The sequence below is a fragment of the Haematobia irritans genome, chromosome 4 (genome assembly GCF_050003625.1).
Source record: "Haematobia irritans isolate KBUSLIRL chromosome 4, ASM5000362v1, whole genome shotgun sequence".
In the NCBI taxonomy this organism is placed as follows: domain Eukaryota; kingdom Metazoa; phylum Arthropoda; class Insecta; order Diptera; family Muscidae; genus Haematobia; species Haematobia irritans.
The window spans coordinates 64,919,624-64,980,571 of NC_134400.1; the positions used below are offsets into that span (position 1 = coordinate 64,919,624).

At 35.2% G+C, this 60,948-nt stretch overlaps 1 protein-coding gene across 1 annotated transcript; it reads left to right on the forward strand.

The window, feature by feature from the left end:
* The first annotated feature begins 33,658 nt into the window (after positions 1–33,658).
* Positions 33,659–38,508, forward strand: LOC142235486 (uncharacterized). Its single transcript, XM_075306738.1, has 2 exons — positions 33,659–35,965; positions 36,046–38,508. The coding sequence occupies exons 1-2, from the start codon at positions 33,659–33,661 to the stop codon at positions 38,506–38,508; spliced, it is 4,770 nt and encodes a 1,589-aa protein (XP_075162853.1).
* Positions 38,509–60,948: the final 22,440 nt, after the last annotated feature.

Below are 60,948 nucleotides of genomic sequence, written 5' to 3' on the forward strand. Positions count from 1 at the left end.
ATTTCGGCATTCAACGTTCAAAGAAATATATCCAATCCTTTTTGTTTTGTTGACGCAGCACCTTAGAAAAAAAGAGAAAACGGCTTTAGTTCAATTAGACATTTTTCATAAACCTGTAAGAAAAGAAGAAAAAGAATAAATTAGTATTTGCCAAAATTAATATGAAATGCATAAAGAAGAGAACTTATCTTAGCCGTATTGTAGAAGAAAAGTATTGTCTCTTATTTCCAACATTAATAATGCATTGTTGTAATCAAGTCATCAGATAATATCCAAAATCGCTTTTAGTTTCATTTATATGAGAATAATCATTGTCCTACTGTTTAACCTTTTTACGTGAATTTCCACACAGTATGTTCGTAAATTATGCCATAGACATCTTTAACAACCATTTCACACAAGCCACACGAAAATAGTCCCTAAATTGTGAGAAACACGTGTCATTAAAGGAAACGAACATGATATACCTGCAAATAGAAAAATTATTAGAAATTGCTGTATCTAAATGATTTTCAAAAATACGTATCTATTTACAATGCAAAGATTTTAAACCAGGTACATAAATAAATTCCATAGCCATAGTCCATACACATTTGCCAATCCAAACCAAATTCCTTGTAATATTAGTTGGGCCACAACAATTAGGTATATATTGTCTATAGCCACACACAAGAATGCATCAGGTAGAACAATTCACACTTGGAACAATCAAATCAACCCGTTTTATCCATGATAATTGCCAATAGACACTAGACAGACATCAATTGCTGAATGTTCGCCAGCAAGAAAATTCCTTGTACCTGTATAAAAATAAAAAGGGACATTTATGAAAATTGGTCAAGGCAGTAACATTCACAACATAAAATAAAAACAAAAACCACAACATTTCTTTACATAACTTACCTTTGTAACCAGTCCATTATTGAATAGGCATAATTACATCACAGACGGCAACATAAACTATTCCTTTTTATCTATCTTTCCTCTCTGGAACTTAAACAAAATCATTTCTATTTTTTACACGAAAATTCGTCCAAATGACCCAAACATAATGTGGAAGTTTGCTTTGCACAACAGGTACGAAATAACATCTATGGAACAATTTGAACAACAAAATTGGTTTCATTGATTTTTTTGTCCAGGGTAAATAGACATCATCATTAATTCTTTTTACGAGAACACTTCCATATACCTGTGTAGAAAAGGAAATGTGAAATTTATGAAAATTGCAAAGACGAATCTTTGATATTTCATACCTTTATAACAAGCGTAACCAATGTGACGAATGTAAACAAACAAGGAACGCTGACAGAAACACACACATGATATGGCACAGGGATAATCTACACTTTAGAGAAGTCACTAAATTTAAATCTCTTTGCAGAAAACTAAAATCTTTGGATGCTACATTCTTGCAAACATTAAGAAGCTGACCAATGAAAAATGAGTGGCTTAGCGACAAGAAAAAGTTTCCAGAAACATTACAAGTGCAACCAATTAAAATTGTTAAAAACAACAAATTGTTGAAATTAACAACTTCTGGATGAAAATGTGCATCATATCGTCAGTTTAATTCATATGCTATTATCAGTTTAAAATGGATATTTTGTGAATTCGTTCTGCTGGAAATCAATTCTAACACGCGGTCCAGTACGTTCCTAATTTCAAATTGCCCGCATGTTAATAAATGTTAATGCTGTTTTATGACACCAAAAGGAAGGAAATCGAATTATCAATGCAAAAGTGTTTACTAATAATGTTTAAGATATTTAAAGTTTTGTTGTTTGTTTTTTTTTTTTGTTCTTATTTGTTGATATGTTTAATAAGATTATTATTTATCAATTGGTATTGTAGTGTATTGTGTAGTGTAGTGTATTATTATATATTTTATTTTGATGAAAATGAATAAATTATACAAAATTCATAGAATTTTGGCTTTGACTTTCAATTTGAAGTGGGGATATCATTCATACAAATTTAGCTTGAAAAGTATTTGCAACGATGTTAATTTTGAATTCGACTCGCATCGAAAATTGTTTGACAAATTATTGAGTAGCGATGCATTTCAATTTGAGGATAACACTTGAGATATTATTGTTAATGTGTTGAATTTCACTGTTGAGGGTAATGTCTGTTTTTTGTTGAGAACGCGATTTTCTCAACAATTTCTCAACTTGAATATTACCCTAATCCTTTGAAAAAATGTTTGAAAAATTGTTGAAATTTAGCATTTTTCAAACGTTTGTGTTTATTGGGAATAATACATTTTATACCCAGTACGATATCGTACCGCATAGGAACATGATTGGTCCTAACGGACGGAAATATGGTAAGGGTACCTTTGGTGAAATCTTGTGCAAAACCATCTTTCACTTAGTTTCACGTTGCGGACAAGAACACATCGGCAAATGGGCAAAAAATTAGAAAAAAGTAATAAAGTATATATTTGGATTGATAGTGTGTTTTGTAATTGAAAATATTTAAGGAGATTAACAAAGAAATAGAATTCTGTGAACAAAAAAGTTTGGAAACTATCAAAGCGTAGACATAACCCGGTTCGACTCAGTGGTGGGGACGCTAGCTGTACTCACCACGTGTTTGAGACAGTACACTAGCACAGACACCTATGGTTGTCGAATTAAATGGTGGAGAGAGTTAAATATCCAGAGAAGGGGAACCAAACAAAAAAATATAAACATTTGTCCGCAGAAATTGGAAAAATTCCAGGTAAATATGTCGTTGTCCATTTTGTAATTGTCCCAACGTGTTCATTAACAAAATATAAAATATTTTACCTGATTACCTTTGATATAACAACTTCTGTTGGAATATCGAAGGTGCTCAACAAATTTCTTTGTAAATCCACAAAAAGAAATTGTAAAATAATATGTAAAACATGTAAAATACAAAAAAAGTGCTTCATGTGCACTACAAAAGGATTCAACTTTATACTGTAAACCGTTAAACAACACTCTGAAAAAAATATACTTACCTGATTAAACAATACCCAATAAATACTACAAAAATTTGAAAATTTTATGATTAAATATTAAACAAAAATATCTGAAAACATTGAAAAATTCATATCAAGAAAAAAAAAATAAGACGAAACAAAGCTAGATACTACAAACCGTCTAGCTACATTGTTAAAAAAAAATATATGCATATATATATATATATGTATGTATGTATATGTATATATGCATGTGTATGCACATTTACCAAATTAAACAAAAACTAATGAAACTACTATATGTACAATTCTTAAAATTACTTATATATAAATAAAATGATTTGTTCTATGTGTAACGATTTGTAAATTATTGGATAAAAATGTAAAAAAAAACAAAAAAATGAATATAAAAACGTTAAGATAAAAACATAAAATCTCTGTTACAAATCTTTATCAAAATCATATGTACAAAACCCCACATATAATTTATTGAAATATTTAACTATTATATTAATCTTTAACATTTCATTTTTTTATCAAAAAAAAAAAAAAAAGCTGCAAAGGCTGACATGATGCGTATGTTAGAAGACAGACTCGCAGTTATGATACCACAGGCTATTAGGAATTCTATTGATTCACAGGGAAATCTTTCATTTGATAATTATAATCAGAGACAGAATATATTGGCATATGGACAGGTGGATAACGGCCCACGTCAGGGACAACAACGACCCAATTTTCATTCGTCATTTCACAATACACCAAATCAAACTTTGCCTCGAACGTATCCTTCTTATCCTCGACCGCAACAACCAGGTTATAATACACTAGATATGCCTCAACAATATTCGCCTTTTGTACCAAAACCAATTACACCTTTGCAATTGCAAAAGTGGGGGTTAAAATTTGACGGCTCATCTAAATCGGTGAGCGTCGAAGATTTCGTCTTCCGAGCTTAGTCTTTACGACTCGATTACAATTGTCCTTGGGACATTTTTGTTAAAGGATTTCACCATCTCTTGACTGGGAGAGCCCATGATTGGATTTGGCAATTTCGCCAACAAAATCCTGTTTGTCAATGGGATCACCTTAAGTACCATTTTATTAAAAAGTTCAGGAATTTCGAAAGCGATTTCGAAATCCAAAGACGAATCATGGAGAGACGACAAATGCCCTCGGAAACAGCGGATATGTATATATCGGAAATTGTCAAATTGAGAAACCAACTTCGAATTCCTATTCATGAACATGAATTAGTTCGTATCATGAAGGACAATTTAAAGGATGGACTTGTTCAATTGATATTCCCAAAAGATATAGAGACAATCGACGGCCTTCTTGAAGAATGTAAGAGAGCAGAAAAAAATATTTCGAAAAGAATCTCTTACAGAAGACAAGACCAAAAATATAGACGTGTGAATGAACTGGACATTGGTGAAGACGGAACCTTAGAAGTCACCCAAGATGTGGAGGCTTTATATCAAGATGCTGGACTAGCTAGACAACTTGTCTGCTGGAATTGTAAAAGAAACGGCCACACATTTATAGATTGCGCTGAAGAGAAACGAAATATTTTCTGTTACAGATGGGACCACATCGCCTAAATGCCCACGATGTATGGGAAACCCGAATCGGAACATGGCAAGAACTGGGCAGACATGTTCAAAATCCGAATAGACCCAGTATCTCATATGCGAAATCTAAATGGAGACATTATTCATAAAAATAACTGTAATACTGACGAAAACGAGAATTTTGAATATAGTGATGGAAATGAAATTTTTTTAAATTCACCAAATATTCACAATCATACCTACACGGAATCGACAGACATTTTTCAAAATGAATCTTTTTCAGAATCCAGTGAGAAAATCCAAAATTCCTCCATTGGAAAAAATAATGACAAATCTTTGTTAGTGACAAATTCGAGGTCTACACGAATTCTTCAACATGAAGTGAAACCAAATAAAGGCAGTAAAATTTACCCTATAATTCCCTACGAAGTACGTTTACAAAATTATATCGAGAAGAGAAACGAGATATTTCAGGATTTTGAACCGAAAATAACTAAAAGGGTATCGAAGGCACGAGAAAGGTACAAGAAACGGAAAAGTGAGAGAAGACAAATAGAATTGACTTGTTTATCTAACGAAAGGGATATTAGACCTTACATGGACATAGAACTAAATGGCATTCAATTTAAAGGCTTGATGGATAGCGTTGCAGCAGTAAGCTGCTTAGGTAGAAATTGTTTGGAAAATATGGAAGCAATGAATGTACCAATAATAGATTTTAAATCTACCATAAATACAGCTGGTGGCAATCCTCTGCAAATCATTGGGAAAGTTATATTGAATGTTCAATGTGGTGATAAAAATGAAGATATGATTTTTTATTTGGTTCCACATTTAAAACAAAGTTTAATAATAGGATATGATTTGTGGCAAAAGTTAGGAATAAAGATAATAATGGATAACAGCTCCATTTGTGAAATTGAGTCTCCCGAGGAGAACAACAACATGCATGAACTGACTCATGAACAAAATAGGATTTTGGAGAAGGTCAAACTCTCATTCCGGTGCTACTCGAAATTTGGTCTTGGCAAAACTAACTTGGAAAAACACTACATAGACGTTGGAAATGCAACCTCAAAGAAAATGAGATATTTTCCAGTTAGTCCGGCCGTACAAAAACTTTTATATGAGGAATTGGATCGAATGATCGAATTAGATGTGATCGAAGTAGCAAAGAATGCAGCATGGAATAATAGAGTGACATTAGTGATTAAACCCAATAAAAATCATTTATGTTTGGACGCGAGGGAGTTAAACAAAGTAACTCGAAAGGATGCATATCCTTTACCAAACATAGATGGTTTATTGGCTAGACTTGGTGACACATTTTACATTTCCGCCATAGATCTGAAGGACGCATTTTGGCAGATTCCTCTGGAGGAATCAAGTCGGCCGTTGACAGCGTTCACAGTCCAAGGCAGGCCACATTACCAATGGCTGTGCAACGCTGCGCAACGAATGTGCCGACTTATGGATAAAGTGATTCCTTCAGAGTTGAGAGACCGTGTGTTTGTGTACCTAGACGATCTATTGGGTGAGTCACCGAACTTCCAGGTACACATGGAAATGTTGAATGTTGTAGGGAATAAGTTGACAGCCGCAGGTTTGACCATTAACATGGAAAAATCGAAATTTTGTTATCGCGAATTGAAATACCTTGGCTATATTGTCGGAGCAGGTAAATTGAAACCTGATCCTTCAAAAGTAGAAGCCATAACAAACATTAAGCCACCGAGGAACCAGAAAGACGTAAGAAAGTTTTTAGGGACTGTGGGATGGTATAGACGAGTCATCCACGAATTCTCTACCCTCACAGCACCTCTCACGGACACTTTAAAAAAATCGCCTATATTTATATTGACACTTGAGGCATTAGAATCATTCGAGAAGTTGAAAATTTGTTTAGTTTCGAGTCCTGTTCTGACGACCCCAGATTTTGAGCGACCGTTCTATATTCAGTGCGATGCTTCAAACGTTGGTGTTGGTGCAGTGCTTTTTCAAAAAGACGATAATGATGGTGAGTATCCCATCGAATTTTTTTTCGAAGAAATTAAACAATGTCCAACGTAATTACTCAACAACTGAAAAGGAATATTTAGCCGTTATTCTGGCAATTAAGCGTTTTAGACAGTATGTGGAACTTATGGACTTGAAATTGCAAGGTTACAAATTTTCTATTGAACATAGAAAAGGAACCAAGAATATAGTCCAGGATATGTTGTCTGGTTGAGCATAGATGAACTTTTAGTGGAGGATAATGGCATAATCAATTTCGAATCAGAGGCTTTTAAAAGTGAGGATTATCTATCTCTTATGGATACTATTGAACAAAACCAAAACCGACTACCCGACTTGAAAGTCTGTGATGGAATTGTGTATAAAAGAGTTAGATTTAATCGAGATGAAGTTGAGTCAGAAGGCAGTTGTTGGCGAATTTGGCCTCCACAGGAATTGACCGAGGGGATAATTGTGAAATCGCACGATGAAAATACTATTCATAGTGGCATGGCAAAGACATTGGAAAATGTTAGGCAACATTTTTATTGGCCATCAATGGTCACCCAAATAAGAGATGTGATGTTTGAAATGTGATGTTTGCAAGGAAGTGAAACATCCAAAACAGACGTTAAGACCTCCTATGGGTAATGAATTTGTCACACAAAGACCATTTCAGAAAATCTACATTGATTTTTTAGGACCTTACCCACGGACGAAATCTGGTAAAGCCTTTCTTTTTATAGTATTCGATCACAAACCCAAATTTGTTTTATTAAAGGCTATGAACAAAGCCATAACAAAATCTGTAAATAAATTCCTGGTAGAAGAAGTTTTCCATAAATTCGGAGTACCTGAATTCATACACTCCGATAATGGAAAACAATTCTTATCAGATTCATTTCAAGATCTGTTGAGAATGTTTGGCATACGACATATTCGTTCACCAATTCACTCCCCACAGGCAAATGCAAGTGAGCGAGTGAATCAAACGATTTTAAGCAGCATTAGGTGTTATCTGAAAACAGATCATTCCAAATGGGATGAAAATATTTCGAAAATAGAGTGTTCCTTACGATCCACCATACATTCGTCAACAGGTACATCACCCTATTTTGCTCTCATAGGATATCAGATGATAACACATGCTGATGCCTATAAAATCTTAAGGAAATTGAATGCTCTGGAGGATGGTGAGACAATGATTTTACCTAAAGCGGACCAGATGCAAATCTTGCACAAAAAGATTAAGAAAAAATTACACGAAGCATATGAGCGAAATGTCAGGTCTTATAACAGGAGAAGCCGCTTTACGACATTTCATGAAGGACAAGAAGTCTTTAGGAAAAAATTCGTGCAAAGCAATTTCTTAAAGGGGATAAATGCAAAATTATGTAGACCTTGGCTAAAGTGCCGAATTCGAAAGGCAATTGGAAATTGCCAATACGAAGTGGAAACACTAAAAGGACAGTATATCGGGGTCATACACGCACAGCATTTAAGGGTATAGAACAATATATACATATAACTGATAATAATTCTTACCGACAAGATCTATATGATCGGCCTTCAAAGCTTCAATGTAAAATTTAAATTTCGGCATTCAACGTTCAAAGAAATATATCCAATCCTTTTTGTTTTGTTGACGCAGCACCTTAGAAAAAAAGAGAAAACGGCTTTAGTTCAATTAGACATTTTTCATAAACCTGTAAGAAAAGAAGAAAAAGAATAAATTAGTATTTGCCAAAATTAATATGAAATGCATAAAGAAGAGAACTTATCTTAGCCGTATTGTAGAAGAAAAGTATTGTCTCTTATTTCCAACATTAATAATGCATTGTTGTAATCAAGTCATCAGATAATATCCAAAATCGCTTTTAGTTTCATTTATATGAGAATAATCATTGTCCTACTGTTTAACCTTTTTACGTGAATTTCCACACAGTATGTTCGTAAATTATGCCATAGACATCTTTAACAACCATTTCACACAAGCCACACGAAAATAGTCCCTAAATTGTGAGAAACACGTGTCATTAAAGGAAACGAACATGATATACCTGCAAATAGAAAAATTATTAGAAATTGCTGTATCTAAATGATTTTCAAAAATACGTATCTATTTACAATGCAAAGATTTTAAAACAGGTACATAAATAAATTCCATAGCCATAGTCCATACACATTTGCCAATCCAAACCAAATTCCTTGTAATATTAGTTGGGCCACAACAATTAGGTATATATTGTCTATAGCCACACACAAGAATGCATCAGGTAGAACAATTCACACTTGGAACAATCAAATCAACCCGTTTTATCCATGATAATTGCCAATAGACACTAGACAGACATCAATTGCTGAATGTTCGCCAGCAAGAAAATTCCTTGTACCTGTATAAAAATAAAAAGGGACATTTATGAAAATTGGTCAAGGCAGTAACATTCACAACATAAAATAAAAACAAAAACCACAACATTTCTTTACATAACTTACCTTTGTAACCAGTCCATTATTGAATAGGCATAATTACATCACAGACGGCAACATAAACTATTCCTTTTTATCTATCTTTCCTCTCTGGAACTTAAACAAAATCATTTCTATTTTTTACACGAAAATTCGTCCAAATGACCCAAACATAATGTGGAAGTTTGCTTTGCACAACAGGTACGAAATAACATCTATGGAACAATTTGAACAACAAAATTGGTTTCATTGATTTTTTTGTCCAGGGTAAATAGACATCATCATTAATTCTTTTTACGAGAACACTTCCATATACCTGTGTAGAAAAGGAAATGTGAAATTTATGAAAATTGCAAAGACGAATCTTTGATATTTCATACCTTTATAACAAGCGTAACCAATGTGACGAATGTAAACAAACAAGGAACGCTGACAGAAACACACACATGATATGGCACAGGGATAATCTACACTTTAGAGAAGTCACTAAATTTAAATCTCTTTGCAGAAAACTAAAATCTTTGGATGCTACATTCTTGCAAACATTAAGAAGCTGACCAATGAAAAATGAGTGGCTTAGCGACAAGAAAAAGTTTCCAGAAACATTACAAGTGCAACCAATTAAAATTGTTAAAAACAACAAATTGTTGAAATTAACAACTTCTGGATGAAAATGTGCATCATATCGTCAGTTTAATTCATATGCTATTATCAGTTTAAAATGGATATTTTGTGAATTCGTTCTGCTGGAAATCAATTCTAACACGCGGTCCAGTACGTTCCTAATTTCAAATTGCCCGCATGTTAATAAATGTTAATGCTGTTTTATGACACCAAAAGGAAGGAAATCGAATTATCAATGCAAAAGTGTTTACTAATAATGTTTAAGATATTTAAAGTTTTGTTGTTTGTTTTTTTTTTTTGTTCTTATTTGTTGATATGTTTAATAAGATTATTATTTATCAATTGGTATTGTAGTGTATTGTGTAGTGTAGTGTATTATTATATATTTTATTTTGATGAAAATGAATAAATTATACAAAATTCATAGAATTTTGGCTTTGACTTTCAATTTGAAGTGGGGATATCATTCATACAAATTTAGCTTGAAAAGTATTTGCAACGATGTTAATTTTGAATTCGACTCGCATCGAAAATTGTTTGACAAATTATTGAGTAGCGATGCATTTCAATTTGAGGATAACACTTGAGATATTATTGTTAATGTGTTGAATTTCACTGTTGAGGGTAATGTCTGTTTTTTGTTGAGAACGCGATTTTCTCAACAATTTCTCAACTTGAATATTACCCTAATCCTTTGAAAAAATGTTTGAAAAATTGTTGAAATTTAGCATTTTTCAAACGTTTGTGTTTATTGGGAATAATACATTTTATACCCAGTACGATATCGTACCGCATAGGAACATGATTGGTCCTAACGGACGGAAATATGGTAAGGGTACCTTTGGTGAAATCTTGTGCAAAACCATCTTTCACTTAGTTTCACGTTGCGGACAAGAACACATCGGCAAATGGGCAAAAAATTAGAAAAAAGTAATAAAGTATATATTTGGATTGATAGTGTGTTTTGTAATTGAAAATATTTAAGGAGATTAACAAAGAAATAGAATTCTGTGAACAAAAAAGTTTGGAAACTATCAAAGCGTAGACATAACCCGGTTCGACTCAGTGGTGGGGACGCTAGCTGTACTCACCACGTGTTTGAGACAGTACACTAGCACAGACACCTATGGTTGTCGAATTAAATGGTGGAGAGAGTTAAATATCCAGAGAAGGGGAACCAAACAAAAAAATATAAACATTTGTCCGCAGAAATTGGAAAAATTCCAGGTAAATATGTCGTTGTCCATTTTGTAATTGTCCCAACGTGTTCATTAACAAAATATAAAATATTTTACCTGATTACCTTTGATATAACAACTTCTGTTGGAATATCGAAGGTGCTCAACAAATTTCTTTGTAAATCCACAAAAAGAAATTGTAAAATAATATGTAAAACATGTAAAATACAAAAAAAGTGCTTCATGTGCACTACAAAAGGATTCAACTTTATACTGTAAACCGTTAAACAACACTCTGAAAAAAATATACTTACCTGATTAAACAATACCCAATAAATACTACAAAAATTTGAAAATTTTATGATTAAATATTAAACAAAAATATCTGAAAACATTGAAAAATTCATATCAAGAAAAAAAAATAAGACGAAACAAAGCTAGATACTACAAACCGTCTAGCTACATTGTTAAAAAAAAATATATGCATATATATATATATATGTATGTATGTATATGTATATATGCATGTGTATGCACATTTACCAAATTAAACAAAAACTAATGAAACTACTATATGTACAATTCTTAAAATTACTTATATATAAATAAAATGATTTGTTCTATGTGTAACGATTTGTAAATTATTGGATAAAAATGTAAAAAAAAACAAAAAAATGAATATAAAAACGTTAAGATAAAAACATAAAATCTCTGTTACAAATCTTTATCAAAATCATATGTACAAAACCCCACATATAATTTATTGAAATATTTAACTATTATATTAATCTTTAACATTTCATTTTTTTATCAAAAAAAAAAAAAAAAGCTGCAAAGGCTGACATGATGCGTATGTTAGAAGACAGACTCGCAGTTATGATACCACAGGCTATTAGGAATTCTATTGATTCACAGGGAAATCTTTCATTTGATAATTATAATCAGAGACAGAATATATTGGCATATGGACAGGTGGATAACGGCCCACGTCAGGGACAACAACGACCCAATTTTCATTCGTCATTTCACAATACACCAAATCAAACTTTGCCTCGAACGTATCCTTCTTATCCTCGACCGCAACAACCAGGTTATAATACACTAGATATGCCTCAACAATATTCGCCTTTTGTACCAAAACCAATTACACCTTTGCAATTGCAAAAGTGGGGGTTAAAATTTGACGGCTCATCTAAATCGGTGAGCGTCGAAGATTTCGTCTTCCGAGCTTAGTCTTTACGACTCGATTACAATTGTCCTTGGGACATTTTTGTTAAAGGATTTCACCATCTCTTGACTGGGAGAGCCCATGATTGGATTTGGCAATTTCGCCAACAAAATCCTGTTTGTCAATGGGATCACCTTAAGTACCATTTTATTAAAAAGTTCAGGAATTTCGAAAGCGATTTCGAAATCCAAAGACGAATCATGGAGAGACGACAAATGCCCTCGGAAACAGCGGATATGTATATATCGGAAATTGTCAAATTGAGAAACCAACTTCGAATTCCTATTCATGAACATGAATTAGTTCGTATCATGAAGGACAATTTAAAGGATGGACTTGTTCAATTGATATTCCCAAAAGATATAGAGACAATCGACGGCCTTCTTGAAGAATGTAAGAGAGCAGAAAAAAATATTTCGAAAAGAATCTCTTACAGAAGACAAGACCAAAAATATAGACGTGTGAATGAACTGGACATTGGTGAAGACGGAACCTTAGAAGTCACCCAAGATGTGGAGGCTTTATATCAAGATGCTGGACTAGCTAGACAACTTGTCTGCTGGAATTGTAAAAGAAACGGCCACACATTTATAGATTGCGCTGAAGAGAAACGAAATATTTTCTGTTACAGATGGGACCACATCGCCTAAATGCCCACGATGTATGGGAAACCCGAATCGGAACATGGCAAGAACTGGGCAGACATGTTCAAAATCCGAATAGACCCAGTATCTCATATGCGAAATCTAAATGGAGACATTATTCATAAAAATAACTGTAATACTGACGAAAACGAGAATTTTGAATATAGTGATGGAAATGAAATTTTTTTAAATTCACCAAATATTCACAATCATACCTACACGGAATCGACAGACATTTTTCAAAATGAATCTTTTTCAGAATCCAGTGAGAAAATCCAAAATTCCTCCATTGGAAAAAATAATGACAAATCTTTGTTAGTGACAAATTCGAGGTCTACACGAATTCTTCAACATGAAGTGAAACCAAATAAAGGCAGTAAAATTTACCCTATAATTCCCTACGAAGTACGTTTACAAAATTATATCGAGAAGAGAAACGAGATATTTCAGGATTTTGAACCGAAAATAACTAAAAGGGTATCGAAGGCACGAGAAAGGTACAAGAAACGGAAAAGTGAGAGAAGACAAATAGAATTGACTTGTTTATCTAACGAAAGGGATATTAGACCTTACATGGACATAGAACTAAATGGCATTCAATTTAAAGGCTTGATGGATAGCGTTGCAGCAGTAAGCTGCTTAGGTAGAAATTGTTTGGAAAATATGGAAGCAATGAATGTACCAATAATAGATTTTAAATCTACCATAAATACAGCTGGTGGCAATCCTCTGCAAATCATTGGGAAAGTTATATTGAATGTTCAATGTGGTGATAAAAATGAAGATATGATTTTTTATTTGGTTCCACATTTAAAACAAAGTTTAATAATAGGATATGATTTGTGGCAAAAGTTAGGAATAAAGATAATAATGGATAACAGCTCCATTTGTGAAATTGAGTCTCCCGAGGAGAACAACAACATGCATGAACTGACTCATGAACAAAATAGGATTTTGGAGAAGGTCAAACTCTCATTCCGGTGCTACTCGAAATTTGGTCTTGGCAAAACTAACTTGGAAAAACACTACATAGACGTTGGAAATGCAACCTCAAAGAAAATGAGATATTTTCCAGTTAGTCCGGCCGTACAAAAACTTTTATATGAGGAATTGGATCGAATGATCGAATTAGATGTGATCGAAGTAGCAAAGAATGCAGCATGGAATAATAGAGTGACATTAGTGATTAAACCCAATAAAAATCATTTATGTTTGGACGCGAGGGAGTTAAACAAAGTAACTCGAAAGGATGCATATCCTTTACCAAACATAGATGGTTTATTGGCTAGACTTGGTGACACATTTTACATTTCCGCCATAGATCTGAAGGACGCATTTTGGCAGATTCCTCTGGAGGAATCAAGTCGGCCGTTGACAGCGTTCACAGTCCAAGGCAGGCCACATTACCAATGGCTGTGCAACGCTGCGCAACGAATGTGCCGACTTATGGATAAAGTGATTCCTTCAGAGTTGAGAGACCATGTGTTTGTGTACCTAGACGATCTATTGGGTGTGTCACCGAACTTCCAGGTACACATGGAAATGTTGAATGTTTTAGGGAATAAGTTGACAGCCGCAGGTTTGACCATTAACAGGAAAAATCGAAATTTTGTTATCGCGAATTGAAATACCTTGGCTATATTGTCGGAGCAGGTAAATTGAAACCTGATCCTTCAAAAGTAGAAGCCATAACAAACATAAAGCCACCGAGGAGCCAGAAAGACGTAAGAAAGTTTTTAGGGACTGTGGGATGGTATAGACGAGTCATCCACGAATTCTCTACCCTCACAGCACCTCTCACGGACACTTTAAAAAAATCGCCTATATTTATATTGACACTTGAGGCATTAGAATCATTCGAGAAGTTGAAAATTTGTTTAGTTTCGAGTCCTGTTCTGACGACCCCAGATTTTGAGCGACCGTTCTATATTCAGTGCGATGCTTCAAACGTTGGTGTTGGTGCAGTGCTTTTTCAAAAAGACGATAATGATGGTGAGTATCCCATCGAATTTTTTTTCGAAGAAATTAAACAATGTCCAACGTAATTACTCAACAACTGAAAAGGAATATTTAGCCGTTATTCTGGCAATTAAGCGTTTTAGACAGTATGTGGAACTTATGGACTTGAAATTGCAAGGTTACAAATTTTCTATTGAACATAGAAAAGGAACCAAGAATATAGTCCAGGATATGTTGTCTGGTTGAGCATAGATGAACTTTTAGTGGAGGATAATGGCATAATCAATTTCGAATCAGAGGCTTTTAAAAGTGAGGATTATCTATCTCTTATGGATACTATTGAACAAAACCAAAACCGACTACCCGACTTGAAAGTCTGTGATGGAATTGTGTATAAAAGAGTTAGATTTAATCGAGATGAAGTTGAGTCAGAAGGCAGTTGTTGGCGAATTTGGCCTCCACAGGAATTGACCGAGGGGATAATTGTGAAATCGCACGATGAAAATACTATTCATAGTGGCATGGCAAAGACATTGGAAAATGTTAGGCAACATTTTTATTGGCCATCAATGGTCACCCAAATAAGAGATGTGATGTTTGAAATGTGATGTTTGCAAGGAAGTGAAACATCCAAAACAGACGTTAAGACCTCCTATGGGTAATGAATTTGTCACACAAAGACCATTTCAGAAAATCTACATTGATTTTTTAGGACCTTACCCACGGACGAAATCTGGTAAAGCCTTTCTTTTTATAGTATTCGATCACAAACCCAAATTTGTTTTATTAAAGGCTATGAACAAAGCCATAACAAAATCTGTAAATAAATTCCTGGTAGAAGAAGTTTTCCATAAATTCGGAGTACCTGAATTCATACACTCCGATAATGGAAAACAATTCTTATCAGATTCATTTCAAGATCTGTTGAGAATGTTTGGCATACGACATATTCGTTCACCAATTCACTCCCCACAGGCAAATGCAAGTGAGCGAGTGAATCAAACGATTTTAAGCAGCATTAGGTGTTATCTGAAAACAGATCATTCCAAATGGGATGAAAATATTTCGAAAATAGAGTGTTCCTTACGATCCACCATACATTCGTCAACAGGTACATCACCCTATTTTGCTCTCACAGGATATCAGATGATAACACATGCTGATGCCTATAAAATCTTAAGGAAATTGAATGCTCTGGAGGATGGTGAGACAATGATTTTACCTAAAGCGGACCAGATGCAAATCTTGCACAAAAAGATTAAGAAAAAATTACACGAAGCATATGAGCGAAATGTCAGGTCTTATAACAGGAGAAGCCGCTTTACGACATTTCATGAAGGACAAGAAGTCTTTAGGAAAAAATTCGTGCAAAGCAATTTCTTAAAGGGGATAAATGCAAAATTATGTAGACCTTGGCTAAAGTGCCGAATTCGAAAGGCAATTGGAAATTGCCAATACGAAGTGGAAACACTAAAAGGACAGTATATCGGGGTCATACACGCACAGCATTTAAGGGTATAGAACAATATATACATATAACTGATAATAATTCTTACCGACAAGATCTATATGATCGGCCTTCAAAGCTTCAATGTAAAATTTAAATTTCGGCATTCAACGTTCAAAGAAATATATCCAATCCTTTTTGTTTTGTTGACGCAGCACCTTTGAAAAAAAGAGAAAACGGCTTTAGTTCAATTAGACATTTTTCATAAACCTGTAAGAAAAGAAGAAAAAGAATAAATTAGTATTTGCCAAAATTAATATGAAATGCATAAAGAAGAGAACTTATCTTAGCCGTATTGTAGAAGAAAAGTATTGTCTCTTATTTCCAACATTAATAATGCATTGTTGTAATCAAGTCATCAGATAATATCCAAAATCGCTTTTAGTTTCATTTATATGAGAATAATCATTGTCCTACTGTTTAACCTTTTTACGTGAATTTCCACACAGTATGTTCGTAAATTATGCCATAGACATCTTTAACAACCATTTCACACAAGCCACACGAAAATAGTCCCTAAATTGTGAGAAACACGTGTCATTAAAGGAAACGAACATGATATACCTGCAAATAGAAAAATTATTAGAAATTGCTGTATCTAAATGATTTTCAAAAATACGTATCTATTTACAATGCAAAGATTTTAAACCAGGTACATAAATAAATTCCATAGCCATAGTCCATACACATTTGCCAATCCAAACCAAATTCCTTGTAATATTAGTTGGGCCACAACAATTAGGTATATATTGTCTATAGCCACACACAAGAATGCATCAGGTAGAACAATTCACACTTGGAACAATGAAATCAACCCGTTTTATCCATGATAATTGCCAATAGACACTAGACAGACATCAATTGCTGAATGTTCGCCAGCAAGAAAATTCCTTGTACCTGTATAAAAATAAAAAGGGACATTTATGAAAATTGGTCAAGGCAGTAACATTCACAACATAAAATAAAAACAAAAACCACAACATTTCTTTACATAACTTACCTTTGTAACCAGTCCATTATTGAATAGGCATAATTACATCACAGACGGCAACATAAACTATTCCTTTTTATCTATCTTTCCTCTCTGGAACTTAAACAAAATCATTTCTATTTTTTACACGAAAATTCGTCCAAATGACCCAAACATAATGTGGAAGTTTGCTTTGCACAACAGGTACGAAATAACATCTATGGAACAATTTGAACAACAAAATTGGTTTCATTGATTTTTTTGTCCAGGGTAAATAGACATCATCATTAATTCTTTTTACGAGAACACTTCCATATACCTGTGTAGAAAAGGAAATGTGAAATTTATGAAAATTGCAAAGACGAATCTTTGATATTTCATACCTTTATAACAAGCGTAACCAATGTGACGAATGTAAACAAACAAGGAACGCTGACAGAAACACACACATGATATGGCACAGGGATAATCTACACTTTAGAGAAGTCACTAAATTTAAATCTCTTTGCAGAAAACTAAAATCTTTGGATGCTACATTCTTGCAAACATTAAGAAGCTGACCAATGAAAAATGAGTGGCTTAGCGACAAGAAAAAGTTTCCAGAAACATTACAAGTGCAACCAATTAAAATTGTTAAAAACAACAAATTGTTGAAATTAACAACTTCTGGATGAAAATGTGCATCATATCGTCAGTTTAATTCATATGCTATTATCAGTTTAAAATGGATATTTTGTGAATTCGTTCTGCTGGAAATCAATTCTAACACGCGGTCCAGTACGTTCCTAATTTCAAATTGCCCGCATGTTAATAAATGTTAATGCTGTTTTATGACACCAAAAGGAAGGAAATCGAATTATCAATGCAAAAGTGTTTACTAATAATGTTTAAGATATTTAAAGTTTTGTTGTTTGTTTTTTTTTTTGTTCTTATTTGTTGATATGTTTAATAAGATTATTATTTATCAATTGGTATTGTAGTGGTATTGTGTAGTGTAGTGTATTATTATATATTTTATTTTGATGAAAATGAATAAATTATACAAAATTCATAGAATTTTGGCTTTGACTTTCAATTTGAAGTGGGGATATCATTCATACAAATTTAGCTTGAAAAGTATTTGCAACGATGTTAATTTTGAATTCGACTCGCATCGAAAATTGTTTGACAAATTATTGAGTAGCGATGCATTTCAATTTGAGGATAACACTTGAGATATTATTGTTAATGTGTTGAATTTCACTGTTGAGGGTAATGTCTGTTTTTTGTTGAGAACGCGATTTTCTCAACAATTTCTCAACTTGAATATTACCCTAATCCTTTGAAAAAATGTTTGAAAAATTGTTGAAATTTAGCATTTTTCAAACGTTTGTGTTTATTGGGAATAATACATTTTATACCCAGTACGATATCGTACCGCATAGGAACATGATTGGTCCTAACGGACGGAAATATGGTAAGGGTACCTTTGGTGAAATCTTGTGCAAAACCATCTTTCACTTAGTTTCACGTTGCGGACAAGAACACATCGGCAAATGGGCAAAAAATTAGAAAAAAGTAATAAAGTATATATTTGGATTGATAGTGTGTTTTGTAATTGAAAATATTTAAGGAGATTAATAAAGAAATAGAATTCTGTGAACAAAAAAGTTTGGAAACTATCAAAGCGTAGACATAACCCGGTTCGACTCAGTGGTGGGGACGCTAGCTGTACTCACCACGTGTTTGAGACAGTACACTAGCACAGACACCTATGGTTGTCGAATTAAATGGTGGAGAGAGTTAAATATCCAGAGAAGGGGAACCAAACAAAAAAATATAAACATTTGTCCGCAGAAATTGGAAAAATTCCAGGTAAAGATGTCGTTGTCCATTTTGTAATTGTCCCAACGTGTTCATTAACAAAATATAAAATATTTTACCTGATTACCTTTGATATAACAACTTCTGTTGGAATATCGAAGGTGCTCAACAAATTTCTTTGTAAATCCACAAAATGAAATTGTAAAATAATATGTAAAACATGTAAAATACAAAAAAAGTGAAAAATTCATATCAAGAAAAAAAAAAAAAAATAAGACGAAACAAAGCTAGATACTACAAACCGTATAGCTACATTGTTCAAAAAAAATATATGCATATATATATGTATGTATGTATGTATATGTATATATGCATGTGTATGCACATTTACCAAATTAAACAAAAACTAATGAAACTACTATATGTACAATTCTTAAAATTACTTATATATAAATAAAATGATTTGTTCTATGTGTAACGATTTGTAAATTATTGGATAAAAATGTAAAAAAAAACAAAAAAATGAATATAAAAACGTTAAGATAAAAACATAAAATCTCTGTTACAAATCTTTATCAAAATCATATGTACAAAACCCCACATATAATTTATTGAAATATTTAACTATTATATTAATCTTTAACATTTCATTTTTTTATCAAAAAAAAAATATTATTTTTGAAATTTATTTATTGATTTGAATATCATAATTATAACATAATTGTGATTCAAAGAAATTAAAACATTTCCTAACGTATTACTCAAATTTGAAATTTATTTAAGAATTATATTATATATATATATATATATTATACAGGAATTTATATATATAATAACTATAAAATAAGAAAAATAAACTATATCTAAAAATGTAAATGTTTAAGAAAAAGAATCAACATGTGTTAGAAATCATTTAAAAAGGCTGAAATTTAACGGTCGTTAGGATACGATAGATGTACATTTGGGATATTTCTAAATTTTAATTGGCACAAGAAATATCACGGATGACAGAAATGTCATATGGGGAGGGCTTGCCAAGGAGACACAACATATTTGTCTCACTTTGGAAATCCAATACATTTGAATTTTTAAACTCTTCAAGAAAATAAAACCAGGCATGACAAAGCATAACCGTCAATAGCCACATCCCATCTCTGAACTATTAACATAGAGAGACATTAATAATGGGAGAGAAACAACCTCAGGGCTGTGAAAACGTAATTGATGTTTTCAACGCCCATCTCTGGTTCAGGTCAACGAGTATGATTTAAATGGTACAAATGAATAAATTTAAATGTATAACCCTAATGCGGATAAAGAACCACCCAGTCCGGCGAGCTAAGTCGTAGCAAACACCCTTGTACCAAATCCGCACATATAAGGGGTTATCACATAACTGTCTTTTTTATGAGCAATGTCAATTTTTTTTCCAACTTCATCGTAATATTGTAGGATTCTCATATTCCCTTGACGGAGGGTGGACATTTCTTGCTCTATTAAATAAACCGGACGTTTGTCCGCGTACTTGAAATCAAGTCTATTTATTATGGCTTTGAAATTGAGGGGGGTATTAAAGGATGACAGTACCATATCGGCAGAACCCGTGATCTTATTCCTCATTATACCTAATGCTTGGTAGTGTTTAGAACTACCCTCATACTTTTCATAGACTTTGTATGCAGTGTGTGCTGCTTTCCTCCATGAGACGTAAGTCTCATGTTTACCTTCGAATTCCGGCAAGGATTTAACAATGTCTAAGGTCTCATTGCACGAAATAGCTAATCTTATCTCGGCATCCTTATATGATTCTACCTCTGGGGTAGTTATTTTTACACTTTGTAATTTTCCTTCAATTTCCTGGAATTTTCGCGTAAAAATTTGTTCTTGCGCGGGAAGAGAGCTTGCTACTGCGCCGTCGATAATAGCTTTTAACTGTTCCCCAGTCAGTGCCACTTTAATCTCTAGTTGGTGTTGCAAACACAAAAAAAAAGTGTCTCGTAAATTTAAGAAGATTTTTACAATAATTTATTACAAGAATTTTACAGAATTTTAGTTCATTTTTCGTATCTTCAACGAAAATTAACTACTCGAAAGGAAATTTTACAAATTCTAAGTAGCAATCGTTTAGTTCATGGCCTACAAAATACTACAAAATTTCTTAACTGGTAGTTAAAAATTCGTTTGTCATGCTATAAAACTACTTGTGAAATGTAAAGTATTTTCTAAATAATAAGTGCAATTTACTATAAGATTTTTTTGTATGAGAAAATATTTTTTTACGAAAAATGAACTTGAAAGTGGATAGCAATTTCTTACTGACAATTCCTATAGTTAATAATTGTTGGTAAAAAATTACCCAATGAAATATTTTTAGTTCACATGTAATTAAATTTATATACATTTTCGTCAAAAATGGTAGATAACATTTCATGAAAATTTTGCAAACTTTAAGTTAAACGTTTCATCGTTCATAAACTGGTGTGCCTTTACGAATATTATTCTTAGAGTAAATTGTCAGCAGATGCGATGAACTAATGCATAGTACAGAGATCTTTATCGGAATAGTGGAATGTGATTAATGTAAAGATGATGTTACTTGAGTTTTGTTGTGTATACATGAGCGGGGGGTTGTTTTTATTTTTGTTCATTTAGTGGTCTGTGTGTGTGTTTGTTATTCGCGGATGGTTTATTTGGCTGGATGAGGTGTTGTTTTCAATAAAGGCACATGTGTTTTTGTTGTTGTAGGAATGTTTTAAACAATAATAAATGTTAATGCTGTTTTATGACACCAAAAGGAAGGAAATCGAATTATCAATGCAAAAGTGTTTACTAATAATGTTTAAGATATTTAAAGTTTTGTTGTTTGTTTTTTTTTTTGTTCTTATTTGTTGATATGTTTAATAAGATTATTATTTATCAATTGGTATTGTAGTGGTATTGTGTAGTGTAGTGTATTATTATATATTTTATTTTGATGAAAATGAATAAATTATACAAAATTCATAGAATTTTGGCTTTGACTTTCAATTTGAAGTGGGGATATCATTCATACAAATTTAGCTTGAAAAGTATTTGCAACGATGTTAATTTTGAATTCGACTCGCATCGAAAATTGTTTGACAAATTATTGAGTAGCGATGCATTTCAATTTGAGGATAACACTTGAGATATTATTGTTAATGTGTTGAATTTCACTGTTGAGGGTAATGTCTGTTTTTTGTTGAGAACGCGATTTTCTCAACAATTTCTCAACTTGAATATTACCCTAATCCTTTGAAAAAATGTTTGAAAAATTGTTGAAATTTAGCATTTTTCAAACGTTTGTGTTTATTGGGAATAATACATTTTATACCCAGTACGATATCGTACCGCATAGGAACATGATTGGTCCTAACGGACGGAAATATGGTAAGGGTACCTTTGGTGAAATCTTGTGCAAAACCATCTTTCACTTAGTTTCACGTTGCGGACAAGAACACATCGGCAAATGGGCAAAAAATTAGAAAAAAGTAATAAAGTATATATTTGGATTGATAGTGTGTTTTGTAATTGAAAATATTTAAGGAGATTAATAAAGAAATAGAATTCTGTGAACAAAAAAGTTTGGAAACTATCAAAGCGTAGACATAACCCGGTTCGACTCAGTGGTGGGGACGCTAGCTGTACTCACCACGTGTTTGAGACAGTACACTAGCACAGACACCTATGGTTGTCGAATTAAATGGTGGAGAGAGTTAAATATCCAGAGAAGGGGAACCAAACAAAAAAATATAAACATTTGTCCGCAGAAATTGGAAAAATTCCAGGTAAAGATGTCGTTGTCCATTTTGTAATTGTCCCAACGTGTTCATTAACAAAATATAAAATATTTTACCTGATTACCTTTGATATAACAACTTCTGTTGGAATATCGAAGGTGCTCAACAAATTTCTTTGTAAATCCACAAAATGAAATTGTAAAATAATATGTAAAACATGTAAAATACAAAAAAAGTGAAAAATTCATATCAAGAAAAAAAAAAAAAATATAAGACGAAACAAAGCTAGATACTACAAACCGTATAGCTACATTGTTCAAAAAAAATATATGCATATATATATGTATGTATGTATGTATATGTATATATGCATGTGTATGCACATTTACCAAATTAAACAAAAACTAATGAAACTACTATATGTACAATTCTTAAAATTACTTATATATAAATAAAATGATTTGTTCTATGTGTAACGATTTGTAAATTATTGGATAAAAATGTAAAAAAAAACAAAAAAATGAATATAAAAACGTTAAGATAAAAACATAAAATCTCTGTTACAAATCTTTATCAAAATCATATGTACAAAACCCCACATATAATTTATTGAAATATTTAACTATTATATTAATCTTTAACATTTCATTTTTTTATCAAAAAAAAAAATATTATTTTTGAAATTTATTTATTGATTTGAATATCATAATTATAACATAATTGTGATTCAAAGAAATTAAAACATTTCCTAACGTATTACTCAAATTTGAAATTTATTTAAGAATTATATTATATATATATATATATTATACAGGAATTTATATATATAATAACTATAAAATAAGAAAAATAAACTATATCTAAAAATGTAAATGTTTAAGAAAAAGAATCAACATGTGTTAGAAATCATTTAAAAAGGCTGAAATTTAACGGTCGTTAGGATACGATAGATGTACATTTGGGATATTTCTAAATTTTAATTGGCACAAGAAATATCACGGATGACAGAAATGTCATATGGGGAGGGCTTGCCAAGGAGACACAACATATTTGTCTCACTTTGGAAATCCAATACATTTGAATTTTTAAACTCTTCAAGAAAATAAAACCAGGCATGACAAAGCATAACCGTCAATAGCCACATCCCATCTCTGAACTATTAACATAGAGAGACATTAATAATGGGAGAGAAACAACCTCAGGGCTGTGAAAACGTAATTGATGTTTTCAACGCCCATCTCTGGTTCAGGTCAACGAGTATGATTTAAATGGTACAAATGAATAAATTTAAATGTATAACCCTAATGCGGATAAAGAACCACCCAGTCCGGCGAGCTAAGTCGTAGCAAACACCCTTGTACCAAATCCGCACATATAAGGGGTTATCACATAACTGTCTTTTTTATGAGCAATGTCAATTTTTTTTCCAACTTCATCGTAATATTGTAGGATTCTCATATTCCCTTGACGGAGGGTGGACATTTCTTGCTCTATTAAATAAACCGGACGTTTGTCCGCGTACTTGAAATCAAGTCTATTTATTATGGCTTTGAAATTGAGGGGGGTATTAAAGGATGACAGTACCATATCGGCAGAACCCGTGATCTTATTCCTCATTATACCTAATGCTTGGTAGTGTTTAGAACTACCCTCATACTTTTCATAGACTTTGTATGCAGTGTGTGCTGCTTTCCTCCATGAGACGTAAGTCTCATGTTTACCTTCGAATTCCGGCAAGGATTTAACAATGTCTAAGGTCTCATTGCACGAAATAGCTAATCTTATCTCGGCATCCTTATATGATTCTACCTCTGGGGTAGTTATTTTTACACTTTGTAATTTTCCTTCAATTTCCTGGAATTTTCGCGTAAAAATTTGTTCTTGCGCGGGAAGAGAGCTTGCTACTGCGCCGTCGATAATAGCTTTTAACTGTTCCCCAGTCAGTGCCACTTTAATCTCTAGTTGGTGTTGCAAACACAAAAAAAAAGTGTCTCGTAAATTTAAGAAGATTTTTACAATAATTTATTACAAGAATTTTACAGAATTTTAGTTCATTTTTCGTATCTTCAACGAAAATTAACTACTCGAAAGGAAATTTTACAAATTCTAAGTAGCAATCGTTTAGTTCATGGCCTACAAAATACTACAAAATTTCTTAACTGGTAGTTAAAAATTCGTTTGTCATGCTATAAAACTACTTGTGAAATGTAAAGTATTTTCTAAATAATAAGTGCAATTTACTATAAGATTTTTTTGTATGAGAAAATATTTTTTTACGAAAAATGAACTTGAAAGTGGATAGCAATTTCTTACTGACAATTCCTATAGTTAATAATTGTTGGTAAAAAATTACCCAATGAAATATTTTTAGTTCACATGTAATTAAATTTATATACATTTTCGTCAAAAATGGTAGATAACATTTCATGAAAATTTTGCAAACTTTAAGTTAAACGTTTCATCGTTCATAAACTGGTGTGCCTTTACGAATATTATTCTTAGAGTAAATTGTCAGCAGATGCGATGAACTAATGCATAGTACAGAGATCTTTATCGGAATAGTGGAATGTGATTAATGTAAAGATGATGTTACTTGAGTTTTGTTGTGTATACATGAGCGGGGGGTTGTTTTTATTTTTGTTCATTTAGTGGTCTGTGTGTGTGTTTGTTATTCGCGGATGGTTTATTTGGCTGGATGAGGTGTTGTTTTCAATAAAGGCACATGTGTTTTTGTTGTTGTAGGAATGTTTTGGCTTTGCTTGGTTTTGTTTGGCATGCTTCAGTTGTACAGTTGGCGTTGGCGTGGGTTGTTGCATCTTTTAAGCAGGTATGCAACAAGGGAATATAAAGGCATGGAATATTTTGGATTTTTGAGACATATATTGGTGTTTGTTTATTAAACCTTTTAAATGAAAGTTATTAATATTTTATCGGTAGTTTAGAAAAAAGTTATTAAGAATATTTCGTAGAATATGTTGAAATTGAAGGTGTATTGAAATTTTCATTATTCAATGTATAAAATTAATATTCAATTCCAGATGAATTTGGAAAATTTTTGTTATATCTCAGCGTACAGTTTAGTCATAAATTGGTAAGTATTTTTTTAATATGGATTTCTTTTAAAAATAATATTTTTTATGTATATTATTATTTGTTAATTATTTTTTTTGGAAACCAGTTTAATGATTTTCTTTGTTGTAAAAGCAATATTTAATTTCAGAGCAACTCCACATGGATACAAATAAATTTAAAAAATAGAGAATTGGTAAGTTTTGCTAAAAATTGGCTTTCTTTCAACTAGAATATTTACGTTTTTATGTCCTTTTTATCATTAAAATTACAGGTCTTTAATACCTTATGTTAGTATTTCTTTAATCAAATTTTTTGGAAACCAATGTTATATTTTTAATGCAAAAAAACAAATATTTAATTTCAGAATAACCCCTTAAAAATTTGGAAAAATTTTTAGTACTCCTTTGCTTGTAATTTAATAGTGAATTGGTAAGGATTCCTTAACTTTCTTTTAACCCTGTACAGTCATCCTTATTTTTTGTACATTAACGTCATCCTTCGTCATTTTGACTACGGCTCATTTCAAGAAGCTATAATTTTCATCGTGAGCGAAAAAGTGAACCAAACTTGAATTTATTTTCTTATTCAATTTGGTTTTACGTAGTATAACACAAAAATTCATAAAACGGTCGAATTAGTATAACTTAAATTTACCATTTCCCAATAGACTAAAATGCATTTTAAATCGAAAATGAAATTACGTGTCGTCATTTTGACGAATGATGACTGTCTAGGGTTAACCATAATAGTGTTCTTCAACCGTCGAACTGAACGGACGTGTTTTTTTAATAGCGGAGTATTTCATCGTAATAAGTACTTATTACGAATTTCACGTGTGGTGGAAATAATAAACCACCATGCAGCGAAATTCAAAGTCATCCACTGGGTTGCTAACTTCAGGGCCCAGTGGACGGGTAACGACTGAAGTTATAAATTTGGGCATCGACCAAGAGTCAGGCCCAATTAGTCGACCTGTAGACGGGTCGACTGGCGGTGACACTTTGGCAAGTCGAACCTTTTCTAAGGTGACGACATCAAAAGGAGGCAATCCCTCTCGAAAGAGATTCAAGGAACGAAGAAATGCTTTGTTTATCCTAAAGAAATTAGGATCAGTCGACCCAAGCACGTTGTCGGCTAAGCAAAGCGATTCCTTAAATTGGGCTCAAGGAATTCTTGAAGCTGGAAAAAGGGAACGATCACCGGATGAGCTGCCATCCTCTAAACGGGATCAAAGATCGTTTGCCTCAGTTGCAAAAGACAGCCTTGTGATGGCTATTATTAATAAAGGAGCATTGGACGGTATGATTCCAAGGCAAAAATGGGGGGAAATTGAGAACGCGATGTCTGGTGTCTACTCAGAGGTGCGAAAAAAGTTTCCCGGACCAAGTCCTCGACGGCAAGATGCTGGATGGTATCAAGGACGATATAAGTTAGTAGCTTTTGCAGACCAGAGGTCTATGGATTGCTTTAAAGCTGCATTAATGCTAATTGGTGAAGTTTGGGAAGGAGCCGCTTTGGAGTTAGTCGATAAAAAAGACATACCGGCTAAACCTAGAGCACATGCATGGATACCGGCAAACCCTCCTGATCCTGAGTTAATACTAGAGAGACTAAAAGAATGTAACCCAGATCTTCCAACCGCCGATTGGAAGGTTGGTCGTTTGAATGAGGTGGATGGACCAAGACGACATGCGGTGTTTATATTAAACATAGAGTCGCTGCCACATCTAGCCCAGACCCAAGGACGCGTAAGTTATGGCTTTCATGATATCCATATGAAGGTATACAAAAGCGATCAGCCAAAGTATTCCGAAACGGACAAGCCTCCGGTAGAGTCAGCAGTGGAAAAATCTCCTAGCGAAGCCGAAGGAGATATAAAACCTGCAGACTATGGCGAAAATCATATGCGGGAAGTTTCTACAGGCTCAAGCCTCACCAAAACTGAACCGCGGATTGTTGCGAGAGTCACCGAGATCTGTGAAGAGGAAGCCCTTGATGATTCAATTGAAGCGGCTGATGTGACGGTGGTTGAAAATTTGGATGGTTCTACGGTTCCTCCAGATAAATCTTCACCATTGTAAGGCCGCTTGTGCTGCCTTAAAAGTTCTCCTGATGAAAGGAGACATAGATATAGTTCTTATTCAAGAACCATACATATATAAGAACAAGATCTGTGAATTAAGCACTCCGGGTTTCAAACTTTTGCATAATACCGGTACCGATATAAATCGAGCATGTATAATTGCTAAAAACGAACTAAACTTGTTTCTGCTTCCTTCATTGAGCAATGCAGACACTGTCGTAGCCAGTCTAGAGATATCCACATGCAAATATTGGGTATCTTCGGTCTACATGGGACATGATAGGGAGATGCCACCCTGTGCCGTTAAGACCTTAGTTGAGGAGTCACTAAAAACAAAGACAAAACTCATTATGGGATGCGATGCAAATGCACATCATAGTATTTGGGGAAGTAGTGATACTAATGCAAGGGGAGAATCGCTAATAGAGTTTATTTTGCGTACTAACCTGGTAGTTTGCAATAAGGGAGATGCACCAACCTTCGTCACCAGGAACAGACAAGAGGTTTTGGACGTAACGTTGACCTCTCCGGAACTGAATGATAAGATATCTGAGTGGCAAGTTTTGAGGGAACATAGCTTCTCAGATCATCGCTACATCAGTTTCAGATTGGCTGTTCGTACTTCAAAGACCATATTTCCGCCAAATGTTAGGAAAGCTGATTGGAATAGGTATAGGGAATCGTTCAATTCGATGATACCGGAAATGCCGGAGACAAATATGAGCACTGTGCAAGATATCGAACACGCAGTGGAGCGGATTACTACGGCCTTCAACATTTCACTGAAAGCTGCTTGCCCTAGAGGAATGCCAAGGGGAAAAAATCGGCCGCCATGGTGGACTACGGAGTTAAGTAATATGAGGAAATCCTGCAGGAAGCTCTTTAACAAAGCAAAGTCCACAAGAGCTCCGGAGGATTGGGACACTTACAAGATGAATCTGAGAGAATATAAACGAGAACTGAGAAGGTCTCAACAAAACTCTTGGGATGATTACTGTAGCAGTATTGAGAATACGTCAGAGGCTTCCAGACTACGGAAGGTACTAGCATCCACTAACACCGCTCCAGGTTTCATTAAAACATCGGAGGGAAATTGGACAACGTCCAGTGAGGAGACGTTGGAGGTACTTTTGGACACACACTTCCCTGGAAATCAGACGGTTGAACCATGTTCCGGCGGTGTAACAGAGGCTCAGCGATCATTTCCTATCGAGGAAATTGTGTCGGAATCTAGAATAAAATGGGCTTTAAATAGCTTTGGACCATTCAAATCCCCCGGACCTGATGGAATTACTCCGGCGGAGTTACAGGCAGTGGCTGAAAGAGTTATCCCCTGGTTGACGGTGATATATAAACGATGTGTAAACTTAGCATATATTCCAGAAAAGTGGAGGGAAACAAAAGTCGTCTTCATACCTAAAGCAGGAAAAGCCTCTCACTCGTGTGCGAAGGATTTCCGACCAATCAGCTTATCCTCATTCCTATTTAAGACCCTGGAGAGGATGATAGACATGTATCTTAGAACTAGCGTGGATTCAAGTTTGCTCTCGAAACGACAGCATGCATACTCGAAGGGCAGGTCTACTGAGACCGCATTGCATGAACTAGTCAGCTTTATTGAAAGCTCACTATCTGTCAAAGAATACACAATCGTGGCGTTTCTAGACATCGAAGGGGCGTTCAATAATGTCCATCCGAGCTCGATATTAAATGGACTGACAACTCTGAATGTTGATCCAGGTATAGTTAGGCTGTTAGACGAACTTCTAATAAAGAGACGTATTTCAGCCACACTAGGGCAAGCAAACATACAAAGGTATGTGAACAGAGGCACTCCCCAAGGAGGAGTTCTATCACCTCTTCTTTGGAATGTTGCTATAAACAACCTTCTGGTTTCCCTAGAACAAGAAAGGATAAAAGTGGTGACATACGCAGATGATGTGGCGCTAGCAGTCAGGGGAAAATTCCCATCCACAATCAGAGATATTATACAGAGAGCTCTCCGGATGACTGAGAAATGGGCGAAAGATAATGGTCTTGGTGTAAATCCAGCAAAGACAGAACTAGTCATGTACTGCAAAGATCGTAAAACTCCCACGGTTAGGCCCATTTCCTTAGGGGGTACTGAAATTCCCTTTGGTGAGTGTGCAAAATACCTTGGCGTTATTTTGGACAGGAAGCTGAATTTTAGGCTTAATATTGAAGGGAGGGCGAGAAAAGCCACGGTAGCTTTGTACTCGTGCAAAAAGGCAATAGGGAAAAAGTGGGGACTAAAACCAAAAATTGTGCATTGGCTATACACTGCAGTAGTTAGACCTATAATGCTATATGGTGTTGTAGTCTGGTGGCCGGCACTTCAGAAACCGACTTGTTTAGATAAAGTTCAGCGTATGGCGAGCTTATGTATCTCAGGCGCATTTAGTACGACAGAAACAGACTCCCTTAATGTCATGCTACATCTATTGCCTTTAGACATTTTGGCCAAACAGTCAGCTGCAACAACGGCTGTGCGGTTGCGCGAGCTATCGCTGTGGTCGGAAAAAATGTACGGTCATAGTTCGGTCCTCAAAATAATGCCAGATGTGCCTAACGTAGTGGATTATACCCTGGCAAAACCACTTTTCGACAAAAAGTTTGAAACTCTAATTCCCAACAGTGAGGCGTGGTGTACACAGACCCCGGGGAATAAAAGATATATAGATTTCTATACTGATGGCTCCAAATTGAATGGACAAGTGGGGTTCGGAGTATATTCTAAAGATCTGGAAATTCGAATAGCGAAAAGATTACCTAATCACTGTAGTGTTTTTCAGGCTGAAATATTAGCAATAAGAGAGGTGGCGAATTGGCTGTGTCTAAACAAGACTGTTTAGACTTAATTTAACTATAACTTAATTGAATTTGAATTTAATAGTAAAGTAAATCATTCTGAATTTTGAAATTTGAATTGTATTATGCAATACAACGAAAAAAATTATGGTTTAAGAATCACTTGAAATGTATGAGACTATTCGATTTGCACTAAAGATAGTAATATCGATAAATGTCAAAAGATAATTTCAACTAGTTCTAAAAATTAGTTAAATAGAAAATCGAAAGGTTTCCTGGCTGGTATGAAACATTCAATAAATCACTTTTTATTTTCCCGCAGCCACGAATAGAATTACTTGGTAAGATCATCCTCGAATAAAGGCTTAACTCAAATTTAACCCACTTGTGTTTCGTCTCATTTCTCTCTCTTGAATTATTTTGGATTGGGTTATAATTTCCCATATTGCTCGAGGAACCATTCCCAACCCAAATAACAATATTATCTCGCCTAGCAACTTCATCCATTGAACCTTCTGTGAAGTTTTTGGGATTCTGTCTTCTCTGCATACCCAATATCCACATACAGTCCACAAAAACCACAACCTCTGGAGTCGTATACTCATTAAGCGCTTTTGGTGTCAGTTGGTGCTTTGACATCCTCTCCTGAAACCCCAGTTGTTCATGGTACTCTCGGCAAGAGAAGAGAATACAGCAACAGAGAAGATCACGAAAAGTAGAGAAATGAGGTAACTGCCACATGAAATGAATTATCACATGACAGTTTCAAGTCGGGTTCGGTAAGCTCAATAGCTAAAGCGGAGTAAGTTTAATTCTATGAAACATAAGAAAGTAAAAAGTGCTTAGAAATCGAAATTAAAACAGCATAAAATTCTTGTGGGAAAATATTAAGAAAACCGTGAAAATTGATGTCCGTCCGTATTGAAAGTCAAAGTTTCCTTTTCAAAAAACGTAAAAATTATTTAAAATTTTAAGATCAGAGGTGCAATTTTATCCAGAAAAAAAGTGAAAAGTGGAATATTTCAAGAAATGGAATAAAAAGAAAATAATAATTTTTATATGATTTATAAAAGCTATAAATTCGCATATATTACGTAATTGAAAGCATGCTAAATTTGCATAATTGCATATGTGCCGTTATTTAAAAATTCATGAGAAGAAAAAATCGCATAGAATAACGGCATAGATGGAGAAGTGCGAAAAAGTGTAATGTGAAAAAGTGTCTATCCAAAGAGACAGATGTTCCATTTATCACCCATTTCAATATTTTATTCTTCATTTCCATACGTCCCTATTCGCCAAATTTTTTTTGTTTGCTTGCACTTCATGTTTAATTCCTACATTTCATCTTTAACATAACTTTGAAATTCCAGAAGATTTGTTTTATTCCAAATTTTCCAAAAGATACATGACGGAATATGCAAAATTCCAAAGTGCAAATTTTTCCACAATTTGATATATGAGCAATTCCGAAATTTGTGTTCTCCGCTTCTCCTAATTTCTTTCTTTTGCTCAAATTTATTAATCGTATATAATTTTGTTCATTGGTTGTTCTTCGGCGAAAAAAGAGAAAAAAAAGTGCAGTAAAAAAGGCAACATTCCAAAACGTAAATTTTGTACAAAATTTAATACAATTTCGTCGATTGTTTCGTATTAAATCTTTACATTTTTCGCACAGTGTGTTGTATTCAGTTTTATGATCATCGGCATCCTGAATCCACAGTGAGAAAAACTACTATACAAAATACAGATTGTATGTGCAAAACTCATATATGAGACATTCCAAAATATATTTTCTTGTTTGAAGTGATGGGAATGAACCAGATTAATAAAATGAGAGCATAGGAATATATTTGCTCTGCAGAAATTCATATGGATATCTAAACGAATTGAAATTATTTTCAACAACAAATTTCGCAACCGCAACTTTTTCAAGCTCAAGGTAATTACCTTTTAATTTTTTTATTTTTTTATTTATTTTACTTTCCTATTTAATGTGAATTACAAAATTCAAACGCAAAGAGAAATGGTTTATAAATGAAGGGAAATTCCATTAAAGTATATACATATTCCAACATTCAAAAATATAGGAGCAAAACAAAAATTAATGATAAATAGAAAAATTATATTATATTAAATATATACACACACGAATTTGTGACAGATTTTTTTTATTTTTTGTTACGCACACATATATGTTTTGCTCACACAACGAATAATAATAATTGGGTTCCACATATATCTCGCTCTCATTGTCTTTGTGGATCGTATTTGACAGGAGAAATTTGCTGGAGTTGCCAATTTCCGATTATAAAAAGTGCTAATTTCGAGAAAACTAAAAAGTTTTACACCACACGTGAATTGTTGGTTTCATGAGTAAACTTATGTTTTCGTATTCATAATTTATTGTGCGAATTGTATGTTAGAAAATCTTAGAAATTCGACAGGGGTAAAGAAAACAGAAAAATACTGTTGATTGGTATGCCGCATTGAAACATATTTAATTATCCATTAATTAAGTGCTTAATTAATTATTGCTTTTGTTCAAAACGATTTATTTATATGCAAAAGTGTGCATAAGAATTAATTAGAATTCCTCCATCCGTTGAACTGAAATTTACGAAATTAAATTAAAAACAAATTTCTTTGGTTATTTTGTTTACGTTTTGGCTCACTTCAATATTCAATTCCCATAACTATTTCACGAACATACTTTATTTCAGTTGATTTTAGTCACTCAAGATCTATTATATTTTGAGCGATTTATGCTAATTTTTTACTTTTTGTATTTACATCAGTTTTCAAATTTTGGGAATTATTGATACATTAATATATATAGTCTTGTGTTATTGTATATTTCCTTATATTCGCCATACACATATTTACTTTGAAAGGTTTGTCAGTCACCCGTAAAACTGACCGCTAAAACGAAATCTGGTTTAAATACCATATATTGTACAGATATTTCTGAATCTACTGTAAATTGCATATTTTTAGTTCTATTTGAGGGAAATGTCGAACGATTCTTTGGATGATACGGCCCAAAAGGGCGAAGAAAGGGTTATGGCTATAACCGAACGCAAGTTTTATTTTGATTATGATCATTTACTTATGCTCTGTAGTTATGTCGAGAATGTGGATTTGGTTCAACAAACCGAATCGTTGGTGCAGGCTAAAATGGAGGATTTGGAAGTTCGATGGACAAGTTTCAATTCTTCCTACGAGTCTCTAATGTTATCCTCCGATTCAGCCATAACCAAAGAAGTGAGAGAGAAAGCTCGCGTTAATTTTACAGTATGTTCTGAGGCATACTATGCTTCTAGGTCTCGTTTATTGGACATATCGAGGGTAGCTTCCTCTTCAAATCCTAGAGCAGAAGCTTCTCGAATAGGTATATCACCGAGTGACTTCCCACTACCGCGTTACAGTCTTGAGACCCAAGCTGTCGGTTCACCCAATGTGTACATAAAAGTTCCTCCCTGTGACACGGAGGTGTTCAGAGGTGGATACGAAGAGTGGCCGTCTTTCCGTGACATGTTCACGGCGGTCTACGTAAACCACCCAAAACTTACTCCCGCACAAAAATTATACCATCTCAGAAATAAAACTCAGGGTTCAGCTGGCGCAATAGTCAAAAGATACACTTTATGTGATGAAAATTTTGACTTAGCGTGGAAGGCTCTCAAGATTCGCTACGAAAATAAGCGAGTGTTGGTTGACAACCAACTTAAAATTTTATTTAATATCCCGGTGGCAGAAGAGGAGACAAGCGAGTCTGTCCAGAGAATACAGTCAACGGTAAATGACTGCTTGTCTACCCTCAAGACACTTGACGTCAAGATAGAGCACTGGGATCCTATTTTGATTTATTTAATCTCGACCAAGCTCCCAGATAGGACATTATCGTTGTGGGAACAATCCCTGAAATCCCATAACGATTTGCCGATGTGGTCTCAACTGGATGAGTTCCTAATCGAACGTTTTGAGATTGTTGAGCGTTTGTCAAGCATTCGCTCTACGAAGGAAGGTTATAATCACACTGATCAGCGGGTTAATCGAACTCAAGCTTACCATTCCCAGGAGAAATTGGATTCTTCTTGTCCTTTATGTGAAGGCAATCATTCATTGCGTATTTGTCAAAATTTCCGAAATTTTTCGGAGCAAGAGAGAATAGACTTTGTATTTAAAAACAAGTTATGCAATAATTGCCTCTCTCCATTTCATAAGAAACAGAAATGCAAAAGTAGAAATAAATGCTTTATATGCCAGAAATCGCACCATACTCTTTTGCATTTAAAAGGTAGAACAGTCACAGTGCCTGAGAGCGATAGGGTGGAAAATGCCTCGAATACAACAGAAGCTCCTCGAACCCATAGGGATGATTTGATCGAAGGGCCATCGACATCGGGCTTTGGACGCAATGTTCAGGTTCAAGCAAATTATTCTTCAGGTAATGAGACTATTTTGCTTCGTACAGCACTTGTTCAAATTGAACACAGGGGAGAACTCTTTACAATTCGGGCTTTAATAGACCCTGGTTCGCAACGAACGTTTTTGTCGGAAAGAATCCGAGATATTCTTCGAATTCCATATCGGAAGGCCTCGTTTGATATTTTTGGTATTGGTGAACAGAAAATATCCTCGAATAAAGAGTGCGAACTAGTGCTTTTCTCATCCAGATACAATCTCAGGATACCTATAACTGCTATTGTACTCCCAAAGGTAACACAGCGTTTACCTTCTGTTTCGTTTTCGGTTTCATGCCCAAGTGATCTGAGAGAAATTGATCTTGCAGATCCCTCTTTCAATAAATCCTCGCATATTGACCTTATTCTGGGCAATGACTCCGAAAAACTACTCAATATCGACGGAATTAAGAGGAATATTTGTGGGGAAGCATCTGCTTACAACACTGTATTTGGCTGGGTGTTAAGTGGTCCCATGAGAGCAGAACGAGTTCAGACATTCACCACCCATGTACATCCTTCTGAAAATTCCTCTCTTAATGAAATTCTGCAGAAATTTTGGGAATTAGAAGAAATTCCCACATCTCATCCAGTATCAGACGAGGATCATTATTGTGAGGAATTGTACAGGAATACCACTGTACGTGGATCTGACGGTCGTTACACTGTAAGACTGCCTTTTAAGAAGGAGTTTTCTGAATCAATGCATCTTGGGTCTTCAAGATTCATTGCCCTTGGGCAATTGTCCAGAATGGAACAGTCCTTGTCGAAGAACCCTGAGTTACAAGTGCAATACACCGCGGTTTTAGATGAATATTTGTCATCAATGCATCTTGGGTCGACATACTTTCCGGTGGATTTTCTTTAGAAGAGACAAAAGAGCTCCAAACCCAATTAATATTTACTCTTAAGTCAGCGGGTTTCCCTTTAAAGAAAATAACTGCCAATGATTCACAGCTGTTGACCCATTTGCCTCCCGAAGACATCTATGACCTAGACTTTTTAAGACTGGATGAGACTAGTTCTACAAAAACTTTAGGAATCAAATGGAATGCCTTGAGCGACAGTTTTTCATATACTTTGGATCATATAGCTCCAACTAAAGGCATAACAAAACGAACTATTCTCCCGGCAGTCGCCCAACTATTTGACCCAGCGGGTTGGATAACCCCAATCATCATACGAGCCAAAATGCTTTTGCAACAGCTATGGCTGGAAGGTTTGGATTGGGATACACCAGTTAGCCAAGAAACGCATCTAACATGGGAATCTCTTATGCAAGATTTCTCACACATAGCGAATATAAAAATTCCTCGATGGATTCGATATATGCCATCAGATCGCGTTCAAATCCATGGCTTCGCTGATGCATCTAAAGCGGCTTATTGTGCTTGTTTGTACGTTGTTGTTAATTCTGATTGCGCTTCAAATTCGAACTTGGTGGTTGCGAAGAGCAAAGTGGCTCCCTTGAGAACAATATGTTTACCGCGTTTAGAGCTCAATGGAGCCGAGTTGCTTGCGAGACTTACCAATTATGTGTTGTCTGTATTTGATTTTAAGGTCACCCAAACCTTCTTGTGGACAGATTCGTCTATTGTTCTGGGCTGGCTATCGAAGCCTCCATGGTCTTGGGAAACTTTCGTAGCGAACCGAACCTCTAAAATTCATTCTCTTGTTCCCAATGCCCAGTGGCGACACGTCCCCTCTCATGATAACCCGGCAGATCTAGGCACGAGAGGTTGCAAACCTAAAGATCTAGTTGATTCAAAGTTATGGTGGAATGGTCCCTCATGGATTACAGGTCCTTTATCTGCATGGCCAGAAATGATTCCCATAAGTAGTGTAGAACCAAAAAAGTTAGTACAAAATCTTCATGTGACGGCTGAAAATATGGATATTTTGGATAGATTCTCCTCTTATAATAGAGCTTTAAGAGTTATCTCTTATATTTTTCGTTTTTATCGGCGGTTACATCCTAGTACAAGATCTGAGTACACCTTTTCCGGTGTAAATTTATCTCACGAGGAGATATGGTTTGTAAGACGAAGGCTAATTGAACTATCTCAGCGCTATTATTTTAAAGATGAATACACTTCCCTTTTGGACGACAAACTAGTTTCGAAAAAAAGTTCTTTGTCAACACTGAACCCATTTCTTGACAAAGACAAACTTCTTCGTGTAAATGGACGTTTATCCCAATCGACACTACCTTATAATGAGCGCCATCCAATTATTCTTCCGGGCAATTCCAGAATTTGTTATCTCTACCTTTCCCATCTGCATGAGTTTTTAGCTCATGCAGACTGTGTGCTCATGTGCAGAATGGTGCAAACGGAATTCTACATAGCTAGACTTAAACCGCGTGTTAAAGCAATAATCCATAAATGTAAAATATGCGTTATTTTTAAGCAAAACCCGTGCTCGCAAATGATGGCTCCATTACCACTCGACCGTTGTACTATTTCCGCACCCTTTCATGTAACTGGAATAGATTTTGCCGGTCCATTCGACTTAAAAAGTTCATATTTGCGCAAATCACCAACTGTTAAGGCATATGTATCCGTATTCGTGTGTTTTGCAACAAAAGCGGTGCATTTAGAACCGTGCTCAGATTTGTCTTCTGCGGCATTCGAGGCTGCGTTTTCTCGTTTTGTTGGGAGGCGAGGACTACCCCGAAGGGTAGTATCGGACAATGGACGAAACTTTGTAGGAGCCAGTAGAGTGTTGCTAAGAGAATTTTCCCAATTCATAAAAAGCTCATCATCTGATATTTCGAATAAATATTTGTCCCATGGCCTCGAACGGAGCTTCATCCCACCTCATGCTCCTCATATGGGAGGGTTGTGGGAAGCAGCTGTTAAAAGTTTTAAACACCATTTTAAACGATTAGCAGGCACACATAGGTTTACGTTTGAACAACTTGCCACATTGTTAGCCCGTATAGAGGGCGTTCTCAACTCCCGTCCCATATCAGCTCTTTCGGAAGACCCAACGGATATAAGTGCGTTAACACCTGGCCACTTCCTTAAAGGATCACCGATGGTAGCCTTACCTGAACCGCTATCTCCGAACCTTTCGTTAATAAATCGTTGGACAAAATTGAAGGCCATTCACCATCAGTTCGCCATTCGTTGGAAAGAGGACTATTTGAAGTCGCTTCAAAAACGTTACAAGTGGAAAGCGCCACAATGTAATATAAAGAAGGGTGATTTAGTAGTAGTGATTGACGAACTGCTACCGCCTAGTGAATGGCGGCTTGGTCGAATCGAAGAGACTCAACCCGGTTTAGATGGAAAAACTCGTGTTGTTCAAGTGCGTACTGCTATGGGTCTCATAAAACGGCCAGTTGTCAAGTTATGCTTACTACCGTACTTAAACGTAGCCGAATCAAATTAACATTAATTCAAAATCTCCAACAAATTGGAGAGTTATTTTCCATTTAACCGCACTTTACTTTTTATCCTTACAGATCAGCTAACTCCAACGAATCACGCAATCCAGAGATATATCGCTGCATGTTGTGTAAGCGGTTTCACAGTATACGAACCTGTCCAAAATTTTTGAGGATGAAGCCAATAGACAGATGCCGAACAGTGCGCCAACTTAAATATTGCGTAAATTGTTTAGCGAAGAGTCACACAGTTGCCAAATGCCACTCAAAAAATAAATGTCGTAAATGCCGTAATTACCACCATACCATGTTACATCCGAATGAGTACATGGTTTATGCTTCTGGCAACCGTCAACAGCCACCAAATTCTCATACGCCTCTAGCACAACACAAAAAACGGACGCAACAAACTAATGTAAAGACGGGTTCAAATCAACGGAAATTCAACAAAAAAGCTCCACAATCTAATACAAACTCTGTCCCTCAACCATCTATCAATCAGTATCTTTTATCAGACGCAATTCGCTCATTAGCTTCAGTTCTTTGTGCCACAAACCAAACTGATCATTCTTAAGTCCGGCGCCATGTCTAAACAAGACTGTTTAGACTTAATTTAACTATAACTTAATTGAATTTGAATTTAATAGTAAAGTAAATCATTCTGAATTTTGAAATTTGAATTGTATTGCATTGTAACGAAAAAAATTATGGTTTAAGAATCACTTGAAATGTATGAGACTATTCGATTTGCACTAAAGATAGTAATATCGATAAATGTCAAAAGATAATTTCAACTAGTTCTAAAAATTAGTTAAATAGAAAATCGAAAGGTTTCCTGGCTGGTATGAAACATTCAATAAATCACTTTTTATTTTCCCGCAGCCACGAATAGAATTACTTGGTAAGATCATCCTCGAATAAAGGCTTAACTCAAATTTAACCCACTTGTGTTTCGTCTCATTTCTCTCTCTTGAATTATTTTGGATTGGGTTATAATTTCCCATATTGCTCGAGGAACCATTCCCAACCCAAATAACAATATTATCTCGCCTAGCAACTTCATCCATTGAACCTTCTGTGAAGTTTTTGGGATTCTGTCTTCTCTGCATACCCAATATCCACATACAGTCCACAAAAACCACAACCTCTGGAGTCGTATACTCATTAAGCGCTTTTGGTGTCAGTTGGTGCTTTGACATCCTCTCCTGAAACCCCAGTTGTTCAGGCTGAGAAGTAATGTTCCAACAAATATTGGCATTAATATATACTCAGACAGTCAACCTGCAATAAAATCCTTGGACTCTGTGTTCCTCAACTCGAAAACGGCCATCGACTGCCGCAAATCTCTCAATGAGATGGCTGAGCAGTACAATATTCACCTAATATGGGTGCCTGGCCATAGGAACATACCGGGGAACTGCGAAGCGGATGAGTTGGCAAGGCTAGGGACTACCTTACATATTCCAGGGGAACTGGAATTTGTTGGTATGCCCCTAGCTACCTGCAAGCTCATGCTGCGTGAGAAGGCTGTTAGGATGGCAAATGTTCGATGGGAGAATTGCAAGGGTTGTAACGACACCAAGCAAATATGGCCCCATTTCAACTTAAACCGCACACTAGATATGCTAATGTTCTCGAGACGTCAGATATCACTCCTGATATCTGCTATAACGGGTCGCTGCCTGATAGACGATTTTGCAAAAACTATTGGCGCGAAGTATAATGACTATTGTATGAGCTGTCATGATGCGGAGGAAAAAGAATCAATTAAACACCTCTTGTGTGAGTGTCCTGCATTTTGTGTAAAGCGCAAGCAACTTTTAGGAGCATATAGCTTCAGATTACTGGCGGATCTGGAAAACGTTAACTTAAGCAGTCTGCTAATGTTTTTGGAACAATCTGGTTGGTTCAACAAAGAAAAATAATCAAGAAGGTTCAGCGGTTAAAACTAGAAGTGCCCATATGTAATAGGTACTTTTAGTTAATGTAGTATCACAATGGACTGAATAGTCTAAGTGAGCCTGAATCTTAATCGGGCTGCCACTTTAACCTAACCTAACCTAACCTAAACATAATATTTTTATGCATATTATTATTTTTTTCATTATATTTTTTGAAAACCTATTTAATAATTTTAATTAATGTAAAAAATATATATTTAATTTCAGAGTAACCCAAATAAATATGGACAACTTTTTATATTTCCCCTCAGCGTACAATTTAATAGAGAATTGGTAAGTTTTATATTAAAACTTTGTCTTTCTTTCAACTAGAATATTTATTTTATTATATCCTTCACATCGATAACAACACAGTTTTATGAGTTTATATAAAATACTTCATTATTTCTCTAATTGTTTCAGGTACAAATTTTATGAGATACGTTTTCCAAAGAAAAGTTGAATTCCTTACACCATTTGATAAAATGCCCCCAAATATGGTAAGTTACATGCTAATAAAAGAATTAAAAACTTATATTTCATTACATGGTGTTAATTTTTAACAATTTTCATTATTGCTTCCATTTTTTTTCCAGCAAGATATGTGAAAAAATTACCTACGATGAATAAAAAAAGGATAAGTCAAAATGTCCAAACAGCGAGTTCAAATGAACTACTCTCTGTTCCACGTGGTCATAATTTTTATTCACAAAAAACATTATATTAAGAACTTTCATCATAAGTTTTTATAATAAAGTACTTTTGCTTACAGAAAGTTTAATTTTAATGTATGAACATTTTCATAATAGTAAAACCATTTGTTGTTCCTTTAATTATTTAATTTCTCTGTACTGTGGAAGGATTGATTTAAAAATAGTTTAGTTGTCGACATTTTAAAGAGACTGTAAACCAATTTTTATTATCGGGTTTCCCACAAAATAAGCAAGTAAATCAAAAGAATATTGACTTTTTAACTTGGTAGGGGTATATAAATCTTATGGTGTTGTAAAAATGAATTAAAATACAATGTTATAGGTGAACTAAAATTTAAGAGAATTATAAACTAGACAAGTTGAAAAAAATCTTAAGGGCTAAATCATGGTCAATATTACTACAGTTTAGTTCATTTTGCAATGGAAAAGGGTTCACTGTTTTTTCAGTGTATAGATGATTACATTGTGTCTACTTTGAGAAAGAACCGTTAATAAATAAAGGGTTTGGTCCTTCCCAGTATGATCCCTTATTAGTTCCATGTCAGCAAATGGAAATTCTAAACACTCAGATACAAAGTTACAGTGAAGAGAAATTTCTTCATCTACCTCAGTGAGAGCAGTATCACTCAAAGGATATCACAATGGACTGAATAGTCTAAGTGAGCCTGAATCTTAATCGGGCTGCCACTTTAACCTATCACTCAAAGGAGCTCTTGATGGAGTGTCGGCTATCTTCAAATCTCTTCCTGGTTTATATACCACTGATAAGTCATAGCACTGTAAGCGCATCATAAAACGCTGCAACCTGGGAGGAATCTTGTGTAGGGACTTTTCGAAAAAGCTTACCAACGGCTTATGATCCGTCTCTACGTGTACTCTCAACCCATATAAATACTGATGAAATTTCGAACACCCAAACACAATTGCAAGAAGCTCCATTTCTATTTGAGCATAATTCTTCTGAGTATCCGTCAACGACACTGAGGCATAAGCAATAGGGTTTCGTCCATGCATCTACAGATAAGCTCACCTCACTCTTAGGATTGAAATAAGTCAAAACAGGAGACATGGTAATCTCTTTCTTTAAACTCTCAAATTCCTTTTCATGTATTTCTGTCCAATGCCCCACAGCATCATGTCCTAATAGTTCTCTCAAGTTCCTAGTTTTAGAAGACAAGTTTTCTATGAAGCTACCCAAATAATTCACCATACCAAGAAATCTTTGCACATCTTTCACACTCTCCGGTTTCTTAATATCAACAGTAGCTCTAACTTTTTCACCATCAGGTCTAACACCAGTCTCATTAAAAATGTGTCCCAAGTATTTTACCTCTCTTTTAAACAGTTTGCACTTCTCCTGATTGAACTTCAAGCCTACCTCTTTTGCCCTCTTGAGAACTTTTTCCAAAATGTTTGCATGTTCCTCCACACTTGGAGAAAATACTAAAAAGTCATCAATGTAAATCAGAACACCTGGAATATCACCAAAGAGTCGAACCATTTCCGCATGAAAAAATCTCTGGTGCCGCGTTAATGCCAAATGGCAAGCGTAGAAATCTGAATCGTCCAAATGGTGTATTAAATGTACAGATCCTAGAAGATTTGTCACTCAAAGGTATCATCCAAAATCCACTGTTCGCATCAAGCGAAGAAAAGTACTTCGAACCACTTAATTTTGCCTTACATTCCTCAATTGTAGGGAATTGGTAATGAGATCTCATTATTGCCTTGTTTAAGTTCCTCGGATCCAAACACAGCCTTAAACTACCATTAGGCTTTGTAACTACCACAACGGAATTAACCCACTCTGTCGGTTCCTTAACTGGTACAATAACCTTCATATTCATCATCCTATCTAATTCCTTTTTTAAGCCTTCATGTAGTTTAAACGGAATTCTACGAGGTGGTTCTACAACTGGAACAACATCGTCTCTCAACAATAAATTACATTCATTCTGGAAACAACCAAGACCCTTGATCACCTCCGAATACTTCTCAACTAAATTATTTATTGAAATACAATTAACCTGCTTAATCAAGTTCATATTCACAGCTGATTCAATACCTAAAATATTCTTACATTGTAAATCTACAATAAAAATGTCAAAAGGTAGCTGTTGTTTTTGTACACAGTTCTTACGTCTACCTTTCCCAAGACTGGTACCCTTTCACCATTAAAAGTGCAAATTCTTACTCTAGGTTCTTTCAAATTGTCCAATAACTTCAAATCCTTGGCTGCATCGACTGACAATATGTTCGCTTGGGCACCAGTATCAATTTGGCACACAATCAACTGGTTCTTAATGATTATCTCAACATTCCACTCTTTTGTAATTCCGTCTTTATTTATAAGTTTTCCAATGAACAGGTCGTCGTCTCCTGAATAATCATGATATTCTTCATTATTCGCAGACATTTGAAAATAGAAAAAGAAATATGTTAAATATTTCTTTTTCTGACGGCACATCCTTGAAAAATGATTCATCTTACCACATTCATAACATTTAGCTCCATCAGCTGGACATTTGTCAAATTTTTGGCAATTAAGTCCCTTAATCTTATTTTTATTTCGTTTTGTTACACAGTAATGCAACAGCACGAAATTTATTTTTAGAAAGCTAATTTGTTCGAATTCACCTAAGTAGTGAACAATCGAACAATGCTTTTTGTTTCTGTCAACAACAACAACATGTGACTACTAACAGAAACTCGTTTCAAGGAGACAACAACAATTCTAACGCGTACATTAGTAGTGTTTTTTCCTAGTTTTACGACGGGCTCTTCGTTGCTTATTATATTTCATGTTAGCCTGATACCGAAACAGGCAATTAACGCCCAAATGCATTATATCTAATTTTACAATTATTAATCGAGCTTTATGGACAGATTTAGATTAAGGAACATGATTAATAGAGTAATTTAAAAGAAAACGCCAGATACAAATCTATACACGCCTGGACTGTACATGTTTCGATTCGGGCGAATGAATCTTTCCACAGCCTTTAGTATAGAACTGGCTGGGAGAGATAACTCAATTTTGGACTCTTTATGCTAACTCCTTAGGGTAGGTACTATGTTCGGTTTTCGAGTTGAAAACAACTTTATTTTCGCGATTACTTTTCCTTAAATAATCAAAATTATAAATGAAAACAAACTTATTCCTGTAAAGTCTTGCCGAAATCTAGAGGAACAAGAAACTACGCATCAATTGAGTTAATTTGTCTGCTTTATATTGAACTGTTTTAATAAAGTAACCACGAAAATTTCAACGCGAAAGGCGAACATAGTACTTACCTTTATGGAGAAAACATTTGGGAAATTTCCTCTTACAAATTGAGTCATCTTTTCTCCCACTGTACATCATCTTTTCATATAACTACAAGTCCCTTAATCTTATTTTTATTTTGTTTTGTTACACAGTAATGCAACAACACGAAATTTATTTTTAGAAAGCTAATTTGTTTGAATTCACCTAAATGGTGAACAATCGCACAATGCTTTTTGTTTCTACAGTCAACAACAACAACTTACAGAAACTCGTTTCAAGGAGACAACAACAATTCTAACGCGTACATTAGTAGTGTTTTTTCTTAGTTTTACGACGGGCTCTTCGTTGCTTATTATATTTCATGTTAAGGTGAGTACTATGTTCGGGTTTTTCACCAAAACACTAAACTAAAAGTACAAAAATATATATGAAGACGATTATATTTTGATCAAGTCTTACCAAATAATGGAAGGAAAGGATCCAAATAATTTTATATTTCTATATTAATTAATTAAAAAAAGTAACCGTGAAAACAAGGTTTTCAGCTTGAAAACTGAACGTAGTACTCAGCTTTAGCCTGATACCGAAACAGGCAATTAACATTCCTAACATTTCTCCTAACATTTGGAGAGGGTTTTCCTTTCAAAAAATATACAATAAGTCAGCCGTCGCTGGGGTTTTGTGTCCTGCCCTCCAGGTGATGGAATTTAAATCTGGAATTTGTTAAGGAACCGAGTTGATTTGGAACATGTGTGATAGCTCAAAATGTTCGTATTGATGTCAGCTTTCATGTTCCCTTGTCCAAATTTTCTAGGTTTTCAATATGTGGACATCAGGCGTGTGTTAGTGTCCTGACCACCAGTTTCAACACTGAAATCTGGAATTTGACTGGGAACCGAGCTGATTTGAAACATGTGTTATACCTCAAAATGTTTGTATTGATGTCAGCTTTCATGTTCCCTTGTCCAAATTTTCTAGGTTTTTAGTATGTGTGCTCCAGGCTGGATTTAGTGTCCTAAACTTGGAATTGCACATAGAAATCATTGATTTCTGAAGCAAACTAATGCGCATTACAGACTATAAGACGACAATGTCCGCGTCCAACTTTTCGATTAAAATCGTACGCATTGACCACACTGCAATTTTTGTTTGACAGACCAATGAAAAAATCGATAGCAGAAATCGATATGATATCGATATTTTTATAAACAATAACATTGAGGAGAAAATTGTGACGCTGTTATGCCTCAATTTGATAAATATTCAAATACTATAGATATTCATAAAATATTGTTTTAATTTTGTTATGATAGCCTCTAAGTTAATCTTTTTATTTTTTTCAGCCAAACTAAAACATGTTTTAGTGTAATGTATGAGTGTAAATCGGGCGAAAGCTATATATGGGAGCTATATCAAAATTTGAACGGATTTCAACCGAATTTGGCATGCATAGTAAGAATACTATTTCTACTCCATGTGCAAATGTTCGGAGTTAGTGTAATCCATAGACAATAGATGTTATATAGATAGGCCAAATGCGTCACTTCCAAAAATTAATTTTCTGACAATTCGTTTTGATTTTTTCGTAAAGAGTCGCGCATTTGCTTTTGTGTTGTTCGTAAAGAGCAATGCTGCTCAATATTAAATTTCGTATTTTCGCGGTTTTTGGTCACAATTTCTTGTTCAAATACGAACTTTTAATATGTTCATTTATTTATAAATCCTCTGCTGCATCATAAACGTTCTAATTTTGTGTAAAATTTGCAAACTACAAAAAGGAAAACGAAAGAGATTGTAAGCGTGCTCTTATTTTTCTCGTTTATTCTTAATCTTCGGAACTGTGAAACTTAGTTTGACACCCATGACCTATCTATATAACATCTATTGTCTATGGTGTAATCCACCCATTTTGAGATCCAAAACAGAGGTTGCGCTGCTGGGTCAGTATTCTCATTTCCTTGCAAAAGTCTTGCCTTGGTATTTATGAGATTGGTTAATTGTTGATATAGATTTTCAATATACATTGTGTTTAAAAAAGGGCTGTTTTCTTTTTGCACTGGATACCCTAAGCAGTCACGGACTAAAAGAAAACAGAGTACTCGTTTATCCAGGAAATCTCCAAAAAATATGCAACACTGTCATCAGCTGTTTAAAAACAATCACAGAAAACAAGTGAAATCTTAAAATTTTAATGTATGAAATGCTCAAATAGTTATAAATATGTACTTCTGCGATTATTCATGACACTGTATCACTTTGAATTTCATGATATTCGATAAATAATTCACAATAAACTGCTATTTTGAATCTAAAAAGCGTCACTTTATCAAAATGCAATCTGGTAACACCGACTCGACTTGCACTGATGAGATGTTCTGGATGCAACGATGTTCTGGATAGCCCATACAAATGCTGCATCCAGTGTTAAAAGAAAACAGCCCTAAACTTGGGCTGAAGATGTGATGGCATCATGCAAGTTATTCTTAAGAAAAGTCGATTCCACTCTCGTATCTTCTTTTAAGCCATTTAATTCAGAGGTTTACAATAAGCATTCTCATGATCCATGGTCAAATATGGTTCCAAACGTGGTGCCAGTTCTCCAATAGTTGGTCAGAAATAAAGATTGTGATGTGAGAAATGAAGAACGTGGAAGACCAACAAAAAAGTTTGAAGATGCTGAGATTGAATGGAGATGACACCTTGTGAATGCGTGACATAAAAGTAGAAAAGAAATAAAAAGGCACTGGTTTAGAATTTGAACCAAAATATATGGGCTTTATTTAATAAATTATTGTTCGTCAAACAATATTTACCTTCGTAGAAGCGAGAGAGTCTCAAAGAGAATGTCAAAAAGCTTGAATGTCGAAAGGCGGGGGTTGATGACATTTGACGTTAGAAAATGTCCTTATTTTCGTACCGAAAAGCAGAAAAGGTATAGACAAATCCTAACGGCGGGATTACACTTGAAAATGATTATATGATTTAACAAAAGCTAAGAAAACGGCATTTGAACTTAAACATTGCCGCCCGCCTTGCAACATCCAGCCATGTTGCAAAATTTAAAGTAATATTAATTATATGTTCAATTTAAATAATGAAAGTATACAGAATGAACATTTCAGTTAATAAAAAAGGAGCATTTTATTTTAGTTCAATTCTGTTTTTTCTTGTTATGGTTTCCAATTCATGTTTCATTTTTTCAAAAACAAATTCATATTTACAAATGTGCTCGTCAAGCACGCGATCGTAAATGGACTCGTTAAGCCCGATCGATTTTTAAATTTCAAATAAATTTGACTCGGAAGAGCCGGGTGTCGAGGACTCATTAAGTCGGAAGACAATGGAAGATTGTCTTACACCCAATTATATGGGGTGGCGAAGCCACAAACAATTCTCCTGGAGGAACCCCAGAAGCCGTCGACAACGGTTTTTTATTGGTTGCTGTTGCAACATTGTCGGCCAGAATGGCAGAATCTGTAGTCGTACTGATGGTATGTTCATCGGCAAGGGGTGCGATGCTAGAATTAATCTCCCGTTCCTCATCCAACATGGGGACGTCGTCCTCAGACTCTGGAAGGGTAGCAGCCATCTTTGCTATGTTTTCTATCTATGAAAATATAGAAAGATTTCGGAACGGAAAACCAAATTAACATAATGGTCAGGGTGACCAGAAACCGTAGGTCGCCTTACAACTTGCAGTCCGATCTATTGCGATTCGAACGCGGCCATCAACCCAAAGATTTTTCACGTAACAAAAACTAGGGAGGACGCGAGCATAACGCGACAGATAGACCTATGTTAACTCCCTAAAAGACAAGGATGTAATCCATTTGAACAAACGACGACCGTTAGTACCCGGATGAACATCGCGAAGACGACATAATTTCCACGTAGTGGGGAGTAATAGTTCTCGTCGAGAATGTCGTGGACAAATCAAAAGTAGCATGTAAAGTTACCGCTTTCGTAGAAAAGCAGTCAGTTTTGTAAACATAACCGTGGGTTATCATCAAGGCGTGACCTGTAAAGCATTCCACATAATCCCATTGTCAAAACCAGTAGTGGTAAAATAGCGTCGCGCTCTATGTGAGAAGACAGCTCAGAATTATGGTGTATATTGTCCCTTGAACCAGACGCATTATTCAAATTATGGTACCCCGTCAATACGTCGTCAACGTACATGCTCTTCCGTAGGACTTGTACATAAAGAGGAAACCCATTCTCCGTGTCGTCAGCCAAATGCAAAAGTTGTCCAAGTCACTGTCTGTAACTAAAAGTTCCGGATAATATTTTGCAGAGAATATCTTAACTGTTTTCAATGCAGAAATGTCTAGGACGGGTCAACATATATATGTCTGTATACATCTGTGTGATATCGCAATTGTATACGAATTTATACAACCTCCACCTCAAAACGAGGAGAAACAAGTCTGATTGTTGAGTCGGACCGACGTGTAAAAATGTCATTCAAGGCAGTGAAAACCAATCGAAGTCAAATTGTCTTTCTATCGGTGGATGACCGGCGATAAGGCAGATAACAAATTTTCATTTGTAGGCGTAACCCAAACTGGCCTCATATGGTATAACTGTATATACCCCCGGACAAAGTCGTGGTGAATCGTCTTAATTCATGGTTTTCACAAGAGGGATGCCTAATTTCGAAGAAATTGTGTCAGCCAGGCCGTCCTTGGTTTCCGATTTGTCCGAAGAAATAAGTTTCAAGAGGAAGAGTATCTTCACTCAGAATACTGTCGGGATGTCGTTTTATAATTTTCCTCGCAAAACTTATCTAAATCAGATAAGAGAGGACGTCGGGGAAGCTCTTCTAGTTCCCAAAGTGCGGAGAAGTGTCTCGTGAAGACCATTTTCCTTGGAGAGGTCCACAGTAGTCGTGTAGACAGAAATATTCGAGGAAGGGATAGGACCCGTGATAACCCAGCCGAAGACTGTGTTTTGTGTGTGTTAGTAATGATCCCAAAATATTCGTTCGCGTACCCTCCAACACAATTTTCGGATAAAGATCCGCGCCCAAAAGCAGGTCAACAGGACGACAAACAAATAAATTGGGGTCAGCCAAACGTAGATTTGGCATACTAGACACAATGTCACGATCTAGAGAAAAAGATGGCAGGTTGCCGGAAATGTTCGGAAGAACATACGCTGTAGTCTCCAGTAGGAGCGACTCATCTAGTGGGGTACCAATGCAAAGTGAACAAAGTTCTCTCGACGTGATCGAAACACTTTGATTCACACCAGAAATTGTAGCCGAAGTCGAAGACGTACTCAGTCCAAGTCGGTTCCGCAATCCTTCCGTAATAAAGGATGATTCCGAAGCGGGATCTATTAAGGGCCTAGCAGGATACGTGATACCCTGGTGAACGATATTCACCATTGCAGTTCCTAATAATACATTTCCAGTACGCGAAGTATGGAATACCTGTCTACTCGACGTCCCTGACACAATGCCAGTCGATGTAGAAGGCTGATTGGTATCCACTGATGCTACCCCGGTATCTCGTATAAGCGGTGCGGAAACGACCGGAGCAGTTATGGGATCATATATCCCTGTGCAGAAGAGTGTGGTGTCTTCTACCACATTTACCGCAATCATATGCGCTGGGGCAATTAGCTGCAACATGTCTGCGGGACAGACAATTCATGCAGCACTGATGGCTCCTAATAATATTCATCCTCTCACGAACTGAAAGATTATGAAACCTAGAACACGTTCTGAGGTGATGATGTCGTCGAAAGAGAACGCATAATCTGTCAGGAGAGGATTGGGAGGAAGGAGGCGTACTTGATGGGGAACGAGTCGTTTTCGCATTCGTGAAATGCGAGCGAATTCTTTTGTTGGCCGGAGGCCTGGCGTCAAAGCCGCGGATATCGCGAAGACATGTCAATGTCTGGATTCTTTCCGTGAGAAAGAAGTCCAAATCTGACCAAGAAGACAAAGCAGACTTTTCCTTAATACTCTGTTCCCAAAGTGTGACAGTACATTTCGGCAATCTTTGAAGGCATAAAAAGACGAGGATGGGATCCCAGTCATCAGTAGCCACATCGTAGATGGACATTGTCGAAATGCATGTCGAGATACCACGTTGTAACTTCTTCAGTCCTGAACTGGTCTCAGACTCCAAGACTGGCAAATCAAATAATAATTTGAGTTGGTGGTTCACCAAGAGGCGGGTATTATCATAAGTACCCTTTAGCGCCTTCCACGCAAGAGCGAAGCTTCTATGCGTGAGCGGAAATTTCGAAACCACATCGCGAGCTTCACCACTGGTTTTCTTGAGTAAATGACACAATTTTTCAATATCGCTAAGTCGGCTATTGTTAATGTATACCGCTGTGAAGAAATCTCTAAATGTCGGTCAATTGAGAAAATCGTCGTCAAAACATCTATATCACAAGGCGGCAGATTGAGACTGTGGGAGGAACTATTGTCTCCCCTAGAGCTGATAGAAGAGCCGCGTGACTCATCGGACCTATGGGAAACATTCAAAAGTGATGTTTGGTCCTCCAACCGAGGCGATTTAGCAGAATGCTTAGATGGTGCACGTAGTGGTGCATTTAGAACCGTGCTCAGATTTGTCTTCTGCGGCATTCGAGGCTGCGTTTTCTCGTTTTGTTGGGAGGCGAGGACTACCCCGAAGGGTAGTATCGGACAATGGACGAAACTTTGTAGGAGCCAGTAGAGTGTTGCTAAGAGAATTTTCCCAATTCATAAAAAGCTCATCATCTGATATTTCGAATAAATATTTGTCCCATGGCCTCGAATGGAGCTTCATCCCACCTCATGCTCCTCATATGGGAGGGTTGTGGGAAGCAGCTGTTAAAAGTTTTAAACACCATTTTAAACGATTAGCAGGCACACATAGGTTTACGTTTGAACAACTTGCCACATTGTTAGCCCGTATAGAGGGCGTTCTCAACTCCCGTCCCATATCAGCTCTTTCGGAAGACCCAACGGATATAAGTGCGTTAACACCTGGCCACTTCCTTAAAGGATCACCGATGGTAGCCTTACCTGAACCGCTATCTCCGAACCTTTCGTTAATAAATCGTTGGACAAAATTGAAGGCCATTCACCATCAGTTCGCCATTCGTTGGAAAGAGGACTATTTGAAGTCGCTTCAAAAACGTTACAAGTGGAAAGCGCCACAATGTAATATAAAGAAGGGTGATTTAGTAGTAGTGATTGACGAACTGCTACCGCCTAGTGAATGGCGGCTTGGTCGAATCGAAGAGACTCAACCCGGTTTAGATGGAAAAACTCGTGTTGTTCAAGTGCGTACTGCTATGGGTCTCATAAAACGGCCAGTTGTCAAGTTATGCTTACTACCGTACTTAAACGTAGCCGAATCAAATTAACATTAATTCAAAATCTCCAACAAATTGGAGAGTTATTTTCCATTTAACCGCACTTTACTTTTTATCCTTACAGATAAGCTAACTCCAACGAATCACGCAATCCAGAGATATATCGCTGCATGTTGTGTAAGCGGTTTCACAGTATACGAACCTGTCCAAAATTTTTGAGGATGAAGCCAATAGACAGATGCCGAACAGTGCGCCAACTTAAATATTGCGTAAATTGTTTAGCGAAGAGTCACACAGTTGCCAAATGCCACTCAAAAAATAAATGTCGTAAATGCCGTAATTACCACCATACCATGTTACATCCGAATGAGTACATGGTTTATGCTTCTGGCAACCGTCAACAGCCACCAAATTCTCATACGCCTCTAGCACAACACAAAAAACGGACGCAACAAACTAATGTAAAGACGGGTTCAAATCAACGGAAATTCAACAAAAAAGCTCCACAATCTAATACAAACTCTGTCCCTCAACCATCTATCAATCAGTATCTTTTATCAGACGCAATTCGCTCATTAGCTTCAGTTCTTTGTGCCACAAACCAAACTGATCATTCTTAAGTCCGGCGCCATGTCTAAACAAGACTGTTTAGACTTAATTTAACTATAACTTAATTGAATTTGAATTTAATAGTAAAGTAAATCATTCTGAATTTTGAAATTTGAATTGTATTGCATTGTAACGAAAAAAATTATGGTTTAAGAATCACTTGAAATGTATGAGACTATTCGATTTGCACTAAAGATAGTAATATCGATAAATGTCAAAAGATAATTTCAACTAGTTCTAAAAATTAGTTAAATAGAAAATCGAAAGGTTTCCTGGCTGGTATGAAACATTCAATAAATCACTTTTTATTTTCCCGCAGCCACGAATAGAATTACTTGGTAAGATCATCCTCGAATAAAGGCTTAACTCAAATTTAACCCACTTGTGTTTCGTCTCATTTCTCTCTCTTGAATTATTTTGGATTGGGTTATAATTTCCCATATTGCTCGAGGAACCATTCCCAACCCAAATAACAATATTATCTCGCCTAGCAACTTCATCCATTGAACCTTCTGTGAAGTTTTTGGGATTCTGTCTTCTCTGCATACCCAATATCCACATACAGTCCACAAAAACCACAACCTCTGGAGTCGTATACTCATTAAGCGCTTTTGGTGTCAGTTGGTGCTTTGACATCCTCTCCTGAAACCCCAGTTGTTCAGGCTGAGAAGTAATGTTCCAACAAATATTGGCATTAATATATACTCAGACAGTCAACCTGCAATAAAATCCTTGGACTCTGTGTTCCTCAACTCGAAAACGGCCATCGACTGCCGCAAATCTCTCAATGAGATGGCTGAGCAGTACAATATTCACCTAATATGGGTGCCTGGCCATAGGAACATACCGGGGAACTGCGAAGCGGATGAGTTGGCAAGGCTAGGGACTACCTTACATATTCCAGGGGAACTGGAATTTGTTGGTATGCCCCTAGCTACCTGCAAGCTCATGCTGCGTGAGAAGGCTGTTAGGATGGCAAATGTTCGATGGGAGAATTGCAAGGGTTGTAACGACACCAAGCAAATATGGCCCCATTTCAACTTAAACCGCACACTAGATATGCTAATGTTCTCGAGACGTCAGATATCACTCCTGATATCTGCTATAACGGGTCGCTGCCTGATAGGCGATTTTGCAAAAACTATTGGCGCGAAGTATAATGACTATTGTATGAGCTGTCATGATGCGGAGGAAAAAGAATCAATTAAACACCTCTTGTGTGAGTGTCCTGCATTTTGTGTAAAGCGCAAGCAACTTTTAGGAGCATATAGCTTCAGATTACTGGCGGATCTGGAAAACGTTAACTTAAGCAGTCTGCTAATGTTTTTGGAACAATCTGGTTGGTTCAACAAAGAAAAATAATCAAGAAGGTTCAGCGGTTAAAACTAGAAGTGCCCATATGTAATAGGTACTTTTAGTTAATGTAGTATCACAATGGACTGAATAGTCTAAGTGAGCCTGAATCTTAATCGGGCTGCCACTTTAACCTAACCTAACCTAACCTAAACATAATATTTTTATGCATATTATTATTTTTTTCATTATATTTTTTGAAAACCTATTTAATAATTTTAATTAATGTAAAAAATATATATTTAATTTCAGAGTAACCCAAATAAATATGGACAACTTTTTATATTTCCCCTCAGCGTACAATTTAATAGAGAATTGGTAAGTTTTATATTAAAACTTTGTCTTTCTTTCAACTAGAATATTTATTTTATTATATCCTTCACATCGATAACAACACAGTTTTATGAGTTTATATAAAATACTTCATTATTTCTCTAATTGTTTCAGGTACAAATTTTATGAGATACGTTTTCCAAAGAAAAGTTGAATTCCTTACACCATTTGATAAAATGCCCCCAAATATGGTAAGTTACATGCTAATAAAAGAATTAAAAACTTATATTTCATTACATGGTGTTAATTTTTAACAATTTTCATTATTGCTTCCATTTTTTTTCCAGCAAGATATGTAAAAAAATTACCTACGATGAATAAAAAAAGGATAAGTCAAAATGTCCAAACAGCGAGTTCAAATGAACTACTCTCTGTTCCACGTGGTCATAATTTTTATTCACAAAAAACATTATATTAAGAACTTTCATCATAAGTTTTTATAATAAAGTACTTTTGCTTACAGAAAGTTTAATTTTAATGTATGAACATTTTCATAATAGTAAAACCATTTGTTGTTCCTTTAATTATTTAATTTCTCTGTACTGTGGAAGGATTGATTTAAAAATAGTTTAGTTGTCGACATTTTAAAGAGACTGTAAACCAATTTTTATTATCGGGTTTCCCACAAAATAAGCAAGTAAATCAAAAGAATATTGACTTTTTAACTTGGTAGGGGTATATAAATCTTATGGTGTTGTAAAAATGAATTAAAATACAATGTTATAGGTGAACTAAAATTTAAGAGAATTATAAACTAGACAAGTTGAAAAAAATCTTAAGGGCTAAATCATGGTCAATATTACTACAGTTTAGTTCATTTTGCAATGGAAAAGGGTTCACTGTTTTTTCAGTGTATAGATGATTACATTGTGTCTACTTTGAGAAAGAACCGTTAATAAATAAAGGGTTTGGTCCTTCCCAGTATGATCCCTTATTAGTTCCATGTCAGCAAATGGAAATTCTAAACACTCAGATACAAAGTTACAGTGAAGAGAAATTTCTTCATCTACCTCAGTGAGAGCAGTATCACTCAAAGGATATCACAATGGACTGAATAGTCTAAGTGAGCCTGAATCTTAATCGGGCTGCCACTTTAACCTATCACTCAAAGGAGCTCTTGATGGAGTGTCGGCTATCTTCAAATCTCTTCCTGGTTTATATACCACTGATAAGTCATAGCACTGTAAGCGCATCATAAAACGCTGCAACCTGGGAGGAATCTTGTGTAGGGACTTTTCGAAAAAGCTTACCAACGGCTTATGATCCGTCTCTACGTGTACTCTCAACCCATATAAATACTGATGAAATTTCGAACACCCAAACACAATTGCAAGAAGCTCCATTTCTATTTGAGCATAATTCTTCTGAGTATCCGTCAACGACACTGAGGCATAAGCAATAGGGTTTCGTCCATGCATCTACAGATAAGCTCACCTCACTCTTAGGATTGAAATAAGTCAAAACAGGAGACATGGTAATCTCTTTCTTTAAACTCTCAAATTCCTTTTCATGTATTTCTGTCCAATGCCCCACAGCATCATGTCCTAATAGTTCTCTCAAGTTCCTAGTTTTAGAAGACAAGTTTTCTATGAAGCTACCCAAATAATTCACCATACCAAGAAATCTTTGCACATCTTTCACACTCTCCGGTTTCTTAATATCAACAGTAGCTCTAACTTTTTCACCATCAGGTCTAACACCAGTCTCATTAAAAATGTGTCCCAAGTATTTTACCTCTCTTTTAAACAGTTTGCACTTCTCCTGATTGAACTTCAAGCCTACCTCTTTTGCCCTCTTGAGAACTTTTTCCAAAATGTTTGCATGTTCCTCCACACTTGGAGAAAATACTAAAAAGTCATCAATGTAAATCAGAACACCTGGAATATCACCAAAGAGTCGAACCATTTCCGCATGAAAAAATCTCTGGTGCCGCGTTAATGCCAAATGGCAAGCGTAGAAATCTGAATCGTCCAAATGGTGTATTAAATGTACAGATCCTAGAAGATTTGTCACTCAAAGGTATCATCCAAAATCCACTGTTCGCATCAAGCGAAGAAAAGTACTTCGAACCACTTAATTTTGCCTTACATTCCTCAATTGTAGGGAATTGGTAATGAGATCTCATTATTGCCTTGTTTAAGTTCCTCGGATCCAAACACAGCCTTAAACTACCATTAGGCTTTGTAACTACCACAACGGAATTAACCCACTCTGTCGGTTCCTTAACTGGTACAATAACCTTCATATTCATCATCCTATCTAATTCCTTTTTTAAGCCTTCATGTAGTTTAAACGGAATTCTACGAGGTGGTTCTACAACTGGAACAACATCGTCTCTCAACAATAAATTACATTCATTCTGGAAACAACCAAGACCCTTGATCACCTCCGAATACTTCTCAACTAAATTATTTATTGAAATACAATTAACCTGCTTAATCAAGTTCATATTCACAGCTGATTCAATACCTAAAATATTCTTACATTGTAAATCTACAATAAAAATGTCAAAAGGTAGCTGTTGTTTTTGTACACAGTTCTTACGTCTACCTTTCCCAAGACTGGTACCCTTTCACCATTAAAAGTGCAAATTCTTACTCTAGGTTCTTTCAAATTGTCCAATAACTTCAAATCCTTGGCTGCATCGACTGACAATATGTTCGCTTGGGCACCAGTATCAATTTGGCACACAATCAACTGGTTCTTAATGATTATCTCAACATTCCACTCTTTTGTAATTCCGTCTTTATTTATAAGTTTTCCAATGAACAGGTCGTCGTCTCCTGAATAATCATGATATTCTTCATTATTCGCAGACATTTGAAAATAGAAAAAGAAATATGTTAAATATTTCTTTTTCTGACGGCACATCCTTGAAAAATGATTCATCTTACCACATTCATAACATTTAGCTCCATCAGCTGGACATTTGTCAAATTTTTGGCAATTAAGTCCCTTAATCTTATTTTTATTTCGTTTTGTTACACAGTAATGCAACAGCACGAAATTTATTTTTAGAAAGCTAATTTGTTCGAATTCACCTAAGTAGTGAACAATCGAACAATGCTTTTTGTTTCTGTCAACAACAACAACATGTGACTACTAACAGAAACTCGTTTCAAGGAGACAACAACAATTCTAACGCGTACATTAGTAGTGTTTTTTCCTAGTTTTACGACGGGCTCTTCGTTGCTTATTATATTTCATGTTAGCCTGATACCGAAACAGGCAATTAACGCCCAAATGCATTATATCTAATTTTACAATTATTAATCGAGCTTTATGGACAGATTTAGATTAAGGAACATGATTAATAGAGTAATTTAAAAGAAAACGCCAGATACAAATCTATACACGCCTGGACTGTACATGTTTCGATTCGGGCGAATGAATCTTTCCACAGCCTTTAGTATAGAACTGGCTGGGAGAGATAACTCAATTTTGGACTCTTTATGCTAACTCCTTAGGGTAGGTACTATGTTCGGTTTTCGAGTTGAAAACAACTTTATTTTCGCGATTACTTTTCCTTAAATAATCAAAATTATAAATGAAAACAAACTTATTCCTGTAAAGTCTTGCCGAAATCTAGAGGAACAAGAAACTACGCATCAATTGAGTTAATTTGTCTGCTTTATATTGAACTGTTTTAATAAAGTAACCACGAAAATTTCAACGCGAAAGGCGAACATAGTACTTACCTTTATGGAGAAAACATTTGGGAAATTTCCTCTTACAAATTGAGTCATCTTTTCTCCCACTGTACATCATCTTTTCATATAACTACAAGTCCCTTAATCTTATTTTTATTTTGTTTTGTTACACAGTAATGCAACAACACGAAATTTATTTTTAGAAAGCTAATTTGTTTGAATTCACCTAAATGGTGAACAATCGCACAATGCTTTTTGTTTCTACAGTCAACAACAACAACTTACAGAAACTCGTTTCAAGGAGACAACAACAATTCTAACGCGTACATTAGTAGTGTTTTTTCTTAGTTTTACGACGGGCTCTTCGTTGCTTATTATATTTCATGTTAAGGTGAGTACTATGTTCGGGTTTTTCACCAAAACACTAAACTAAAAGTACAAAAATATATATGAAGACGATTATATTTTGATCAAGTCTTACCAAATAATGGAAGGAAAGGATCCAAATAATTTTATATTTCTATATTAATTAATTAAAAAAAGTAACCGTGAAAACAAGGTTTTCAGCTTGAAAACTGAACGTAGTACTCAGCTTTAGCCTGATACCGAAACAGGCAATTAACATTCCTAACATTTCTCCTAACATTTGGAGAGGGTTTTCCTTTCAAAAAATATACAATAAGTCAGCCGTCGCTGGGGTTTTGTGTCCTGCCCTCCAGGTGATGGAATTTAAATCTGGAATTTGTTAAGGAACCGAGTTGATTTGGAACATGTGTGATAGCTCAAAATGTTCGTATTGATGTCAGCTTTCATGTTCCCTTGTCCAAATTTTCTAGGTTTTCAATATGTGGACATCAGGCGTGTGTTAGTGTCCTGACCACCAGTTTCAACACTGAAATCTGGAATTTGACTGGGAACCGAGCTGATTTGAAACATGTGTTATACCTCAAAATGTTTGTATTGATGTCAGCTTTCATGTTCCCTTGTCCAAATTTTCTAGGTTTTTAGTATGTGTGCTCCAGGCTGGATTTAGTGTCCTAAACTTGGAATTGCACATAGAAATCATTGATTTCTGAAGCAAACTAATGCGCTTTACAGACTATAAGACGACAATGTCCGCGTCCAACTTTTCGATTAAAATCGTACGCATTGACCACACTGCAATTTTTGTTTGACAGACCAATGAAAAAATCGATAGCAGAAATCGATATGATATCGATATTTTTATAAACAATAACATTGAGGAGAAAATTGTGACGCTGTTATGCCTCAATTTGATAAATATTCAAATACTATAGATATTCATAAAATATTGTTTTAATTTTGTTATGATAGCCTCTAAGTTAATCTTTTTATTTTTTTCAGCCAAACTAAAACATGTTTTAGTGTAATGTATGAGTGTAAATCGGGCGAAAGCTATATATGGGAGCTATATCAAAATTTGAACGGATTTCAACCGAATTTGGCATGCATAGTAAGAATACTATTTCTACTCCATGTGCAAATGTTCGGAGTTAGTGTAATCCATAGACAATAGATGTTATATAGATAAGCCAAATGCGTCACTTCCAAAAATTAATTTTCTGACAATTCGTTTTGATTTTTTCGTAAAGAGTCGCGCATTTGCTTTTGTGTTGTTCGTAAAGAGCAATGCTGCTCAATATTAAATTTCGTATTTTCGCGGTTTTTGGTCACAATTTCTTGTTCAAATACGAACTTTTAATATGTTCATTTATTTATAAATCCTCTGCTGCATCATAAACGTTCTAATTTTGTGTAAAATTTGCAAACTACAAAAAGGAAAACGAAAGAGATTGTAAGCGTGCTCTTATTTTTCTCGTTTATTCTTAATCTTCGGAACTGTGAAACTTAGTTTGACACCCATGACCTATCTATATAACATCTATTGTCTATGGTGTAATCCACCCATTTTGAGATCCAAAACAGAGGTTGCGCTGCTGGGTCAGTATTCTCATTTCCTTGCAAAAGTCTTGCCTTGGTATTTATGAGATTGGTTAACTGTTGATATAGATTTTCAATATACATTGTGTTTAAAAAAGGGCTGTTTTCTTTTTGCACTGGATACCCTAAGCAGTCACGGACTAAAAGAAAACAGAGTACTCGTTTATCCAGGAAATCTCCAAAAAATATGCAACACTGTCATCAGCTGTTTAAAAACAATCACAGAAAACAAGTGAAATCTTAAAATTTTAATGTATGAAATGCTCAAATAGTTATAAATATGTACTTCTGCGATTATTCATGACACTGTATCACTTTGAATTTCATGATATTCGATAAATAAGTCACAATAAACTGCTATTTTGAATCTAAAAAGCGTCACTTTATCAAAATGCAATCTGGTAACACCGACTCGACTTGCACTGATGAGATGTTCTGGATGCAACGATGTTCTGGATAGCCCATACAAATGCTGCATCCAGTGTTAAAAGAAAACAGCCCTAAACTTGGGCTGAAGATGTGATGGCATCATGCAAGTTATTCTTAAGAAAAGTCGATTCCACTCTCGTATCTTCTTTTAAGCCATTTAATTCAGAGGTTTACAATAAGCATTCTCATGATCCATGGTCCAATATGGTTCCAAACGTGGTGCCAGTTCTCCAATAGTTGGTCAGAAATAAAGATTGTGATGTGAGAAATGAAGAACGTGGAAGACCAACAAAAAAGTTTGAAGATGCTGAGATTGAATGGAGATGACACCTTGTGAATGCGTGACATAAAAGTAGAAAAGAAATAAAAAGGCACTGGTTTAGAATTTGAACCAAAATATATGGGCTTTATTTAATAAATTATTGTTCGTCAAACAATATTTACCTTCGTAGAAGCGAGAGAGTCTCAAAGAGAATGTCAAAAAGCTTGAATGTCGAAAGGCGGGGGTTGATGACATTTGACGTTAGAAAATGTCCTTATTTTCGTACCGAAAAGCAGAAAAGGTATAGACAAATCCTAACGGCGGGATTACACTTGAAAATGATTATATGATTTAACAAAAGCTAAGAAAACGGCATTTGAACTTAAACATTGCCGCCCGCCTTGCAACATCCAGCCATGTTGCAAAATTTAAAGTAATATTAATTATATGTTCAATTTAAATAATGAAAGTATACAGAATGAACATTTCAGTTAATAAAAAAGGAGCATTTTATTTTAGTTCAATTCTGTTTTTTCTTGTTATGGTTTCCAATTCCTGTTTCATTTTTTCAAAAACAAATTCATATTTACAAATGTGCTCGTCAAG

Coding starts and splice junctions, on each gene's coding strand:
- LOC142235486 (XM_075306738.1), top strand. CDS start 33,659: ATGTCGAACGATTCTTTGGATGATACGGCCCAAAAGGGCGAAGAAAGG. Junction 35,966..36,045: donor TTGGGTCGACATACTTTCCG/GTGGATTTTCTT, acceptor TTCCCTTTAAAG/AAAATAACTGCCAATGATTC.